At 46.3% G+C, this 69,723-nt stretch overlaps 5 protein-coding genes, 1 long non-coding RNA gene, 3 other non-coding genes and 1 pseudogene across 10 annotated transcripts; 4 read left to right on the top strand and 6 right to left on the bottom strand.

Moving 5' to 3' along the window:
* Positions 1–5,516: 5,516 nt before the first annotated feature.
* Trnai-aau (transfer RNA isoleucine (anticodon AAU)) lies at positions 5,517–5,590 on the top strand. Its single transcript has one exon. It is a non-coding gene; the product is annotated as a tRNA-Ile (tRNA).
* A 4,922-nt stretch (positions 5,591–10,512) lies between these two features.
* On the bottom strand, positions 10,513–10,586 carry Trnat-agu (transfer RNA threonine (anticodon AGU)). The gene has a single exon. It is a non-coding gene; the product is annotated as a tRNA-Thr (tRNA).
* Positions 10,587–18,392: 7,806 nt separating this feature from the next.
* Trnah-gug (transfer RNA histidin (anticodon GUG)) lies at positions 18,393–18,464 on the bottom strand. Its single transcript has one exon. It is a non-coding gene; the product is annotated as a tRNA-His (tRNA).
* A 4,689-nt stretch (positions 18,465–23,153) lies between these two features.
* Positions 23,154–23,728, bottom strand: LOC124988215 (histone H2A type 1-J). The gene has a single exon (XM_047557490.1). The coding sequence runs from the start codon at positions 23,719–23,721 to the stop codon at positions 23,335–23,337; it is 387 nt and encodes a 128-aa protein (XP_047413446.1). The 5' UTR covers positions 23,722–23,728; the 3' UTR covers positions 23,154–23,334.
* A 284-nt stretch (positions 23,729–24,012) lies between these two features.
* Positions 24,013–32,245, top strand: LOC124988220 (histone H2B type 1-K). Its single transcript, XM_047557494.1, has 2 exons — positions 24,013–24,413; positions 30,707–32,245. Exon 1 carries the CDS (start codon positions 24,024–24,026, stop codon positions 24,402–24,404), a length of 381 nt encoding a protein of 126 aa, XP_047413450.1. The 5' UTR covers positions 24,013–24,023; the 3' UTR covers positions 24,405–24,413; positions 30,707–32,245.
* LOC124988223 (histone H4) lies at positions 28,495–30,795 on the bottom strand. Its single transcript, XM_047557498.1, has one exon. It carries the CDS (start codon positions 30,390–30,392, stop codon positions 30,081–30,083), a length of 312 nt encoding a protein of 103 aa, XP_047413454.1. The 5' UTR covers positions 30,393–30,795; the 3' UTR covers positions 28,495–30,080.
* A 2,198-nt stretch (positions 32,246–34,443) lies between the features above and the next one.
* On the bottom strand, positions 34,444–35,360 carry LOC124988212 (histone H2A type 1-E). Its single transcript, XM_047557487.1, has one exon. It carries the CDS (start codon positions 35,294–35,296, stop codon positions 34,904–34,906), a length of 393 nt encoding a protein of 130 aa, XP_047413443.1. The 5' UTR covers positions 35,297–35,360; the 3' UTR covers positions 34,444–34,903.
* Positions 35,361–35,588: 228 nt separating this feature from the next.
* Positions 35,589–43,414, top strand: LOC124988219 (histone H2B type 1-K). Of its 2 annotated transcripts, XR_007109384.1 has the most exons (3): positions 37,707–37,949; positions 41,017–41,189; positions 42,486–43,414. XR_007109384.1 is itself a non-coding variant. In XM_047557493.1 (2 exons), the coding sequence occupies exon 1, from the start codon at positions 35,589–35,591 to the stop codon at positions 35,967–35,969; it is 381 nt and encodes a 126-aa protein (XP_047413449.1). In that variant the 3' UTR covers positions 35,970–35,972; positions 42,486–43,414. The 2 variants fall into 2 exon arrangements, 1 of the variants encoding a protein (XP_047413449.1); XM_047557493.1 differs by lacking the exons at positions 37,707–37,949; positions 41,017–41,189 and adding an exon at positions 35,589–35,972.
* Positions 43,415–52,008: 8,594 nt separating this feature from the next.
* Positions 52,009–53,045, bottom strand: LOC124988227 (uncharacterized). The gene is made up of 2 exons (XR_007109387.1): positions 52,898–53,045; positions 52,009–52,519 (listed from the first exon to the last, which is right to left on the bottom strand). It is a non-coding gene; the product is annotated as an uncharacterized LOC124988227 (long non-coding RNA).
* Positions 53,046–53,999: 954 nt separating this feature from the next.
* Positions 54,000–57,031, top strand: LOC124989431 (proteasome subunit alpha type-1-like; annotated as a pseudogene).
* Positions 57,032–69,723: the final 12,692 nt, after the last annotated feature.

Below are 69,723 nucleotides of genomic sequence, written 5' to 3'. Positions count from 1 at the left end.
ATGTGATGCCCTCAAACTATATATTTTTTTTCAATAAAAGACACGTATTTCTGAGTGTCCTGGCCTTGTTTAGAAACTATAGGATAAAAAATCCACAGATTCTGAGGGTTGATTTACATGTCAGTTTGGCTGAGTCATGGTGCCCAGTACTCTCCATGGGTGAACATAATTCTGGATGTTTCTGTGTGGGTGTCTTTGGATGAGGTTTTTATTTACATTGAATGAAGCAGACTGCCCTTCATAATGTGTGGGCTTCATGGAGTCGTCTGAGGGCCTAAGTAACATAAAAAGGCAGACCTCCTCCAGCAAGAGGGAATTCTGCCACCACACTGTCTTTGGACTTCCATGAGCCTCCAGTCTGCTGGCCTCCCTCATCTGATTCTGGATTTGCCAAAGCTTGCTTTAAACAATGTGATTGAGTGACACCTGCTAAACCGCGGTGGGGAGACTGTATTCAGGAGTATCGCAGCAGGTGAGGCAGTACTGCACTGGGTACTCCTGGGTGGGAGACACTGGCTCAGCTCTGGACACAGCACAGGCCAGTGGGAATCCACGCCAGGAAGCAGTGTGGCCACTAAGAACAGAAGATGACCCAGAGTGAACACGGGGCGTGAGACAGTCCAGGGGATGGGGCACCTCCGGAGGGTGGAGGGTGAGGAACGAGATGAGCTATGGAGGGCCCTCAGATATTGAGGGTGGAGGGGCTTTGCTAACTAGACTCGGCAGGTTCATTACTAAAACTGGAGTTCATGAGCAAGTGCACAGGAAGGCCTAGAAGTCCAGGAGCTTCACTAGCATTTGGCCAAGCAAACAGTCTTTATCGCCCTGCTCAACTGTGTGAGCCGGTTCCTTAAACGAAGCCCTGGTCTCTGCACACACGCTCTGGGTTGTGTGTCTCTGGGGAGCCCTGGCTAGTACAACCCTTCCCATTTCACAGTCTGATTCTGTAAGACATAGTAAACAGCACTTCCTGAGATTTCAACAGCACCGCTCCAGTGCAAGTGCTTTCAAGGAGATCTTCGTCCTTGGGTCTTTGAGAATGAGGAGCACTGTGCTGTCCCGGGATAGTTGACAACGAAGGGTGCTGGGCACAGGGCGGTGGTGTCTCTGGGGCTGGTGGGTGGCACCCTTCCTCCTTAGTGGAAAGCAGCTGGGAAAGGCCCGCCCGTGGGATCTGAGACCCGGACCTGTGGATCTAAGCCCAGCCCTGAAGACCGCTGTGAGTGGACGCAGTCACACCTGGAGTGGCTTCGTGGTTCTCCTTCCTTTCCGCTGGCTCGAAGTTACCAGAGTGGCTAAAAATGAAACCTCACAGGTACTGCTCTCCGCAGCGCACACACGTGACCCCACGGGGACTGGCCTCGCGGCCGTGGCTTCTTTCTTTTTCTTTTTGGAAGAAAGAGCACCGTGAATGAAGCACTAAAAGGAAAGCGCAGAGTCCATGGTGAGCGGGGACAGTGATCAGCAAGGATCTTGGCTTCTTCCTACCTCAGGAGAAGATCCAGATCAGCCTGACGGTGATGTGCAGTGTTTGGAAGGGTGACAGAGGCCTGGACATAATTAAGAAAGTAATGAGGACTCTGCTGATGAGGACTGTCCCAGGTTGTGCTATCAGAATAAATCGGAGTGATTTTAGATGACCCAGTTGGTGGCCCTCCTGATCTGTCAATTCCCGATGGATCGCCAGGGCCTGCACAGGAACAACCAGGTATTTGCTGAAGAGGAGCAGATGAAGAAATCTTTGAAGATTTCAAAGGAAGATTAACTGAAGAAAAAAAACTAAGACACAAAAGAGGTCAAACGCCAAACTATTTTATTGGAAATGGTGGGAGATCTACTTGAGGCAGATAAGAAATGTCTAGAAAATGTGCTGCTTTGTATAAACTGAATCTAGTGATCACAGATGAGGATCTGGAGGTGATATTCTCAGGATTTGGATCAATGAGAAGCTGTGAACTCATCTGGGATGAAGGATGAGAGAATTCCTCTGCTATGTCTGCACCAATCTGAAAAGGAAGGGGAGAAAACGTCTTCGACCTGGACAATGTGCTTACACAACAGAAGAATGCACGAGAGTTTCAGTTGACCTGTTGCCAAAGTTATGGGCAAAGGAACAGGCGGGAAGCACAGCAAGAGCGATTTCAGTGTGTGAGAAGAAATAGGGGGAATAGGTTCTGGAAGGCAAAGTCCAAACAAAGTTACAGTCTTGTGTTAGATGAGACAAGAGAAGATTCAAAATCCACTCACACAAATTAAAACACAAGAAGCAATCCACTGCTGCTCTGAAAACCAAACAAAACCAAGGATGAAGACTTGAAGATTACATGCACATCAAAAACACTAGCTGGGGTGTCCACCAGGAAGCAGGGTTTGAGCTCTGTGAAGAAAGCTGCTGGGAGGGAGAGAGAGAGTGAAAACATATTATTCTCAAAACCTGAGTGGAAGCCGGTTCCACGAGGGATGACCACTTCAGTAACAATGGTAAAAGCTGATCCCTCCTGTCAAAAGATAAACTGGGCATGGTGCTGCCCGCCTGTTACCCTGTGGCTCAGAAAGCTGAGGCAGGAGAATCACATGTTTAAGGCCAGCCTCAGCAACTCAGTGAGGTCCTAAGCAATTTAGTGAGATCTGGTCTCAAAATAAAAAATAAAAAGGGTTGGGGATGTGGCTGAGTGGTTAAGAGCCCCTGGGTTCAACCCCTGGTAAAATAACAAAACAACAACAAAAACAACAACTTAGACATTGTCAGATTGCTTTGAGCAGACTGCAGTGGAATCTGGAGGAAGACCCCACGAGGGGTGGGGTCAAGGCATTCAGGAAGCAAGACAAAGAAAAGGTACTTGATACTAGTTTTCATCCCGAGTTAGAGGTCAGTTTGCTGGTTTCTGATTGGTGAGACTTAATTTTAGTACACTTAATTTTCTGTTTACCATGAACTGCAGTTTAGTGTGGGAATGTCTCAGCCTAACGACCCCCCACTTAACAGCAGCAACAACCAACACTACCAACAAAGATACCAGCATATTTGCTCTTCTCTTCTCTTCTCTTTTTGCTAATCTTATCAATTAGCAAGAAGGCAGAGGTTTCTCAGTTTTTTAGAAATGGTTTAATGATAATGTTAAAAACACTGAAGTAAAGGCAACTGGATGTGATTATTGCTCTTAGTAATAATAACTCTGATTTCACTGGTTTTATACAAATAAATATAACTAAAATGTAGGATGGTATAAATAGACATGTGCTTATAAATAAATACTGATTAATTACTTTGTAATATAAATGATACATAAATTCTATAGGTATCCTATCAGTCTGATAAAAACATTCAGATAAAATAATAACTATAGGTATGAGAACATGTCAAGGTTTCTGGGAAGATGGAATAGATATACTTCTTATGATACCGCGTTGACCAGTGACGAGTTCTGCTCCCTCTACTGTTGAAGATTGAGCACTAGAGAAGCAGCCAAGGCAAGCATATTAAGCAGGTTTTATTTAAAGGTAATAATACAGGCTTCTCCCAGGAGGGAGAAGGGGACCATGGCTGATGTTCCAGAGTCCCAAGAAGTGAGCGCACCCTACATCTTTTATAGGTTAAGGTCTCTTTTGTTCTCCAGTTCTCCCCCCTTCTCTCTCCTTCCTGCCTATGTGACTAGACCTGGTTTTGCATAATGTGAAAAGCCATGGGCAGGGGGAGGGCCAAGGTGACTCAGGCAGGTAAGGGCCCAGGGGGCATCAATTAGCATCTCCTTGTCTGCAGTCCCGGACAAGGGCAGGTAAACTTGGTAATCAATAGGCTCTGCAGGTTCTTGACATTCCATCCTCCCAGGGTTGGAGACTGCTCCAACTTCCAGAGGCAGATGGCTTTCATGGCCTCCGTTTCCTCCATTTGACCCCATCCCCTATTTCTACACTAACTGCCTGTCCCCAACTCTGGCTTCACTTATCCTCCTAATTGGTGTAAACCTCCTGGATGTCATAGATAGCATGAAGGTAAGAAGATCCCGAAAGCTGAGAGAGAAAAGAAGGCGGGCTGGCTGGGGACTTGGAACCTGAGGAGTGACACAGTAAGTTCCTAGGGTTTCTTTTTTGCCCCAAAGAGTCTAGACTTGGGCATTAAAAACAAAACAAAACCCCCAAACTTACAACCTTTCTAGGGTCTTGGCTAGCTTCCGAATTGAGAAAACAGGTGAACAGAAGCAAACATCTCATCGCGTGCCCGAGCGGTAGGCTGCTCCCTACCCTTCGGCATCACTGTAAACAGGGAAAGGCGCGGGTTGGGCCCAGCCAGGCCTGCGTCCCTGACTGATGGGCTCTCGCTCCGGCCTGAACGAGGCAGCACGTCACAGCCCGAGTGCACCTGGGGCTAAGCCTGACCCCGGCCCGGGCAGCGGTCTAGCAGGCAGAAGAGGCTGGGCCTTCCACCGTCCCCTTCAAGGGCCCTCGCGAGGACCCGAAGACCCCCTCCCAGTGGCCGCACGGGGGGACCAGGGGACATTTGAGAGCGAACCGCTGCAGCGGGACAACTCAGGGAACCGCCCCCGCCGCTCTGCTCTGCATTTCCAGGCCGGTGGTGAGCCACGGGCACGCCCAGCAGGACTCCGCAGGACGAGGCATCTAGACAGTGACTCCAGGACAACGCCGAGGCTCGTGGAGATCTCTGGCAGGAGACCTCTGAGCGAGGGCGGAGGCTGCCGACACCCGCCCCGTGCACCCGGCTGTCCGCAGCGGGGCTGCAGCTGGAGAGGCGGAGGGGCCGAGCGCCGTGCGGCGAGAACGGGACAGGCGAAGATGACTCGGCCTCCACGGCCTCCACGGCCTCCCTTAACTTCCCCCTGCGGCCAGGACAGGTGCAGGGGCGGCCGGTTCTCAGGCCGGAGGGACACAGCTCAGGAGGCGCGCTGGAGTCCGAAGCGCGGCCTGGCACGCATTCAAGAACGAGGACCCACAAGCCCCGTGGTGGCAGGAGCGATGGGCAGTCGCCGGGCGTGGAGAGGCAGGACTCCTTCAAGGAGAAGGACCAGGGGAAGAAGGCGTCTTCCGGGGAAGAAGGACTACGGTCCTCGACTTAGTGGAACCAGAGCAGAAAACGGGGTGCACGGGCGCGCAGAGGCTCTTCCTGCGGAGGGTCGCGCCGGCGCGGGGTCCAGACGCCGCGGCCTCCAGCTGCACCGGCCTCGTCGCTGGCGCGGACTCTCGGCTCTCCAGCGCCAGGAGAAAGCAGGGGCTGCAGGGCGCGCCCACCGGGCCTCGGCCGCGCGTCCTAGTACCTCGGCGTCTCCGTGCGCCGCGACCCCGCCGCAGCGGCAGGCTCACCCTGCGCGGAGCCCCCGCGGAAAATGCAGCCTGAGCGGTGGCCGCGCGCGCGCGGGGACGAGCCTGCCGGCGGAATCTTTCCCTTTTGCTTTCTTAAAAACACGATAAGAAAGAGCAGAGCTCGTTCTTTGCAGGAAGAAAAGCTTCCCGGACGTTCGATATGCTTCAAATACACAGCGGAAGGCGCGGCCCCGCACGGCGGCCGGTTAGCTCAGTTGGTTAGAGCGTGGTGCTAATAACGCCAAGGTCGCGGGTTCGATCCCCGTACGGGCCAGCGCGGTTTTTTAGCCTCCGCGAACTCCCACCTCCCGAGCGCGCTCGCTACCTGTGGGTGCAGCGCGGCAGGCCCTTAGCACCTCTTTAAAGGAGGTGACGCGCAGGAGTTCGCCTCCAAGGGAAGTGCGTGCGGCGAAACGGTGCGGCTCAGAGAGCGGAGCGCAGCGTTTTGGGAAATTGGTGGAGGCGCCGCCGTCCGGAGGAAACGCCGGCCGCCGCGGGTGGTACGCGGTCCCCGGGCTGCGGGGTGCGGGCGCCCTCTGCCCCCGCGCGCGGCTGCACCTGGCCACGTTCAGGGGTCCACCTGCCTTCTGAGCTTATCCTTGGACTTGGAGCTTGGGGTCCGGACCAGGAGGCGCAGGCGGCCGAGCGCGAGGTTCGCACCGCGGAGACCAGCGCGGTCCCGGGTCCTCGCGCCCTCGCCGCTCCTCCTCGGCGCTCCCGCATTCCTGGAGTCCTCCCGCATTTCCCCGGATCCTCCAGCCTCCTCAGTTGTCCTTCCGCATCCCCAGTGGTCCTCCGCGTCCTCAGTGATCCTCCCGCATCCTCAGTGGTCCTCCGCGTCTTCAGGGGTCCTCTGCGTCCTCACGGGTCCTCCGCATCCTCCCTTGTCGTCGTCCTCCTCCTCTCGGAGGTAGTCGCCGGGTCTCTGCGCGCCCGGCCGGCAACTCCTCTCCCGTCTCTTGTGCCTCCCTGCCCTTCTCAGCCTCCTGGCCTCTTTTTACCCCTTGTGTGAAAGCGGAGGCTGTCGTGAAAACTTTAGGTACTGTTTCCATGGGTAGCGAGGTGAGTGAACGCTCCAGACAGGCCGGAGGCGTGGCCTTCCTCCGCCCTGGTCAAGAACAGTGACCAGCTCCAGTCCACGCCCACAAAACTGGAGAATAAGGGTGCCTGCTCCTCCTTCACTTTCCGCTAGGCGATGGACTCAGGTTTAGAGCCCGAGGACTGGCTGACCGCGCCAGGGCTCGTCTCTCCGTCCTCCCTGCCCGAGGGACGCGGGGAGCACTCGTCCTGCAGCCGCGTTGGCACGTGGCGGCGCCAGCCCGCACCTGCCCGCAGGCGGGCGCGATGAGGCCCAGCCGGGCGTCCAGCACCCGCGCTGCTCTGAGCGGCTCTGAGCTGGTGGTTGTCACCGCAGAGCAGGGAGACCACCCGCAGAGCTCGTGCCTCCTCCTGCGTCACCTTGTCTTCCTCAGCGCAGGAGGAAATGGGATCTTAACGAGGAGGGAGCAGACTTTCAGCGCCACCAAAGAACGGAGGGAGAGGGCAGGGAGAGTGAGCTGCTCTAAGCATAACATGAAGACCTTCAGGAATTAAGGACACACGCTTTGTCTTGGATAAGAGCATGCATTCAAACGATCAGAACGAAACAGGTGTACAGTGAAGGTCCCCTTCATCCCTGTCCCCCCTGCCCAGTGCGTACAGTGAAGGTCCCCTTCATCCCTGTCCCCCCTGCCCAGTGCGTACAGTGAAGGTCCCCTTCATCCCTGTCCCCCCTGCCCAGTGCGTACAGTGAAGGTCCCCTTCATCCCTGTCCCCCCTGCCCAGTGCGTACAGTGAAGGTCCCCTTCATCCCTGTCCCCCCTGCCCAGTGCGTACAGTGAAGGTCCCCTTCATCCCTGTCCCCCCTGCCCAGTGCGTACAGTGAAGGTCCCCTTCATCCCTGTCCCCCCTGCCCAGTGCGTACAGTGAAGGTCCCCTTCATCCCTGTCCCCCCTGCCCAGTGCGTACAGTGAAGGTCCCCTTCATCCCTGTCCCCCCTGCCCAGTGCGTACAGTGAAGGTCCCCTTCATCCCTGTCCCCCCTGCCCAGTGCGTACAGTGAAGGTCCCCTTCATCCCTGTCCCCCCTGCCCAGTGCGTACAGTGAAGGTCCCCTTCATCCCTGTCCCCCCTGCCCAGTGCGTACAGTGAAGGTCCCCTTCATCCCTGTCCCCCCTGCCCAGTGCGTACAGTGAAGGTCCCCTTCATCCCTGTCCCCCCTGCCCAGTGCGTACAGTGAAGGTCTCCTTCATCCCTGTCCCTGCTGCCCAGTTCTCAGCACTACTCCAGGACACCACTATCACCCACGTGTCTTCCTCGATTTTCTTCATGCGCATAGATGTATGTAAATATGAATATGCATTTTATTTTTCCTTTCTAGTTGCATATACTGTAACATCATACATGTAACATCTTGCTTTTCTCACTCCATATATCTTGAAGATCCCTAATTGAACAACACTTAAAAAGCCTTCCAACAGGACATTGAATAGTACATGCTGTACAGAAATAGAACCTAGTTTCAACTGAATTGACTCTGCCATCTAGGATTGAGTCTTGAACCTTTAAATTTCTCCCACCGCTGGGGCAGGAAGTACATAAGCAGGTTTGGAGGGAGGGAAAACAGCACCTTTAATTTTCAGGTTAAATTGAAAAAGGCCCTTTCTGTGTGAAAACATGTGGTCTTTCAGAGTCCTGAAGTAGGGGCTCCCAAAGACTCTGTTGATCAAAGGAAACTACGCAGTCAACTGGCAAAAGAAATTTAAAAAGATAAAACCATGACTCTCACAGATGTAAAATGAGCATATGATAAAAAAATAAGAATAAATCTAAGCAAAGAGATGTAAGAATTGTATACCAGAAGCTGCCAAACATTGGTGAGAGAAATTAATGAATACCTAAGTAAAAGGACTCTTCAGGGAAACAAACAATAGGGTGTGTGTGTGGGGTGGGGGGTGTGCATGTGCAGAGAAGGGTTGGGAAGTGGCTCATGTGCTTGTGGAGCCTGTGTTGGAGGTTTTGACAGGGCTGAACAGCAGACTGGGAACCCAGGGAAGAACTGACATTGCAGCCAGATTCTGAAAGATGGCTGCACAATATTGTACCTTAATGCCACCGAATTGGTTGATTTAAAATGGTTAAGTTTTTGTTGTTTGAATTTTGCCTCAATAAGAAAAATGAAGACAGATTTAAGATCTTTTTTTATATTTTTTTGATGAGGAAACAAGACAAATGCTATAACTAGTTGGAGGAAAAGTGAAGAAGTACCAGTTTGGGGGCTGAGGCTGTGGCTCAGTGGTAGACGCTTACCTGGCATGTGTGAGGCCCTGGGTTCTATCCTCAGCACTGCATAAAAATAAATAAAACAAAAGTATTTAAAAAAATATCAACTTGTGGTCTGGGAACTGAGCCTTCCACACATGGACCTTTGGGAATATATACCCAAACAATAGCTCCTATCATCTTACGAAAGATTATAAAATTGCTCCAGAGTAATAGGTTGAACTATGTGGAGTTAGAAGGATTTCCTACAGAATGTCTACTCTCAGGTAAAAGGACACTAGGCTGCTGTGGTCGGGGCCACCCCTGAGGCCTTAACCTTGATCACTCCACAAAGGTCCCTCCAACTTCCACAGTCAGATTAAGTTTCTACCCTTAAGGTCTCACAAAGGGAATTAAATATCAACCTGGGTTTGGGTGGAGATGTTCAGACAGTGGCCCTGAGAGTCTGTACTGCGAGACCATCCGTGTTTTCAACATCAGCACTCCTTTAAATATGGGTCTTCTGATTAGCAGATCCATGGGCCCTTTAGAAGCTAAAGCAAAGGCAGAAGGCTCTTGAGAGGAATGCTGTGCTTAAAGAATGATCTGCCTCTTTCAGAGTGTACAACAAAAAAAGTCATTGAAAATCATTTCTCAAGATCTGACTTCTAAGCCAACTGCTAGTAAAATTTGTTATTCTATTTTCAAATGTTTTCCTGTTCCTTGAAGTCTTCTTGTTTGTTTTGATTTGTCTGGCTTGATTTATTGAATCGTCTTAATTGTGATCTTTTAAACAACATTTCAAGTCACACCTCCATAAGAAATTTTCGCAGACTCTCTTGATGTTTTGCAAAACCTTAACAATGGTGGCACCAATATCCTGCCGCAACTCCTTCCCTTAAGTTACTTCTCTGGGCTTTCCCAAGTGCAGGAGAGGAGAAGGCCAGGATTCCACTTCCCGGCTTCAGCCGCCTGGGTGGCAGGCTGTTTGTATTTAATATTTCAGACAGAATGTTTGGAACCACTTAACAGGAAGACAGGAATAACCTTAGATGTACAAGCCTGGAGAACTTTTCGCCTCCAGCGAATTTGATTTTTACGTGAGAACATAGCATATTACGGTTACCTGGGGCCTGTGGCCCTCATTTTGCTCAGTGACCTGGGAATTAGACCTGGGAGAACTCAGTTAAGGTTCTCGGGCTGGGTCACCAGCATTTCTGGCAGGGTGTGGAGCTAATTCCCCTGAAGTGGGCTGGATGGTGTGGAACTTTGATCTCTCTGGATACAACCCAGAGCCTAAGGAGCGGGCCAGTGTCTCACAGAGCACACTTGTAGTTATGAAGGGCGATGCCATTTACTTGTCAGGAGAGTGATTCCATTTGTGACTTATTTTCTCAAAATACCATTGAGCTACATTTTTATCCCCATTCTCAGTATAATCCAGTGATGCATAAATATAGCAATTCGTAGGGTTGTTCAAAACCAGAATGGCCAGAATCTAAATTTCACCAGGGCTGTTTTCCTTGGTCTCAAAAAATGAATCTGATTCCAAATCAAATACTAATTCTTTGTCTCTTATTGATAATCAAAGCCCATCATTTAGTTGAAGATTTTGGCTTTTACAGATTGAGACTGGAGAATGAACTTCCAAGACAGTTTGCAATGTTAGTCTCTATCACCTACTGCAGGAAAATTTTTGCACAACCCATGTCCCAGTCTTACAAATCAAAATCAAACCCTTTGCTTTTTACTGGTTTTAGAAATCGTACTCATTTTCCCCTTTATTCCAAACCACACATCATGACGCAAAGTGGAACAATTCAATGCAGATCTTAACTATTTATAAATTTCTCAAGGCATCCTCGACATATTTAGTGACCACAAAAATGTAAGGAGGTAGGCCCCGCTGGGATTCGAACCCAGGATCTCCTGTTTACTAGACAGGCGCTTTGACCAGCTAAGCCACAGGGCCCCTTTCAGGCCTCTGCTCAGTTATATCATATATATAACTTTTATATGAAATACAGCAATTCGCCAGAAACTAATTTGCTTCGCGACAAATGAAATCATTAATATTTTCAAATTCGTGTCAAAACCAAAAACTCCGTTATTTAAGAAATATTTTCTTCAATATAAGGTTTAAAATTGATCAGAAAGTGAATTCTCCATTTCATGGTGACTATCGCCCCTTAGGGGAAGTATTGGATATTGCAGCGCATTTTACATTTATTTCTCCTTTTATTCATTTTGTACCCGAAGTAGAGTCACTGCTGTTTCAGGTAAGTGAATACAACATCAACACATTTTTATTATAGAATTTGTACCTAGAAGGACTTTTTAAAAAGCAAGATTAACATTTCTGCCAGCCCCGTCCCAATGAAGCCGACAGCCTGAGAAAAGACAGGGTACAGGAAGAGGCCCCCCTGCGCAGGATTCCGCAGCCTTGACACCGCGCCCGCCCGTTCCTCAGTCCCAGCGCACCCGCAAGCGTCCATCCACCCGAACCTGCCGTCCAGGAAGCAGGTCCAGGACCCGCCCTCCGATCTAGAAGGGCTCACAGAGCCGCTTCTTGCAAGGTGGCCAGGGTACCAGACCCTGTCACTCAAGGAGAGCCTGGCCTACAATGAGCATATGCTTCCAGGTAGCCGGCCCCTGTCTCCCAGGGACAGCCTGGCCTCCACTGAGCATCTGCTTCCAGGTAGTTGGACCCCTGTCTCCCAGGGACAGCCAGGCCTCTAGTGAGGATCTGCTTCGAGATAGCAAGCCCCTGTCTCCCAGGGACAGCCTGGCCTCCACTGAGCATCTGCTTCTTGGTAACTGGGTCCTGTCTCCCAGCCTGGACTCTTCTGAGCATCTGCTTCCAGGTAGTTGGGCCCCTGTCTCCCAGGGACAGCCTGGCCTCCACTGAGCATCTGCTCTCAGGTATCTGGGCCCCTGTCTCCCAGGGACAGCCTGGACTCTACTGAGCAACTGCTCCCAGGTATCTGGGCACCTGTATCCCAGGGACAGCCTGGCCTCCACTGAGCATCTGCTACCAGGTAGTTGGACCCCTGTCTCCCAGGGACAGCCTGGCCTCCACTGAGGATCTGCTACCAGGTAGTTGGACCCCTGTCTCCCAGGGACAGCCTGGCCTCCACTGAGCATCCGCTACCAAGTAGTTGGGCCCCTGTCTCCCAGGGACAGCCTGGCCTCCACTGAGCATCTGCTACCAGGTAGTTGGACCCCTGTCTCCCAGGGACAGCCTGGCCTCCACTGAGCATCTGCTTCCAGGTAGTTGGGCCCCTGTCTCCCAGGGACAGCCTGGCCTCCACTGAGCATCTGCTTCCAGGTAGTTGGACCCCTGTCTCCCAGGGACATCCTGGCCTCCACTGAGCATCTGCTCCCAGGTTGTGGGCACCTGTCTCCCAGGGATAGTCCGGCCTCCGCTGAGCATCTGCTTCCTGGTGGCCAGGCCCCTGTGCCTCAGGGATAGCTTGGCCTCCTTCAGGGACCTGCTTCCAGGTAGTTGGGCCCCTGTATCTCAGGGACGGCCTGGTCTCCCCGGGACCTGCTGGAGCTCGGCATGATGGAAGGCTCTGTCTCTGTCTCCGTCTGCTCTTTGGTGGCTCAGGGTCAGAACAGACGTGATCCCTGTGCCATTAGCCAGGAGGCTGAGTGGAGCCTGGAGCGTAAAGGGAAAGCGGGTCTGTGGCAGCCCGGCAGGTGCCGCAGCCTGGCTCTGGCTTGTTGGAGGGCGCTTCTCAGAGTCACCGGGTGGATCTCCTACTTGGGTTCTGGGGCAGGATGGGTGTGAAAGGGGTGGTGGGAGTTCAGCTGAACACAGAGTCCTGCTGACCAGTCCAGCAAGCTTGGTGTGTCGTGGGGAGGACGCGGGTCGCAGGGTCCTGGAGAGAAGAGCCACTGGGAGTCCTGCTGCTGGCCAGTCCCCTCGCGACCTGCGTCCCCCGCCTGGCCGGTACCTACTCTGCTCGCCCTTCCTCAGCACTCTTCAGCGTCATTCCCTTTCGCCTGCAGCCAATGTGGTGGTTTATGATCTCATCAAGTGTAAATGCAAGTTGACATGTTTGTCTCGTCCACATACGTTATCGGTCTCCATAAATATTATGTGACCAATTGCCTGTTATAAAACTTTATGACTTTAACCATCCAGGTTGCCCTGTACACCCCTAACTCATTGTTTCTTACATTACCTTACCGCCTGCATGGGCGTCCACCGCGTCTTCCTACCTTCTGCCCAGTGGATGTCCCCACCGCCCATCACTCTGAGCTCTGCCTCTACATCCAGGACCCCAGGTACCTGTGCCAGGAGCTCGTGGAGTTATAAGTAGAAGCAGAATGGCCAAGGATTCAGCGTGTTCTCTAAGGACAGACATTCTCGCCAGTGTCCGCAGCTCTATCCCTGTCAACTCTGAGGTCCTCAGCTTTCTACTCTGAAACCTAACATGCACAGCGTGAGGAGTCTCATTAAGGTTTTAAAATTCGCTTTATGTTTTCTAAAGATTTCGGGCAGCTGTTTGCTTTCCCCATGCAAAAGGGAAGGCCTCCCACGGAGCCAGGCAAGTGTTCCACCCGGGAGCTGCATCTTCAGTCCCCAGGGGCCTGTTCATACGCTCTTATCCTCTTGCATGCATCTATGTACACTGACTTTTCTTCTGTTGCCCATGTTCTTACTGAAGCTGATGCATTTTTCACGTGCCCTCTGGTTATTACTCCACTGAATTTCAGGCCTTGCAATATGTCTACCATCACGTCACTTGTCTGTAGACTCTGTCGATGGTGAACTTAAGAGCAGATCCTTGATTTTGTGATACTCAGATTCATCTTTTTCCCTCTCTTAGTTATATCTTTGAAGTTATATTTTTAAGGACCTTTCCCTGCTACAAGCTCAAAAAATGCCCTCTTTCTTTTTGTATTTTGAGATCTTGCTAGGTCGCTCAGACTGACCTCGACTCGGGCTCAAGTGAGCCTTTAGTGTCAGCTTCTGAGTACTGGGTTACAGGCCTGCACCACTGTGCCCAGCTGAAAATGTTCTCCTCTCCTAAACAAACAAACAAACAAACAAACAAATAAACCAAAACAACAAAGAATAAAGCAAGAAGAAGGAGGAGGAGAATGAAAGGAAGAGGAGGAGCAGAAAGAACATATAGATTTTATTTTCATGTTTGAGACGTTGAGCTCTCTGGCTGTGTGTATTAGATTTTTCATATCAGTAAAAGAAGAAACACCTATTTTCTTCAACTCTCATAGGTTCTTAGTTGAACATATTCCTGTAACAAAAGAGAGATTAACAAGATAAAAACAAGTTTATTAACACCTGTTTTTCATATTTGCGTTGAGAAGTTCTTACAGAGATGGCTTTGAATTCCAGTTTATATAGTAGATTCAACAAGGAATCGTAAAGTGTAGGGAAATGGCAAGGCAAAGGCAAAGGTCTCTGAGCAGTAGCTTGGAGGGAGGCCGTGAAGGGCAGACACTGGCTGGTCAGTAGCGCTCTGAAGGTGGTTCCAGGGGGCAGCCACAGGACTGTGGGAGACAGTGCCTCTAGTGGTTAGCCTTTGCTCCCTTGGAAGAAGGGGAACAGGATGCTTTCTGTAAATCTGGATCCTATTTCTAAGCACAGAGAGAGAGAGACAAGTTTTCGTGCATGGAATTCTTTATTGTCCTCAGCTCAACCCTTCACATTCTGGGGTGGCATGTTCTGGTCTCCCAGAGTAGCAAACCACTGAACTTGCCTCTTTTGTGACCACAACATTGGTCTTGTAGGGGTCTCGAGGGTTCGTGGGTGCTCATGTGGGATCCTGGGCCTGCTTTGTCATAACTTCTTATATTTTCATGTGCTTATATATTTGATGAAACATTCTTTTTCTTTTGGAACGTGGTCAGGCTGGTCAGGCAGAGTCCAATTCATTTCCTAACTCTCAGAACAAGTCATGACCTATAAATAGCATTTTTAAAATATGTAATTGTTTGAGTTAAATTTTCTGAATTTTGTATTGAGCAACAGTCCAATTATTTGTTTCTTGGGTGTGTGCTTGAAGTCTGGACTCACAGCATCATTTCCAGGCTTCCTGGACTGTGGACAACCCTGTGGTTCCTCCAAGAAGAGACCTGGCAAGTCCCTCTGCGAGTGCTGAGGTCTGCGCTGCAGGCCTGTGCAGGTGCCTCTTCTGGAGCAGGATCTTGCCTTCACATCATGAGCTGGGAGACCCCTCTTGAAGGCCCCTGAAAATGTGCCAGACTATTGGCCATTCTTCCTGTCTCCTGCGGTCCTGTAATCTACCTCCAGGGTTGGAGGGGAAGCCTAGTTGGCAGAGTTTACCAGGCATGTGTTGGATGTCTCTGCACAGGCCTGCTGGACTCTGATTTGTGGTATGACCACTGAGGCCGTTGGTTTCTCAGTCCATGTGATGTTGTTCTAAGAAGGAACGAGAAGCTCTTGGACAATATAGAAGAACGATTAGGATTATGTGGGTCACACACAGGCTCTGTGGGTTGGTGGCCCTTACTGCTGACTTAAAAAGGGCTGGAAATGCTTTGCTCTGGAGAGCAGGGCCAAGGAGTTTGAAGGTTTGTTGGTTTGAAGGAGATTTGTCAGAACAGTACTGTGTCATAAGTAGGGAGTGGGGTGGAGAGGTGAGAAGAGAGAGGAAGAAGAAGGAGGAAGAGGAGGAGAGGGAGGAGGAGGAAGGGGAGGAGGAGGGGGAAGAGGAGGGGAGGAGGAGGAGGAAGAGGAGGGGAGGAGGAGGAGGAAGAGGAGGGGAGGAGGAGGAAGAGGAGGGGAGGAGGCAAGAAGAGAATGAATGGGGAAAGAGAGGAAAAAATAATAAATGAGAATAACATTACTTGCCTCCAGTTTTATGGCAGCATGAATATCCTAAACTTAATTTAGTGAGCAGTCCCCAATTGACCAACTCTGATCAAGTCAAAAATAAGAACAGGACCTGTGGTCGTTGCTAATTTCCCATGAGACCAAGACATAGTTGTTCAGCTCCTGTTAGCACTAGGAACCACGCATACGGGGGTTTTAACTGTGGCACCTTGACCTACACCTGGCATGGGGTCAACTCAAAATAAACATTTTTTCATGAATAGATGAATATGGATGAGTCTAGAGGTACTTGAAGGAGACCAAGCTAGAATGCAGTTGAAATAATGAGACCAGTGGAAAACTGCACATCAAAACAAGATTCCTCACTTTACAGAGGGAGGGCAATCGTGGTTTGTTGGAATGGCTTGCCACTAGAGAATACGTATCAGGATCAAAAATAACTAAATATGGCATCATGATTTGAGGATAACATGTGGACAGGGAAAACTTTGCAGAATTGATCTTTTAAAAAAGATGATAGTGGAGTTGCTTAGATGTATTATAAATGTAATTAATATGCATAATGTTTTTGCAGAGATAGATAAATAAATCATTCAATAGAATTAATAGCACAATATAGGCCAAAGCAAGTATAACCATCCTTTGAAATACAAGGGGATTGGTTCCAGGACCCCAAGGACACTCAAACCTGGGACGCCGGAGGCCGTGATGCAGAAGGGCCCAGTCCTGCACCTGACATCTGTTCACACTCACACAGTCCTACACTGCCTCCCGATGACTGAAGGCACCTAGCACAGTGTGCATGCTGAGCAGATAGTTGTTGTACTATGTTCTTTAGGGATAATGACAAGCAACAAGGACGGTATGCGTCAGTACAAATGCTGTTCTTTCCCCTGAATGCTTTTGATATTGTTGGTTGAGTCCATGGATTTGTGTCTTACAGATATGGATGAGGTACATCTGACATGGTGGGAGGCTGAGTTAGAGGAGGAATATGGAATACTGATTAAGTACTGCTGACTCAGTCACATGTATTAAAAGCACGTACTTCATACATAAAAGTCAGTTAGAACCTGGTGTGGTGGTGCAGGCCTGTAGTCCCAGTGGCTCCAGAGGCTGAGAAGGAAGGATTGCAAAATCAAAGCCAGCCTCAGCAACTTAGCAAGACCCTGTTTTAAAATAAAAAATAAAAGGAACTGGAAATGTTGTTAACTGCCCTTGGGTTCAATCCCTGGTACCAAATATATAAATAAATAAAGTCAGTTTTAGTTGGATTATAGGCTCTCATGCGCAAAGCAAAGCATGTAGATATCTTAGCTGGAGGCAGTGGAAGACACTTGCTAAAAAGGGCCTTTCTCTTCTCACTGAGGTCACTTGCACCTGGTTAACTTCGATTAGAGTTTGCTATTGCACATGACTGTAGGAATCTCTCCTCCCTGATGGAGGAAAAGTACAGCAGAGATCATGCAGCAATGAGATACCTTTGGAGGCTAAGGTTGGGGCGTGTTTTCTTCTTCTTATTGTTGTTATTGTTGTTTGGTGCTGGGGAGGAAACCCAGGACTTGTGCACACTAGGCAGGTACTCTAACACTGAGCTACACCTCTGTACCGAGGTTGAGACTTTAGCCAAGAGTGGGGGTTGTGGCTCTGCCTCATTGTGGGTCCTGAGCTTCTACTCACTGCCTAGCTCATCCCATGACCAGGATCTATACATTTCTCAGCTTTCTTAGCTGAGTTTCTTTGTGAAGTTTTGTTAGTGCTTCATAGTCCTTGCTAAGGCCTAAGGCCCTGCGGAAAAGCCCTTTGCTTCTCCTTTTGGAAAGCTTTCCAAGACACAGTCAACATTTTACCCAAAGTGGGCGGTGGAGTGGCTGCACCCACCCACGTAAAACCCCAGTAGAGAAAAGATACACAAAAGAGAAAACTGAGGCAGAGTGGGATACAAATAAACAAGAGTAACTTCTACGAATGCTGTCAAATCACTGGGAAGCAGCCTTGAACCTGAGCTGCTGGGGTAAGCGATCCCAAAGCTCAGACATGTCAGTTACAGCGTCTCTGCAGCTCTTTATTGCTGAGTGTTCAGAATCCATGCCAGGTGGACAGCTGGAGAAGAAATGGGGCCGTGTTAGCCCCAAGGAGGGAAAGCCCGGGTTGGGAAGTAAAAGAAAATATTCTCATGCCAATACCACTAATGAGCTACTAGAAGTAGGACAACAGACAGTATTATTATTATTATTATTATTATTATTATTATTATTATTATTATTTAGCACTAACAACGCATGAGGCCCAGGGGAGGTGACATGACACCTCTGATCCTATGCTGTGCTGTGGGCTCAGGCAGGTGCCTCCGGGATCTGCTGGTCTCTGCCACCTGGCCACAGTGCCCGGGTCGCACCTCCAACCACCTTCCCAAGTGTGGCCACCGTTCCTCCACCCACCTCAGCCGTCCTCCTAGCTCTCTCCACTCACTCCGGAGACTCCAGGTGTCCCCAGAAACGTTTCTCCAGGTAACTAGGAGTTGCGGCCTCTGGCGTTGGCTCAGCGGGGGCTCCACCTGCGCGGAGAGCTCGCAGTGAGCCGGCTGCGGCGAGCGGAGGGGCCTGCTCGATGTCGGGATGCCCCCGGTCCACACTCAGCAGCGGAAGCTGGGTGTTCAGGCGGCCCAGTAAGCCGGGCCTGCTTGGAGGAAGCTCTTGCCCACGCGGTCTGAAGAGCGTTTGCAACCTCCAGTTTTTGTTACCGCGGTTTCTTCTGCAGCCCGCCCAGGCAGTGCGACAGCGGGGGCCTGGTGGGGCTGGGAAGGGCTTCAAGGGTGCAGGAAAAGAAGGGCCCCTGCCGAGCAGGTCCCTCTGTGTCGAGGTTGGGGTACGAGTCTGTTCGCAGGCCTCTTCCTGCAGTTTCCCTGCGCATCGGAGGAAAACAGTGGCCCGGGTGACTTCCGCCTGCTGCCGTGACTCGGATTCGAACCGAGGTTGCTGCGGCCACAACGCAGAGTACTAACCACTATACGATCACGGCGCGCCACGGGGCCGCCCGCCGCGCGGCTGGTGCTCCGCGCCCTTCACAGGGACAGGTGCGCTTTCCGCCGCCGGCGGGCGCTCCAGGTGCGGCCCTGCAGGTCCCGCCCGCGCTCCGCCCTGCGCTCCGCCCTCTGCTCGCCGCCGGGCCGCAGCGAACCTGAGCAAGCGCGGTGGGCTCCGCTACCGCGCCCGCCTCCCGGGCCCGCGTGGTTCCGCCCGCCCGCGGCTCTGCGCGCTCCCGGAGCGCAGGCCCGGCTGCTGCCGTGGTGCAGAGCCTCCGGCTCCAGCGTCGGCCCTCCAGGGAAGCGTTTCCTGCCCCTCGTCTAGGTTGCAGTTTAACAATTTCCTTCCCTTTTTTCTGGACCTTTCCCTGGGCGCTGGATTGTGGGTTCGCCGTGACGCATGCCACCAGCTGGCTGTTAGTGTCCCTCCTCTCTCCAGGGTGCTCTGGGGGGAGGTACTCTGCTCGGCTGTCTGTCACCAGGGCTTCTCCCGTCCTGGGTGCATCACTACTTTTCCTGCATAGCCAGTGAGTGGACGATCGAAGGACGGGTTCCCGTGCCCTGCTTCAGGCGGGCAGCTCCCCTTAGGGCACTGGCCAGGAAGTTCGGAATCCGTAGAAAATGCAGCAGAGCTGAAACTGCGCTTGATTTTCTGCAGTGTTCGCTGTCTCCTTTCTTGTGTGACAAGACCGTCCCGATTACTGGCAGGTTTGCTGGATGAATTGCCTGCTCCCCAATACTGCTATTATTTTTGTTAGGGAAAGATCTGGTGGCATTCTCAATCTCAAAAGCTTCAAACCTCAAAGTGTTGCAATGCTGCCAGCGACAGGGAGGATACAGGCTGCCTCAGGCCGAGTCGACTTGGACTTCTCTGTCCTTCCCTTTTCAGAAGGACTTTCTCCACCCCCTTTAGAGAGCCACAGCAGGCCTGGGCAGGGACCAAGGTGGAGGGCTTCTCTAGCGTGTGTCCGGCCCTGGGTCCTGTTCCCAGCCCCTTCACCGGTGTAGGACTGGGAGGTAAGCTGCTGTGGGTGGGCTGGTGGGGAAGGTAAGAAGCTTCTAGGGCGGGTTCCTTGGGTGGGGTCGGAGCTAGGGCTGGGTTTCCTGCTGGAATGTTTCTGGCAATCCCGTGGATCTGGGTGTGCTTCTCGTGGAGAGAGAGGACACAGCGTGTCACCGGCCTGGAAGAGGCCTTTTCTTGTGCTGATTTTTGAAAGCCTGAAGATTTTGTCTGACTCACTACAAGACTGTGGATGGGAGGTTGCAAGCCCTTCGGACCAGCTCTGAAGCCAGAATTAAGGACAGGTAGTTAGTGTGGAAATAGGGGATCGGGTCAAATGAAGGAAATGAAGCCATGAAGCCATCTGCCTCTGGAAGTTGGAGACCGCCCCTGGAAGAATGGAATGTCAAGGATCTCCATTACCAAATTTACCTGCCCTTATCAAGGACTGCGAGCAAGGAGCTGCTAATTAATGCCCCCTGGGCCCTTACCTGCCTGAATCACCTTGGCCCTCCCCCTGCCCATGGCTTTTCACATTATGCAAAACCAGGCCTAGTCACACAGGCAGGAAGGAGAGATAAGCAGGGAGAGACCTGGAGAACAAAAGAGACCTTAACCTATAAAAGATGTAGGGTGTGCTCACTTCTTGGGACTCTGGAATATCAGCCATGGCCCCCTTCTTCCTGCCGGAAGAAGTCTGTATTATTACCTTTAAATAAAACCTGCTTAATATGCTTGCCTTGGCTGCTTCTCTAGTGCTCAAACTTCACCATTAGAGGGAGCAGAACTCGCCACCGGTCAACGGCCGTATCAGCTCTAGTTGCAGTACCTGCACTCTTCCACGCTGAGAGTCTCTAGAGGAAGCAAACCTTTCAGCCGTATTCCCCCAGTGTCGTGGGACTCCCTCCTGTTCTGTCTCACTCCTTTATTTACTCTCCTTCTACTTGCCTTCCCCCTAGCACTCCACTGGAACTGGTCTTGTTCCACTCATTGAAATGGTGTATCCAGTGTTTGTTGGTGGGGCCCCGTCTTACTTGGCTTCTGGTCAGCTTTGGTACTGGGGATCAGCAGACCTATTATTATTGATATTTATTCTGACACAGGGTCTCACTACATTGCTGAGTGACTTACCACGTTGCCCAGGCTGGCCTGGACTTGTGATCTTCCTACCTCAGCCTTGGGAGCGGCTAGGATTACAGTCCTGGTCTATCACACCTGTGGCTGACTTCTCCGCAGCAGTGGATGCAGCAGCTTCATCTCTCCTCTTGGAAACTGACGTGGTCTGAATGTGTCCTTGGAATCCAGATGCTGAGAATTAATTGCCATTAGGATAGTATTCAGAGGTGGGCCTTCAGGCAGTGAGAGCCATCGTGGTATAATCAAGTTTACTTTTACTCTTTCTTGTTCGGTGTTTTAATGCAGGTGTGACCATGAGACTCTCCTCCTTAAATCTTCCAACAGTCTTTAATATGAAACTATATGAAACCAGGTAGTTAAGAGAAGGCAGTAATGAGGTAGTTAGAAGACAGTAATGTGTGGAGAGGTACAGAATACCCTAAATGCATAGCTCTTTCTGCTACAAATTGAGAATATGAGTAGTTAAGTAACATCATACTTACCATACTTTCTTTTCTGAATTAGAATTGGAACAATACCCATCTCAGAGGTTGTAAGAATTTAATAAACACACTCAGGTCACATATGTAAGCCCTTAAGTGGTTGATACTGAATATCTTTTCCATGTTTTTCTTTTTTCCCTCCCTTCGTTCCTTCATTCCTTCCTTCTTCCTTCCTTCCTTCCTTCCTTCCTTCCCTCCCTCCCTCCCTCCCTGCCTCCCTCCCTTCTTTCCTTCTTTCTTCTACTACTGTGAAAGAACCCAGGGGCACTTAACCACTGAGCCACATGCAAGCCCCCCTTGTATATATGTATTTTTTAAAATTTGAGACAGGTTTTCACTAAGTTGCTGAGGCTGTCTGTGTGCTTGTGATCCTCCTGTCTTAGCCTCCCCAGCTGCTGGGATTACAGGTGTATACCCCCATGCCTGCCTCCATATTTTCTTTAAAGGTTCACTCTCTTCTCCTTTGGGCCTCAAATATTCATTTTGCAGTTTCCATATTATGGTACAAAGCTGGAAACTTTCCCAGTACTGGAAAAGTGAAGAGATTCCAAGATATGGAGAAGGGCAAGGAAGTCAGTGGAAGATGCATCCCTTTTCCTTATTACTGTTCTATGCCACCTTCAGTTTGTAGTGTTTGAGGCATCCGAAACTAACAGGAGCCAATCAAATTAAAGAATTTTAGAAAGTATGTAGGTTTTCTCATTTCTGCAAAAAATATGCCCTTTGAATTCCCTGATGCAAGTACTAGCTATGTATAATAAAGTCAGTCTCACATACACCATGTAGACATTACTCAATGTTGATTTTATATTTACATCAAAATGGAAATGCACTGCTCAATTCTTCAAGGAAGGGCTTACTGCCAGTTGCAGAAAGCATGCTTGCAGACAGGCACCAGCTGTCAGCTCTACCTCTGTCAAGCCCATGCCTTGCCAAGGGCAGTCCTCCTTCAGTGATCCACAAAATGCAGACCAGCAAGAGGCAGGTCAGAGCCTTTGACCCCACATGGTGGGTCACACTGCTTCTCTCCACTGGTCGAGCATTCGTTTGGCATGTATCACTGACATTTTCTGTCCAGCTCCAATTCCTCTGCCTTCTCTCCCAGATGTTGATCCCTAATACACATCTTGTGCCCCAAACTCTCCCTCAGCATGTTTTTACAGAGAACCCGAGATGTGTTACTCCATCACCATATTTTCCTTGTATTTTATCATCATTTTTTCAACAGGCTTCTGCAAGTAAAGATGGGAATAGCAGATAAATCTGGTTGTACATTTAATTGTAAACTGTCCTAGTCAATCTTTTAGTTTGTGAACCACATGACAAATACTATTTTTAAGGCACACTCTTTAAAAAGCTTGGATTCCATACTTTTTGGCTATTTTGTGTTATTGAAACTTTAAGTCTCAGGGTTGCTACTGCTTGACTGCTTATCCACATTCACTTGCTTTACACAGCCCTGTTTGGGCTCCTCTCCCTCTGCTCCACCCCAACTTGCTTTCACTTCACAGCCTCATAAGCCTGTTAAGCTGTTCCCACCCACAAAATGTCAGACCCAAGGCCCTTGCATTCAGTTCCTCTTCCTGAAACACTCAAGCCCTGATAGGCCTGCCTTGTTTCAGTGTAAGAATCTCGAGTAACACCTCAAATTCATTTTGGTGCTTATTTGCAACGGTAGGTCCCTTTATGCTTTGTAGCACAATGGATATTTTTTGGGTACGCACCAGCTGGAATGCTGCACCTTGACAAGCTTATCTTCTCCACCTGGAAACAATCCCCATGGAGGCAAAATTTCCAGGTTGCATTATTCTGAGCTACTGAGAAACAAGAATGCATTTCAAGTAAGACCAAGGGGTGACTAACTGGGGATTTAGGTGTCTATTTTTTGACCAATGTATCAACTTCTAGTTTACAGGAGGATTGAAGCAATTAGCGGAATGTGAATTCCAACTTCTGTAAAGTTATCCTTTAACTAGTTCAGGTAAAGCAGGTGACTCTTATTTCAAGACCAAATTGCTCAGTTTACTTTTAGATAGTCTATACATTCCAGAAGCATTTGAAGATTTTATTATGCCGGTTACTCCTGCTGGGAGTACAACTTCCAGCCTCTGGGAGTTACCCTCCTAAGAGAATTGCCTCTTACAAGTGCTATGTGACAAAAGGGCAGGTTGTGTGCAACAGCTTTTTCCAGAACAGCTTAGGGTGGCTCTGAAAAGAGCCTTTGTTTGGCGGTATTCCCAACCTCACTTATTTGGTCTTGTGGTGGCTCTCGGTCTTCTTGGGCAGCAGCACGGCCTGGATGTTGGGCAGGACACCGCCCTGCGCGATGGTCACACGGCCCAGCAGCTTGTTGAGCTCCTCGTCGTTGCGGATGGCCAGCTGCAGGTGGCGCGGGATGATGCGCGTCTTCTTGTTGTCGCGGGCCGCATTGCCCGCCAGCTCCAGGATCTCGGCCGTCAGGTACTCCAGCACCGCCGCCAGGTAGACCGGCGCGCCGGCCCCGACCCGCTCGGCGTAGTTGCCCTTGCGCAGCAGGCGGTGCACCCGGCCCACCGGGAACTGCAGCCCAGCGCGGGAAGAGCGCGTCTTGGCCTTGGCGCGCGCCTTGCCGCCCTGCTTGCCACGTCCAGACATAACTAACCCTGCAACCAACAGTACAAGGTTCTAAGGCCGAGCACGCAAAACAGTACACTTTATAACCACTATTGGGCGCGAAAAAGAAGACTTGTCATTGGGTGAAATTGTAGTTTCGTTTCAACCAATAGAAAATCGATTCAGAGTTTCCGCATTCTGATTGGGCAAAACCAACCTCTGACGTCCATCTGAATAACCACCAATCAAAGACAGACTTTCACTTCACCTTATTTGCGTTTAGAACTCTATATAAAGCCACGCTGCGCCTAGCTTCTTCGTTTTGCAGTCTTTGCTCGCCAGCCATGCCTGAGCCAGCCAAGTCCGCTCCCGCCCCGAAGAAGGGCTCCAAGAAGGCGGTGACCAAGGCGCAGAAAAAGGACGGCAAGAAGCGCAAGCGCAGCCGCAAGGAGAGCTACTCGGTGTACGTGTACAAGGTGCTGAAGCAGGTGCACCCCGACACCGGCATCTCATCCAAGGCCATGGGCATCATGAACTCGTTCGTCAACGACATCTTCGAGCGCATCGCGGGCGAGGCGTCGCGCCTGGCGCACTACAACAAGCGCTCGACCATCACGTCGCGGGAGATCCAGACTGCCGTGCGCCTGCTGCTGCCCGGGGAGCTGGCCAAGCACGCCGTGTCCGAGGGCACCAAGGCCGTCACCAAGTACACCAGCGCCAAGTGAATGTGCCACGTAAGCGTCTTTGCACCAACCCCAAAGGCTCTTTTAAGAGCCACTTACATTGTAAATATCAGAACTGCAAACACGTGGTCAGGTCTTTGTTTCTCCAAACTTTAAGCGTTAGACGCTCTCCAATGCGGAGAGGCTGTGGCTAGGATGGTGTCTGACTACCTGCACACGTGGCACCTCATAACCTGGATTTGCAGGGAGCTTCACCGTAGTCTTGGGTCTTGATGTGGCTTTTTGCGTGGTCCTCCACACCGGTAGTCACTTAGTTTAGTAACAGGGTTTGGGGTTTTCTGAGTGCACTCTTGTTAAGCAGTTGTTTCGGGCAGTGTTATCCCAAGAATTAGAACGACGGGAGTTGAGTTGCCTGGACTAGGGACTTACTCTTTTTCAAATTTTAAGTTTTCCAGTTGGAGCTTGACCAGGCCACGTGGGTCAGTATTACATGGGAGCACCAGGCGGCTAATTTCTGCAAAGGCCTGGGGAGGAGTTCCCTCAGAGACGGAACCGCCAGGGTCACAGAGGCCTGGTGGCCAATTCCAGACAACTGAACGTTCACAGGTTCGATTGACCATTTCATTTGACGAACATCAGGAGGTTCATAGGACTCTTGACGGGGAAATCAGGATTTCAGAGAGGAGACAATGGAACAGCAAAAGCGGAAGTTAGGAGGGATGAAGTGCCTGGCCAGGGTCTGAGCAGCCTGCTTGTTTGGCTCGGATGGAGGCCACTGGGCCACGTGTGCAATAGTGGACAGCCTGGAGCCAAAGGAAAGAAGGCTGGTGAGTTTTAAACCGGGTTGTGACCCGGCCAGGTCTGTAACTCAAGTGGAGCAGGTTTCCTGAAACGGGTATGCAGGCATTTTCCCTACTCCTGTTCCAAGGGTTCTCTGAATTGCCTGCTTTCATGAGAGTGCGTTGGGGATTAACGGCCTGTATGTTCACTGTTCACCCAGGTCTTATCCTATCAGATTAATGGGCTGCATTAATATCTCAAGTATGTCAAGTGACTTTCAACAGTGCTTATCAACATTCCAAGCACGTGTGTGTGTGTGTGTGTCTGTGACATGTCATCATCTGAGGGAGGTGTTCACATTTTCACATGCGGAAAGTCACCTACAAAGAGGTGGAAGAAATGTCTTTTTCAAAGAGTAAAGGCATAAGCAGTGGAAAGGCAGAGCAGTACCTCAAGCCGGGAGAGGTGTGGGTGCAACTTGAACTTCTGCAGACTGGTTTCCCCACCAGGACGTCTTTGGACAGCAAAAGCTGTCTTAACTCCTAGGCTGATGGGAGACAACTACCAGAGTAATGCACTGCTTGTTCAGATTTCAAGGGAAAGAATGAGATGCGTAAGAGAATACTTGCATCACATTAGCTCATTTTCTCCAATGAATATTCAGGCCCTAGCTATGTAGGATTTCGGTAGCTTGACTAAAATACACCAATGGTGATGATGGACTCTACCTACAAGGGATATTTTACTATTAGTTTTTTGTTGTTGTTGTTTTTGTTTTTGGCCTGGACTGTTAATGGTATTCTGCTGTCATTAATACCAGGCTTACAACCATTTTTGCAAAAGATATATCTTGATTTTACAACTTTACAAAATTTTACAAGTTTACTTGCAGACTTTGTTGCTCCTGTTCCAAAATTCTGGAAGTGCATTGTATTTTCATAGAAAGCCTGGATGAAAGTGTAGCCATAACTTTCACCAGCATCTCTTTTCTCATTTTTTTTTTTTTAAAGGGGGGGAAAGAGTATTTTCTTTCACAATAAAGAAAAGTCAACAGGATGTTCTTCAAAGCTACAAATATACTTTTTAGAATAGTAAATATCTCTATTAGCAGCATGATGCCAGTTGGCTGTGGAGTGGTCTGGGCCTGGGTCACTGTCTCGGCAAGAGCAGGAAGGTGGGCAAAAGGCAGCAGCTTCTGCAGGCTACAAGGACTGCCCCACCGCCCCTTATGTGGCTCTGTCCTCGGGTTGCCGCCTGTTCTGGTCTGAGGCCCCATGAGGCTGCCACCTTAACAATCTGAGAAAGCAAGGAGGGCCAGGGCCAGGCAGGGCTTATGTAGTCACGTGGCTCCTGCAGAATAGCTGCCTGTTGGATCCATCCTCTCCAGCTGAAGAGCCAGCTGGCTGCAATGCCAACGGCCAGGGAAAGTTCAGTCATAGCGAGAGCATGAGAGACCCCCTCAGAGGGGCAGTGACCTGAGCTGAAACCATTCATCTCAGTGCCCATGACCAAAGCCTCTGGCCTAAATTAACTGGATCCAAAACCAGAGCACGTAGAACATGACCCTGACCTGCCATCAGTCCGAGGAGGGGTTCGTGTGTGTTTAAAAATAAAAGGCGTGGCTCTGTGACTTGGTCGACTTGTTACTTGGACAGAACAATCCTTGGGCTCAGCTGTGATCCTTTCTTTCCCATGGCTCCCCAGGATGCCCTCTGACAAGCAGAAAGAATGAATCACATAATGTTGGGTCATGTGAGAGTGGGGGGACTATCTAATTAAAGTGACCATTTATTGAGCATCTACTATTGCCAGATTCTGTGCTAGGTGCTTCTGATACATCAGTTCACTTGAAGTGGTCCCCTCCTGTACTTCACTGGATGAAGATGGACTCTTGGAGCCATAGTGCTGGGGTTCAAATCTTGGTTCTGCTGATCACTGGCTTGAGACTTCAGACCAGTTACCTCACCTTGTTAGATTAGTTTCCTTGTCTATGAAGTGGGATGAAAATCTGCTTAATCCTACAGGGTCCCAGCCCATGGTCCCGAACCTGGGCCGGCTGCCGGGGTCATATGCTGCAACTCAGTCCTCTCTCTTTTCTCATTCTTTTCATCTGGATCTCATTTTGTTTCTCTGGATAGCTTCGAAGTTAACAGCTAGAAGGAATCACAAAAGGAATCACAAAATGAAGATCAATATTCTTTCACAAGTAGCAAAGTTGATGCACAGGGCTTAAATAGTTTTCTCAAATTGCTAGAGGTAGAACAAGGTTCTGGCATGGCCTGGTTTCTCCCTACTGTACCTGGTATGTAGGTCATTTCTTCTTTAGACAAATATATATTAACTTAATTTAGAACAGAAATAAGACTACTTGTGTTTTTATAATGTCTTAAATTATCAAACAGTGAAGTGTGTTTAAATATCTTCTAAAATTATTTTGTCATGAGTAGGTCATGCTTTTGAACAATTGTGTGTGATTGAGCCATAGCAATTCAATCTGGAAATTGTTACAGCGTCTGAATAACACCAAGGGTTACTGCTCCAGGTTCTCAGAGACTGCGGGAAACCCAGAGAAGCTTGGTAGTGGAGACACAGAAGTTTATTTAAACCTGGTTAGCCACTTAGCAATCAGATATTTAGTCTATTTTGTGTATTTGAGTCTAGAAGTTAAAGAATCAAAAGACCAAGAAAATAGGATGACTTTAGTCCTTGCATAGCAGGGAAAAACTTAGGCATGATTTACTCAGAGTACTTAGACACAGGACAAATTCCACAGCTCTGTGCCCATGATAAGTGTAATGTGTCAGTGCTTTCTTGACATTGCCTTAGAGATCTGAGTAGAAGCGAAAGACTTAACCTCCATCTTCAGGAACATTAAGTGGAGGAAGAAACTTGATCTTCATTTTATTCTCCCAGTTCTCTGAACTAGGACTTTTTTTGGGTATGTGAATTATTTGTATATTTGGGCCTGAAAGCTTAAAGCTAGTTTGTTACTCTAATATGCACTGCCCAGTAGAAAAGCAATGTAAGATACATACACACACACACGCACTCACACACGTATATTTTTGTAGCACCCATATTTTTAAAAAGGTAAAAAATTAAATTAATCTTAATATCCATTTGACCCAGTGTGTTATTTCAGCATATACAGAATTTATTAAATGGATCTTTCTTGTATTCATCACATAGCTTTTTTTCAAGACTTCAAAATATAGAGTATATTTTTCACTTTCATAGTACATAAATTCTAGAATTTTCATGGAATTCTTGGTTTGTATTTAGTTCTTTTATTTATAGTTGAATTGTTCAGATTTCTGAACCTAAGTTGTCTGAAGTATGCTTGCATGTTATCTAAACACAATCCAGCCCCCATGTAAAGATGAAAACTAAATGAAATACATAAACATCAATTTTTTTTTTTTTTTTGGTAAGTCATATACCACTCTTCACTACTAGTGCTATGACATTTAAGAAGACCTGACCCTTGGGGCCCTACTGATTGGGTGACGGACCTTCACCAGTTCCTAGTGTTTCCTAGGACAGTGTTCAGTCCAGGGGGCCTGGAACATGACCGCTGCTGGGTCGGGGACACTGGCAGCCATGATTCAGCAGTGGCATGACCACCTCCAGACACAAAATAGAGACGCCCTTCTCAGGCAGGCCCACAACCCGAAGGCTAGAATCACCCTTTCAAATTGGGTAGTGCCTGGCAGGCCTCATACCTGTCCTGATTCCCGATCACCCACCATAGGACAGGCACCAAGACTGTTCCTGATGGCTTTTCTGTATACTGAGTGTGGTTCAGAATGCCACAGTTTAAGTCACAGATAAACAATACTTGTGACTTCATTTGATTATATTTTTATAAATGATAATAAATCGCAAGAATTACACGATAATCCATGTGAGGCATTTAACATTTTTGACACTTTCAATACTTCCTAAGCATTATTTCTCTCAATTTTACCATTTTCATTTGCCTCTCAACTCCTTGCAGATTTTAGGCATAGAAAGATCAATTTATTGTGAGATCTTCCTCAGTTCCTTCTTAATGCTATTCTTAGCTTATTTACAAAACCCTATTGTCAATCTAAGTCAAATGTCAAGCTAAGGCATCTGATGCCTGCAGCTTTGTAGTGGTTAAGGGGATGGGGCTGATTGGCTAGCCACAAATGAAAAGGCACTATTCAAATTCCATGAAGAATGCAACATTAATTTTTATATACCAACACATCACATCTGAAATCGAGGCACGGCATGAATGTGCTTGCCAAGTGCTGAGAAAGGTCAAAGTTCAGACTACATCAATATTCAAACCGAGTAAGAAACTAGAAAATCAAAACTTTAGTGGACATCTCTATTAAGAGCCCCCAAATAATAAAGCAAATAGTCCTATGAACAATGCAATTTAAATGTCACTCAACCAATCATTAGTGACTAAAAAATCTAGTCTTGATCTGAGCAAGTGAAGACAGGAGTCCTCTCGAAGGTCACTGGTGGCACGAGAACACTGCTTGGGTGTCCTCTCCACTCACGCTGCCTTGCCCCGCAGCTCCGCCTGGCGTCAGAGTGCACCGCCAGCGGGGTCTGCACGCTGGGAACGAGCGCGAACGCAGGGACAGGGGTGGCGGGCGCAGCACGTGTGCCCAGACCGTCGGCGCAGCCGGGGCGACTGATCCCCCCACCGCGGCTAGCCCCAGGCTGACCTCCACCCAGCGGGGACGTCAGGCTGCTTACAGGGTAGTGTCGGGGCACTGGACGGCTGAGGCTGGCCGCAGGGAGCCAGGCCTGCGGCCCCTGCGCCTCCGCCCGGAGCACCCGGCATTCCCCGTCAAGGGCGGGCCAAGAGCGGAGCAGGGATCGTCGCTGCAGCTCCTTCACAGAGGACGTGGGGCCCTGAAAAGGGCCTTTCACCGAAGGACCGGCCGCGAGGCCAGCTCAGCCGCCGAAGCCGTAGAGCGTGCGGCCCTGGCGCTTGAGCGCGTAGACCACGTCCATGGCCGTGACCGTCTTGCGCTTGGCGTGCTCCGTGTAGGTGACGGCGTCGCGGATCACGTTCTCCAGGAAGACCTTGAGCACCCCGCGCGTCTCCTCGTAGATGAGGCCGGAGATGCGCTTGACGCCGCCGCGGCGGGCCAGGCGGCGGATGGCGGGCTTGGTGATGCCCTGGATGTTGTCGCGCAGCACCTTACGGTGGCGCTTGGCGCCGCCCTTGCCCAGGCCTTTGCCTCCTTTGCCGCGGCCCGACATTTTGTCACCACAACCACGAGCGACGGAATGCCCTGCCGGGTGGGAGGCGCCTTTTATGGGTCAACCGTGCGGACCGGAGTGAGAACCGGAAGCGGGGTGGCGGGAAGGCCCTGGGGTCGGGGGAGGGACCGTGCACGGCGCGCCCGCGGCGCTGCAATTTGCTTCCGGTTTTGGTCTTCAGAAGCCAGTCTGTTTCGCTCCTTTTTTCTTTTGATGTAATTCCCGCCCCATCCCCAGACAACAGCACGTCCCCGTTGTCGAGGACGGATGGCAGGGGGACGAAACGCGGGACCATTCTCTTCTTTCCTCTGCAGGCTGCGCGCGTCGTCGGCAGTGCGTGCAGAGACTGCGGTGCTGCTGAGGTTTCGGCCTCCCTGTGCGCTGGGAGTGGGCGCCACGGGCCAGCCTCTTAGGAACCGAATGGGTGGACGCATAAAATGCAGAATTCTAAGCTGTTTTAGGTTGTGTTACCAAAGTGTCTTTCGGCAAGGGTAGACCTGTTTTCATGGATTCCAACAGCGATTCCTGTTGTGCCTACGACTTTACCAATGCTGCATAGAACCATTTAAAAAGCCTGACCCATTGGATTTTATTTCTTGTAAAGAGATTTTTTTTAAGTTAACCAGCTCGTCAATCAGTGCAATATATTAAATATTTCCCTTCTAGATTTGAGGAATTATTTTACAATATATTGAATATTTCGCTTATATTGCTTCTTAAATTTATGTCTCACTGATTAGTCTCTGTGTAGTGCTGGAGTATTATAATTATTTGTTTAACATTGAAGAATATTTTAGTATTTGACCCTAATTCCCATTTACATGATCATTCAAAATAATTTTATATTATTGTCGCCATTTATTCATTTTGAAATTATAAATCATTCAGTTGCAATGATGAAATATTTTAGGATTTTGTTTGAAACTGTTAAATCTATACTTATTAGGGTGAATTTGTTGCCTTTGAAATGCTGAAAACTCCCAACTTCAAAAATACTGAATCTCAAGGTTTTTAAATGTGTCACAGTAGGTTTTTTTTTGATATGTAATTAAAAAATTTAAAAAAAATCTTGCATAATTATAAGAGCTATTATATTCATTAATGAATAAGTAGTTCACTAATGAATTAATAAGTAATGCCTCTCTTGCCCTCCAGTTTTATTGGGGTTGGGCAGGTGGAGGGGTCCTAGGGAAGTTTCTGGAGGCCCTGCCCAGATCAACTTTTTGTTTTTTGACTGCAGGATGACATAAGAGTTTCAAGTCCCCACTGCCATGACAACTCTTGGTCACTTTGGCCCTTGCTGTTTGGTTCTAACTGGAATCTTACCGATTCTATGGTTAGGAGGAATTATCTTTCTGAGTTCTGGGATCTGGACTGTGAAAGAGTCACAAAAGTCTCCCCCTTCAGAGTAACTTGGGTTCCTCCTATCAACATTATTTTAGGCCTGCATCTTTCCTGCAGCTGACAGGCAGTTCCTTGAGGAATGTCACACTTCCTGTCCACTTAAGACAGGCAGGGCTGCAGGCGAATTGCTTCTTGAAAAAGAAAATGGGCGGAGGTCAGCACAGTAGGCCCAGTTTGAATGATTCCTTAACCCCAGGTTCCCACCACTCCTAGACAGGGTCTGTCTGTCACCTATCATGGAGACATTTTAACCACTTCTTCCAACAGAACCTTGCAATTTCTTGTTACTACAGGACTTTTCTACTACCCTTTAATGAGAGATCCTTTAGAGAAATTTGCATTACAATATTTTCTTTTTCTTTCTTTCTTTTGTTTTTTGTTTTGGTACCAGGGATTGAACACCATGGCACTCAATCACTGAGCCACATCTCCAGCCCTTTTTATTTCTTCTTGAGAGGGGAATTGCTTAGGGCTCACTAAATTGCTGAGGCGACTTTGTACTTAAGATCCTCCTGCCTCAGTCTCTTGAGCCACCGAGATTACAGGTGTGCAACATATAGTATATTCATAGTATTACACTTAATTTCATAACTAAAAAGTAAGTAAATGATAGTAAACTTAAAACAAAATAATTGAGATTTTCCTGTACTTATTGCAATAAAAACAAAAATTGCTGAACACTTTTAGAAAAACAAAACACAATTGACTCAACCAATAATAATAACCAAATTCCACATAAATGATACATAAGAGGTACATCACATAAGTAAATTGAGCAAGCTAGTTTAAGGGCAAATATATGTTAAAAATAAGAGGTTTAATTTTCTTTTACAAATAAGAAACTTTCCTCTACTCAATATTTCTAGCATTTTCAAATGTATGGAAATCCTTTTAATTTGTCCTCAAACCTAGGAATGTTTTTTCAAGAGTCATCTCTTCAAAACAAGTGATTAACAAGGAATATAACTCTATATTTTCCCAGTTTCCAGGTGAAGATGGTCCTAACCAGCTGTCGCCTGCCCCCTAATTGAGACCAACTTAATGCAGCTCCATAAAAGACTGGTTCCTCTGCCTTTGCAATCTGTTTATGAGATCATCTGTGATGAGTGTCTCACACTTGTTCAATGTTTATTCAAAAATAAAGTTTTTCCGTTTGTTGGGGGAGTTTTTGAATTTCATTATATTCGCCCAATATTAACTGGAACACATTCTAAAGCTGTTACTTCAAAAAGTAGTTTCCATCAACAGGAAGCCTCTGTCCTTACCTGTTTTCAAAAGTTTTCGTATAGCAAGTCTTAAGGGCAGCAAAGAGAATGAAGGTACTTTGGATGGTGTATAGGAAAATGGGGTGGGAGGGGTAGGAGAAGGAAAGATAGTAGATAGACAGTGTTACCCTATGTACATGTATGATTACATAAATGGTGTGAAATCTACATCATGTACAATCACAGAAATAAAAAGTTGAACCCCATTTGAGTACGATGAATCAAAATGCAGTTGGTAAAAATAAAAAAGATTTTAATAATAAAAAAAAGGCAGCAATGGATGGTAAAAGGGTGGCAGAATGTGCCACCACGAAGTATCCCACCTTAGCACCGGGATTATTTTGAAAGGAAGGCAATTAAAACAACAGGTGCAAGAAGTGCTTTCTGGTCTCCCCTTTCTTATCCTGAAAGGGGAGTCAGGCCAGCATGGACAGGCAGTTGAGGCCAGATCTTGTCCATGTTCCTGTCCTCCGTTAGCCTCCCCACACTTGGTTGCTTTTCCACTCTAAACCTTGCTTCTGAGTTTCAATTCCTCATGATTCTCCCTTGTCTCATAAACTTGCATGCTCTTCTGTTAATTTGTCTTGTTTCTCAGACCCCAGTCACTAAGCCCTACTGGGGTAGAAGTAAAATTTTACCTCCCTTGCAATGGATGTCTGAAAAGCCTGTCACATTCTTTATTTCTGAGCATTATAGCCAGAAGTTTTTGACCTTTCTACAAACATCCAGAATTACTTAAAAAATGTGATCCTTTTCAGGCTTTTTTTCTAACAGGACAAATATCCAGATGAACTTAGTTTTTAAGTCAAGGTTATTTCCCTTGAATTCTCACATTCTTTCATACTACAAAACAAATCTGCAGCAAACTTTGTTACATTTGTAAAATACATCCTGTACCTCACCACTGCATATTATTAATCTTTATTAAACTAGTAAGGTGGAAAACATTCAAGGACAGAACAATTGAATACTGAATAAAATTGTTACACAGCCTCTAAAAATTCTCCCAAAAGGCCAAGTATTTTAATTTTGAGGGGCCATGAGTGCCTATCATTGCTGGATTATCATTACCACTTCTAGTTCACAAAATCATATTTATACTAAATTGAAAAGTGGGTTAAATACATGAAATAGAACGAGAATACTTATGAAATGTTGATGTACAAGTGTCTAAGAAAACCAATAGGAAGGTTTCAAGGAAAAATTAAACAGTGGGGCAGGCCGACCGAACTTTTCAATCTGACTCAGATGCCACAATGCCCATTTTAAGGGCACACATCTGCAGCTGGGGTGGGTGGGGAAAGGGGAGTGCTCCGCAGCCCTTTTTTTTTTTTTTTTTTTTTTTTTTTTTTTTTTTTTTTTTTTTTTTTTGCGGTGCTGGGGATTGAACCCAGGGCCTTGTGCTTGCAAGGCAAGCACTCTACCAACTGACCTATATCCCTAGCCCTCCGCAGCGCTTGAGAGGAAAACACGCGCGCGGCTGACATGAGTTAGCACACGCACATCAAGCACTTTGCTGACCCCGAGAGGTGTTGGGAGCGACGGTGACTCGCACTTGGATGGCACAGGTAGCCTTGACTGCCTTCCCCAGCGCGACCACAAGCTCTCGGCCGAACACCCGCTTCTGGGTCAGCAGCTCAGGCCTCTGTAAGGGGTTGCCTGCTGGGTCTCTAGCCGTGGGGTCCAGTTGTGCAGTGAGGCCCCTGTGCCAAATTAGCCGGGGAAAGGAACCCTAACTTCTGACACCACTTGACCAGTGTTCAGTTCTTTCTGCGAAAAGATGGGCGGCCCTGAAAAGAGCCTTTAGTTTGGACTCGGTTCCTTGCGAGGTGATCCACGGCATTATTTGCCCTTGGCCTTGTGGTGGCTCTCGGTCTTCTTGGGCAGCAGCACCGCCTGGATGTTGGGCAGGACACCGCCCTGAGCGATGGTCACACGGCCCAACAGCTTGTTGAGCTCCTCGTCGTTGCGGATGGCCAGCTGCAGGTGGCGCGGGATGATGCGCGTCTTCTTGTTGTCGCGGGCCGCGTTGCCCGCCAGCTCCAGGATCTCAGCAGTCAGGTACTCCAGCACCGCCGCCAGGTAGACCGGCGCGCCGGCCCCGACCCGCTCGGCATAATTGCCCTTGCGCAGCAGGCGGTGCACCCGGCCCACCGGGAACTGTAGCCCGGCGCGAGACGAGCGCGTCTTGGCCTTAGCGCGCGCCTTACCGCCCTGCTTGCCGCGTCCAGACATAATAAAGAGATCTGTGTCTTCACGACAAACAGCCGACACGAGTGAGCAATGGTTTCATGTTTTATAGTCATTACTAGGCAAGAAAAAGGAGACTTCTCATTGGTTCAAATTGTAACTTCGTTACAACCAATAGAAAAGCGGCTTCAAAATTTCCGCATTCTGATTGGGCAAAACAACCATGAATAACCACCAATCAGAGACAGGCTTTCACTCCACCTTATTTGCGTTTAAAGCTCTATATAAAGCCACGCTGCACGTAGCTTCCTCGTTTTGCAGTCTTTGCTCGCCAGCCATGCCTGAGCCAGCCAAGTCCGCTCCCGCCCCGAAGAAGGGCTCCAAGAAGGCGGTGACCAAGGCGCAGAAGAAGGACGGCAAGAAGCGCAAGCGCAGCCGCAAGGAGAGCTACTCGGTGTATGTGTACAAGGTGCTGAAGCAGGTGCACCCCGACACCGGTATCTCGTCCAAGGCCATGGGCATCATGAACTCGTTTGTCAACGACATCTTCGAGCGCATCGCGGGCGAGGCGTCGCGCCTGGCGCACTACAACAAGCGCTCGACCATCACGTCGCGGGAGATCCAGACGGCCGTGCGCCTGCTGCTGCCCGGGGAGCTGGCCAAGCACGCCGTGTCCGAAGGTACCAAGGCCGTCACCAAGTACACCAGCGCCAAGTAACCAGTGAGTCGGTATCTACATCCCTAACGGCTCTTTTCAGAGCCACCCACTCACTCTTTTGAAAGAGCTGCTGCTGCTTGTTTGCCATCTCCGTCTCATGTTCTCTAATCACCCCTTTCGTCTCCCGCTGATGGGCTCTGGTCAACCACCAGCTAAGCGAGCGATGCAATTACAGGTTTTAGGTGGAAGCTGGTTCCCGCACTCTGGTGCCAGGGCCCCGCCTGGGTGGGTTGGACGCTGCCGGCTTGCGCGGGCTGCGCGCTCGCTTTGAATTTCCCGGGGCAGCCGGGTCTCTTTCTGCAGGTTCTGATTGGCTGCGGCCATCTGGGGCCTTCGGGCGGGAAGCGTCCCGACTCGGTGGGGAACCAGTAATTCGGGTTTTCCACGGAATCTTGAGGACGAAGCTGAGTTTGGGAACGTCCTCTCTGTTCTTGCGGTCAGGACGCTGCGGGACCAAAGGGCGGGGGGAGGCGGAGGCCTGGGAAGGTCAGACTCACTAGATGAGTCGGTTTCAGTTTCAAAGCTCTCTTTGGAATTTTAAGTTGTCCCTGAAGTCGGGGAAAACAAGTCACGCCATACAGGTCTTAGGCACAGTCACCTACGTTCCGATTTTTAGACAACTAGTCCATGTTACGTGTCTGGTACAGTGTTCGGGGTCTTCCCTTAGGACTAGTTTCTGGTTTACAAAAAGTAGCTTTACGTAAGTTAGTATCTGTTTTATCCATGTGAGTAAATCTAGTAGGTTAATAAGGAAGAAAGCATTTTTTTTGTCAGTTCTGAAATAAGCTCATCTCACGTTGAACCTTCTGCCGGTTCTTCAAAGCCCACCTGAACATCTTACCTGCTGGGCATCCAGCCTTTGGAAACCGCCACGTGCCGCATTCGCAGGTGTCTTTTTGGAATCTCTCTGTCTCTATCGTTTCCCCACAGAATGGACTCATGGTACCAAAAGGGAAGGGGGGAAAACTCTCTTTATGCATCACCTTTCCATCCGTCCCCCATCTGTCCCCCATCCATCCATCCATCCCCACCCATCCGTCCCCCATCCATCACCCATCCATCTGTCCCCCACCTGTCCCCCATCCATCACCCATCCATCTGTCCCCCACCTGTCCCCCATTCATCACCCATCCATCTGTCCCCCACCCACCACCCATCCATCCATCCATCTACACACAGTCTCATGACAGGTACACTTGTTGCTCGCAGTACCTGGAGCTATTGGCGGGTTCTTCCAGTTACCACAAACCAGACTGTTGTCCATCTGCACGCAGCACAAAGTGAAATAGAAGCAGCTGCTCTCAAGGTACTCTTTTTCAAGCTGTATCAAATGATTTTTCCTTTTTCTCCTATGCTTATATTCCTTTTAAACAATTATTGAAATCAAAGTACCCATTATCCTGGACAGATAGAAATATAAAGTCCTTTGGAAGTGTCTTTCTAGATTTTGATGTTATACAGATAGCTATTATTAAAGCATCACCTTTGATATGATCATTTCATAGTATACATTTTCCTTAAATTTGTTTTTGATGATCTATGAAAAACATCGATTTAATAATAACAATATTTTGAAAACTGTCCATTGATTTTGGATGACTTATTCTAAGCTTTAATTTTGGAGTGTCACTTTTCTGGATTCTATTCCCAAATTTCGAATAAGCAACCCTGTTTAGAGTCAGCATTGCATCAAGGCTGTATTTACATTCTGCACATGAGAGTGGAGTGGGATTTTGAATCTCAATTTTAAAGATAAGGATTCCTGTAGACCTTCTTTCGTGTTATTAATGGTTCCCTTGGTTGTCACAAATGCATCTGGCTTGCTTATTGTAGAAATGGTATTAAACATGTGCCACTAGGAATCCAGAGGGGCATGTCTGTGCTTCCCTTCCTTACTTGGACCTCATCAGATTCGTGACACTGATGTCCACGTACACCAGCACCCATCATAAGGTGGAAGCCACCCAAGACCCAGCCTGAGTAAGTACTGAAGGAGGAAAGCGCTCGGCCCAGTAGAGCAAGCTCATGGTCTAATTGTTTCTGCTTCTCCAGTGTGGTTATGCTTTTTAATTTCCATGTAACTTGAGTTTTCTATGAAGAATTAACAAAGTCTGAAACTTGGCCTTGCCACTTGCTAGAAGCAATGACAAATTGCTCTCTTTGGGACCCTCCTCCCCCCCCAATTTTAAAAACAGGATGTGGTAGAATGTCTTGTGAGCAAGTCCGGGTATAGTCAGCCATTCCAGAGAGCTGATGTGCTGACCCCAGCAGCAACCTCATAGCAGGGGCAAAGGTCACGGATGCCGCGGGGTGCGTCCTCCCGAGATGGGGAGGACGGAGCTGCTGCCTGATTACCTTCTCTGGAAGGAGTCTGACCTCACCCTGCTCTAAGTGGACTTCCGTGCAGGGGGGTGTCTGGATGGATAAGGATTTGAAGCCTGCCAAAATGCAGGTTTGTTGACTATAAGTTTCGGGGAAGAGGGAGGTGGATGACCTTCTAGAGGATAAGAATAGTGCCCCAGGCGGATGTTAACACAGGCTCACTCTTCAGTGATCAGACCCCACGTAGATGCTGGGGTCACTTTTCCTAAACTACACACTTCCAAACATGCTGTGAGCCAGGAGGCCAGGGTGGCAAAGGCAAAGATGATGTGACAGCTCTACCGAGTGCCCGAGCTCGCCGCCTGAGTGTCCCATGTGCAGAGCTTAGATTCTTGGACTCCGAGTATTTGTCGGAATAAGTCAGGAATTTGTCATCATGGGATCGCTACTTCCTCCCGCTTTGGATGTGCTTCACTTCTCTTACGCTGTTGCTGGCAAGACCATCTGTGAAGCCATTAAGTACTTCATAGCTTGCATCTCACGCCCAGCTCCATTTCTATACATTAATGGCGAAAAGCAAGACGATGGCTGGGTGACCGTGGGATTCAGCCGTCTTTTTTGCAGTGCTGAGGGTGGAGCCCAGGGCCTCACACAAGTACCAAGCTCTGGGCCAAGACTCCAGTCTCCTCGGTGGTCTTGACAAGTACCACATCCCTCCTAAGTGCAAGCCCCTCCATTTGTGGAAGTCTCCGTTGAAGGGGCGCCTCGGACTTCAGCGACCCATGGGAGTGCGGTTCAGCTGGATGTTGGGTATGCGGGGAATAGTGATCAGGAAGGTGCAGTTTCTGCAGCCGCCCAAGCGGGAGCTGAAAATCTGAGACAAATGGAGCCGTCCCTCATTTTGTACTTGTTCCTGACTCAGAAGCTTGTTTTTTATCTTGGCATCTCAGGGATCTCTCTGCTGTTTTTGGTTTTAGAAAAGGAGGAATATGTCTAACAGTGGTCACAGAACTGACTCAGATTTTACTGATTTACCAGAAATGGTTTATTTTTATATTAAGTCAAAGCAATTTTGATTATATTTCTTAGATGGCTTAAGAAAGCTGTAGAGGGAGCTGGGCCTTTTGACTCCTGCTCCCCAGCTTTCTGGTTTTGTCTGGGTCGGTCCCTCCTTAATGAGACAGGTGAAGAGCGGTGACAGAGACAAATGCTGTCAGCAACACTCCTGGAAAGCTGGCCAGCCCAGGTGCCTCAGACTCCTCAACTAAGATCTGAACCTGAACGGCACTGAGGACGTTACTGTGGACTCTGTGAATGTTCAACACCGTTTGGAGAAGTCTTAGAAATTGGTAACTTGGTGCAGTGACTTCTGAACAGCTGACTCGTGGAAAATCGTCCTGTCCCCCTGTGTGTCCTCCTTGGATACTTCATGTGACGTCTGTCCTTTAACTCATCTCTGCACACAGCCTTCATCACTGAGGAAAGTCCATAGACTGCATTCCTGCCCACACTCCTTCTTCTACCAGATTCCCTTTCCTTTCTCTTCTCTTTCCCTATGTTTCATAATCAGAATAGCAAAACTGTCAGATCCTTTAGTATTTTGCCTGTGTATACAGGAAATAAGTGACTTTTATTTTATATGGCATTAAGATGTTCAGATTAAAAGTTTCAATTATAAATTTATAGACATTAAGAATCCTTTTAACCTAAATCTGAATGGAAAATAAATTTATTGGGTTCTATTTTTTTTCTTTTTAAAAAGCAAAAACCTTTTTCCCAACATTTGTCAAAGAAATAGCCTAAAAGCAATGACAGTCTATGATCAGTGAGATTTCACCCATACTGTAGTCTTCTTTATGGTTTGATGTGAGGTGTCCCCCAAAACTCATGAATGCAGGAATGCTCAGAGGTGAAAGGGCTGGATGGTGAGAGCTGTGACCCAAGCAGACCGTCCTAGCTCGAGTGGCCTGGTGGTAACTGCGAGGTGGGTTGTGGCTGGAGGAGGCTGGTCCCTGGTGACCTGCCCTGCCTCTTCCCTGTGGTCAGGATGTGCTGCCTCCTCTTAACCCAGAGCAATGGAGTAGGCCATCCGTGGACAGAGACCTCTGAAACCGTAAGCCCAAGTACACTTTTCTGATTTTAAGAACAATTTCTAAGTTGGTCATTTTGGGCACAGTTATGAAAAGCTAATTAACATAGTCTCTCAATTCCTTTTCAAAAGAGCAAACATGGCTGCTTGGAGGTCTGGGTAAGTGTTATGGATTAAATATATTTAAGAGGAAGAGGATCCAAACACCATGTGTGGACCCAGGGTAATCCACACTCAGACAAAGTCATTGTGGAATGATATTTGATGCAATTGGAGAGTTCTTTTTTTTAAGGACTAGGTATTGGGTAATGTTACAAATCTTTTAAATTTTCTTAAGTGAGATCGTATTGTGTTTCTTTACAGCCATGACTATTAGGTTGCTTATGAAAATATTCATGATGGAAATGACATTTGGGATTTGTTCACACCCCCACCCGTCCAATGTGGGCTGGGTAATGAAACAACAGGGTCACTATGTTGGTAATCAAAGCATGTGCGTCCAGCACTTGGAAGTACAGTGGTCTCTGTGCTTTAGCATAACTTACACTTCAGTTTTCCCATAACCCCCGTTTGAACCGCCCCCAAAATAAAGAAATGCTGCCCAATCGATGAACATGTTTCTGTTTTGGTTTGCAGTAAAGCCATGTTGAAAGGAACCAAGCATTGGTGCAGAGAAATTCCCGCCCCTGAGCTAAGGGAGCCACAGGAAGAGACTTGGATCTGGCCGCAGCTCAGGGAGGAGCTGGCCGATCTGCCCCCTCAGTCCCGAGGACATTCAGGGACATGTCGCCATCTTGTGACCCTTTAGGGTAATGCAGCTGAGAGTTTGTTTTTATGGTTCCCATCAGTCATTTCATTAGCTGGGGTTTAATAATTGCACACATGAAGAACATAGTTAATTCCATTCCCATCTGCCTCATTCCCCACCTACCTGATGAGGATGCTTTCCTTGGTCACACTCTGGCTGGGCGCTTCTCCGCCCTTCTGACTAGGCCCCTGCTTTGGCCTCTAAAGACCGGAGCAGACACTACTGTAATCCCTAACAGCTCAAGACTGCCTCCTGGGAATGGCCAGTGCCCTCCAGCACCTGTCTGAGAAAACTCCACCGAGGCCGCCTTTACTCTGTTCCAAGCAGCTTCTGAAATCAGGGCTCCTGGTCCCTGGCTCTGTGCTGGGGCCTTGGCAGCAAGTGTGAGGGCCAATTTGCAAACGATGGGTCTCCCTGTGCTCACACCCACTTCCATTTCTGCTTCTTGACTCTGCTCCTGCCGGGGCCATTCCTTGGGACCCTTGTTCTCTTGTTAAAGCCCCTGGCGCCTCTGCACTCCTCTGCTGTGGTCTTAAAGTGACCTCCCTTTCACTGCGTTGACTCGCCTCTGCTGTGTTCATCTTCCACATACTACAAAGAGCCACATCTATTAGTTTCCTGCCTACCCATCTGAAATGTTTGTTGTACAGAGACAAATATGCCCATGTGGGTTCCTTCCGCCCTTTGATTCAGTGGGCTGGGCCTCGTGTTCCTCACAGCTCTGCCTGTTGCTTTCCTCACCCCTAGCTCCGAGCCCTTCCTGTTGGCAGGTGCAGCGACCACAGCTCTCGGGCCTTCCCCCGTGACCTGAGGAGGGACCCGCTTCCCAGCCCGTGGCTCATCTTTGAGGGGAAGGGCCTGTGGGTTCCTCCTTGGGCTGCCCAGAGCTGAGCGAGCCAGGACCGTGGTGGGGTGGTTGGGTTGCTCTTGGCTTCCTGGGTGGGACCTCTTCTCTGTAAGGAAGCCCAGGTCCTGACACCAGGAGCCCATGCTGTCAGCTAACCTTTGCCTGTTGCTCCTGCTCCGCCCCGTCTGCCTTTCCTGTCCCTGTTCTCTTCTTTCCTCACAATATTTACCAAGATCTGACATCTGTGTTCTTTACTTGTTTGTTGGCTTGTTAGCTTCACCTTCCCACCTCCACCCTGCATAGGTTCCTTGATCCCTGGCATTGCGAGAGCTCCATCACTGTGACATTTTGGTGCTCGGAGAGTCTTGGGCCAAGCTAGTGAGGTAATATTCCTCCCTTCTGCTGTTGACAGCTGGGATATACTTAAAGAGCTTCCTTCACTTCCTTCAGGGGATGATCCAGAAGATCAAACAAGAATCCTCATTCCTCGTGGCCCTTCTGTGAGTGTTTCTGGTGGAATTCCCAGTTTTCACTCTTGGAAAAAACAAAACAAACATTTTGTGGAAGCTCAGATGTCTTCTTTTCCTAAACGTTTTTCATTAATGATCATTGGTAGCAGTATTTACTTTCTTGTCATTTGCCAAATAAGGCAGGAGACACATGGTGTCTCTTGAAGTTGTGCCTGCCCTCCCATCTGAGGCTTGAACTCCGGACTCACAGGCTGGTCATTGTGACAGGCAGGAAATTGTTCCCAGTTTCCCTTCTCAGCTATCTGGACTTCCATTTCTTCTGCAAAAGAAACACTGGCTTCTAAGGACGTCTCCCCAAGAGTTGACAAGGCTTCTGCTGTTACTTATGCTTAGAAGGACACCGTTCTGGGGTCCACACCGGCCGCCATGCCTGCTTCCCCAGGGCGGGACAGTAATCTGGTCTTCTGGGCAAGGACAGCCGTGCTCATCTGTTGCCTAGTCGTTTTGTCTTCTCTTCCGGTTGTCTTTGTGCCTCCAGGAAACCCATTTGCTCTTCGCTGTCGGAAGTCTCCTCTCTGGCTGTGCTGCAGAGGGCCTAGTCCCCAGCACGGGAGGAACACTGGCCGCCTGACTCCTCGCCTTCACGCTGCACCTGCAGCCGGGTGGCCTGAGAGCGTCTCTTCAGCATGCCCACTGAGGACCTCGCGGGGCTGACTGTCACCACCCGGGCAGGGCTCTCCGGTGCTGACCCGAGTCCTTCTTGTTGTTCTGGTAGACCCAAAGCACTGTTTTTGCAGATATAAATCTTATCATCTTTACTGTAGAGATAAAGCTGAGAATCAAAGAATAATAACTTCTATTTCTTATGTTTCTTTTTTCAAATTAAGACTTTTTTTGATTAAAATAAAGTTTTATTGGTGCATTATAATTGTACATGTTAGTGGGATTCATTGTTACATATTCTTAAATGCACAAAACACAAATTGGTCAATGTCAATCCCCAGTACCTTCCCTTTCCCTCCCCATAATCTACTTCCTTTACATACAGTCTCCACGTATGAGAAGAAAACATAAACCCTTTAACTTTTGTTTGACTTACTTTGCTTAACAAAAATGGTCTCTAGTTCCATCCATCTTCCTGAAAATGACATAATTTTATTTTTCTTTAGTACTGAATAAAACTTCATGGGTTACCACATTTTCTTTATGCATTTATCTGTTGATGGACACCTAGGCTGCTTCCACAGCTTGGCTTTAGTGAGTTGTGTTCTATAAACATGGGCATGTATCACTGCAGTCTGATGACTTGAACTCCTCAGGATAAATGCCAGACGTGGTTCAGCTGCTTATGTGGTGGCTCCATGCCTAGATTTTGAGGAGCCTCCACTGATTTCCATAGTGGTTGCCCTAATGTGACATTGCACCAACGGTGTTAAAGTGTTGACTTTTCATGAGGCAAATCTTTTGCAAATGTTTTCACATACTCCGTAGGTTGTCTCTTTACCTTGTTCAACAATTCATGACCATGCTGATGTCCTAGGTCTTTCCTGCCTGTTTACATCTACTAGTTTTATGGTTGTGGGTCCTTTAAGCCTTAATCCATTTGGAGTAGGTTTTATCTGGTGAGAGGCAGGGATCTAACTTCATTATTCTTCAGTAGCTCTGCAGTTTTTCCAGCACTGCTATTGAAAAGGCTGTATTTCCCTGGGGCTTTTCTCAGCACCTCTGTTGAGGATCAGGTGGCTGCAGACGTGTGGGTGGCTCAGGCTCCGATGCTGCTCATCACTGTGTGAGTCCTTCTTGTACTAACACCACCATGTCTTGATTACCACTGTTCTGTGGTGAGTACACCTTGGTTCTATAACACAATAATGCTGCCCAATTGTTCTTTTTGCTCAAGATTCTCATTGACATTTTTAGTTCTTTGTAGAATTTCCATGTACTTTTTCATAAAGGTCATGATAAATGAAATTCCCACCAACCACATAAAAAATAACCACAATGCCATGTTTTCTTTTCTTTTTTTTTAATTTTTTATTTTTTTACATTTACATAGGGTAATGATGTTTATTTTATTTTTCCCCTCCCCCCCCACCCCTCTTTTCCCTCTACACAGTCCTTCTTTCCTTCATTCTTACCGCTCTCCTTAGCCTAACTCTAAACCTAACCCTAAACCTAATGCTAGCCCCTCCCACCCCCCATTATATGTCCTCATCCGCTTATCAGTGAGATCATTCGTCCTTTAGTTTTTTGAGATTGGCTTATCTCACTTAGCATGATATTCTCCAATTTCGACCATTTGCCTACAAATGCCATAATTTTATCATTCTTCATTGCGGAGTAATATTCCATTGTATAAATATGCCACAGTTTCTTTATCCATTCATCAACTGAAGGGCATCTAGGTTGGTTCCACAATCTGGCTATGGTGAATTGAGCAGCAATGAACATTGATGTGGCTGTATCTCTGTAGTATGCTGATTTTAAGTCCTTTGGGTATAGGCCAAGGAGTGGGATAGCTGGGTCAAATGGTGTTTCCATTCCAAGCTTTCTGAGGAATCTCCACACTGCTTTCCAGAGTGGCTGCACTAATTTGCAACCCCACCAGCAATGTATGAGTGTTCCTTTTTCACCACATCCTCGCCAACACCTATTGTTGCTTGTATTCTTGATAATCGCCATTCTAATTGGGGTGAGATGAAATCTTAGGGTAGTTTTGATTTGCATTTCCCTTATTACTAGGGATGTTGAACATTTTTTCATATACCTGTTGATTACTTGTACATCTTCTGTGAAGTGTCTGTTCATTTCCTTAGCCCATTTGTTGATTGGATTATTTGTATTCTTCGTGTAGAGTTTTTTGAGTTCTTTATAGATTCTGGAAATTAGCGCTCTATCTGAGGTATGGTTGGCAAAGATATTCTCCCACTCTGTAGGCTCTCTCTTCACATTTCTGATAGTTTCCTTTGCTGAGAGAAAGCTTTTAAGTTTGAATCTATCCCAGTTGTTGATTCTTGCTTTTATTTCTTGTGCTATGGGAGTCCTGTTAAGGAAATCTGATCCTGAGCCAACAAGTTGAAGATTTGGACCTACTTTTTCTTCTATAAGATGCAGGGTTTCTGGTCTGATTCCGAGGTCCTTGATCCATTTTGAGTTGAGTTTTGTGTAGGGTGAGAGATAGGGGTTTAATTTCATTCTATTGCATATGGTTTTCCAGTTTTCTCAGCACCATTTGTTGAAGAGGCTATCTTTTCTCCATTGCATATTGTTGGAACCTTTGTCTAGTATGAGAAAATTGTATTTATTTGGGTTTGTGTCCATGTCCTCTATTCTGTACCATTGATCTACCTGTCTATTTTGGTACCAATACCATGCCGTTTTTGTTACTATTGCTTTGTAGTAGAGTTGAAGATCTGGTATTGCAATACCCCCTGCTTCGCTCTTGCTACTGAGGATTGCTTTAGCTATTCTAGGTTTTTTATTCTTCCAGATGAATTTCATAATTGCTTGCTCTATTTCTGCAAGGTACATCATTGGAATTTTAATTGGAATTGCATTGAATCTGTATTGCACTTTAGGTAGTATAGCCATTTTGACAATATTAATTCTGCCTATCCAGGAACATGGGAGATCTTTCCATCTTCTAAGGTTTTCTTGAATTTCTTTCTTTAGTGTTCTGTAGTTCTCATTGTAGAGGTCTTTCACCTCTTTTGTGAGATTGATTCCCAAGTATTTTATTTTTTTGGATGCTATTGTGAATGGGGTAGTTTTCCTAATTTCTCTTTCTGAAGATTCATCACTTATGTATAAAAATGCATTGGATTTATGAGCATTGATCTTGTAACCTGCTACTTTACTGAATTCACTTATGAGTTCTAAGAGTTTTCTGGTGGAATTTCCAGGTTCCTCTAAATATATAATCATGTCATCAGCGAACAGGGATAGTTTGAGTTCTTCTTTTCCTATTCGTATCCCTTTAATTTCTTTGGTTTGTCTGATTGCTCTGGCTAGAGTCTCAAGGACGATGTTGAATAGAAGCGGTGAAAGAGGGCATCCCTGCCTTGTTCCAGTTTTTAGGGGGAACGCTTTCACTTTTTCACCATTTAGAATGATATTAGCCATGGGCTTAGCCTAGATTGCCTTTATAATGTTTAGGAATGTTCCCACTACCCCAATTTTTTCTAGTGTTTTGAGCATGAAGGGATGCTGTATTTTATCAAATGCTTTTTCTGCATCTATTGAAATAATCATGTGATTCTTAACTTTAAGTCTGTTGATATGGTGAATGACATTTATTGATTTCCGAATGTTGAAACAACCTTGCATCCCTGGGATAAAACCCACTTGATCGTGGTGCACTATCTTTTTAATATATATTTGTATGCGATTTGCTAAAATTTTGTTGAGAATTTTTGCATCGATATTCATTAAGTATATTGGTCTGAAATTTTCTTTCCTCGATGTGTCTCTGTCTGGTTTAGGTATCAGGGTGATATTGGCTTCATAGAACGAGTTTGGTAGGGTTCCCTCCTCTTCTATTTCATGGAATAGTTTGAGGAGTATTGGAATGAGCTCTTCTTTAAAGGTTTTGTAGAACTCGGCTGAGAACCCATCTGGTCCTGGACTTTTCTTTGTTGGTAGGCTTTTGATGACCTCTTCTATTTCATTGCTTGAAATTGGTTTATTTAAGTTGTGTATGTCCTCCTCGTTCAGTTTAGGTAGTTCATATGTCTCTAGAAATTTGTTGATGTCTTCGAGGTTTTCTGTTTTGTTGAAGTATAGATTTTCGAAATAGCTTCTAATTATGTTTTGTATTTCACTCGTGTCTGTTGTGATGTTTCCTTGTTCATTCCGAATTTTAGTAATTTGAGTTTTCTCCCTCTTTCTCTTTGTTAGTGTGGCTAAGGGTTTATCAATTTTATTTATTTTTTCAAAGAACCAACTATTTATTTTGTTAATTTTTCCAATTGTTTCTTTTGTTTCGATTTCGTTGATTTCGGCTCTGATTTTAACTATTTCCTGTCTTCTACTACTTTTGGTATTGGTCTGCTCTTCTTTTTCTAGTGCTTTGAGCTGTAGTGTTAAGTCATTTATTTGTTGATTTCTACTTCTTTTTTTGAATGCACCCCATGAAATAAATCTTCCTCTAAGTACTGCTTTCATAGTGTCCCAGAGATTTTGATATGATATGTCTTTGTTCTCGTTTACTTCTAAGAATTTTTTTATTTCCCTCCTGATGTCTTCTGTTATCCATTCATCATATAATAGTGTATTATTTAGTCTCCAGGTATTGGAGAAGTTTCTGTTTTTTATTCTGTCATTTATTTCTAATTTCAATCCATTATGATCTGATAGAGTACAAGGTAGTATCTCTATCTTCTTGTATTTGCTAACAGTAGCTTTGTGGCATAAAATATGGTCTATTTTAGAGAAGGATCCATGTGCTGCTGAGAAGAAAGTGTATTCGTTCTTTGTTGGATGGTATATTCTATATATGTCCGTTAAGTCTAAATTGCTGATTGTGTTGTTGAGATCTATAGTTTCTTTATTCAATTTTTGTTTGGACGATCTATCCAGTGGTGAGAGAGGTGTGTTAAAATCGCCTAGTATTATTGTGTTGTGGTCTACTTGAATTCTGTAATTGAGAAGGATTTGTTTGACGTACGTGGATGAGCCAATGTTCGGGGTATAGATATTTATGATTGTTATGTCTTGCTGATTTATGCTTCCCTTAAGCAGCATATAATGTCCTTCTTTATCCCTTCTGACTAGTTTTGGTTTAAAGTCCACATTATATGAAATGAGGATGGATACTCCAGCTTTTTTGCTGTGTCCGTGTGCATGGTATGTTTTTCCCCATCCTTTCACCTTTAGTCTATGGGTGTCTCTTTCTATGAGGTGAGTCTCTTGCAGGCAGCATATTGTTGGATTTTTTTTTTAATCCAATCTGCCAGTCTGTGTCTTTTGATTGATGAATTCAGGCCATTAACATTCAGGGTTATTATTGTGATATGATTTGTATTCCCAGTCAATTGACTCATATTTGTTTTTGACATGATTTGGTTTCTCCTTTATTTGGCTATTCCTTTAGGCTAGCGCCTCCTGTTGCTGATTTGCATCGTTGTTTTTCATCTCTTCCTCATGGAATATTTTGCTGAGAATGTTCTGTAATGCTGGCTTTCTTTTTGTAAATTCCTTTAGCTTTTGTTTATCATGGAAGGATCTTATTTCATCGTCAAATTTGAAGGTAAGTTTTGCTGGGTATAAGATTCTTGGTTGGCATCCGTTTTCTTTCAGGGCTTGGTATATGTTGTTCCAGGCCCTTCTAGCTTTTAGGGTCTGGATTGAAAAATCTGCTGATATTCTTATTGGTTTCCCTCTGAATGTAATTTGATTCTTTTCTCTTGCGGCCTTTAAAATTCTGTCTTTATTTTGTATGTTAGGTATTTTCATAATAATGTGCCTTGGTGTGGGTCTGTTGTAATTTTGTATGTTTGGAGTTCTATAAGCCTCTTGTACTTGGTTTTCCATTTCATTCTTCAGATTTGGGAAATTTTCTGATATTATTTCATTGAATAGATTGTTCATTCCTTTGGTTTGTTTCTCTAAGCCTTCCTCAATCCCAATAATTCTTAAATTTGGCCTTTTCATGATATCCCATAATTCTTGTAGATTCTGTTCATGATTTCTTACCATCTTTTCTGTTTGGCCAACTTTGCTTTCAAGATTAAATAATTTTTCTTCAATGTCTGAGGTTCTGTCTTCCAGGTGTTCTATCCTATTGGTTATGCTTTCTATGGAGTTTTTAACTTGGTTTATTGTTTCCTTCATTTCAAGGATTTCAGTTTGGTTTTTTTTCAGTATCTCTAACTCTTTATTGAAATGATCTCTTGCTTCCCGTATTTGGTCTTTTAACTGTTGATTGGTGCGATCATTTAATGCCTGCATTTGCTCTTTCATCTCCTCCTTCAATGCCTGCATTTGCTCTTTCATCTCCTCATTAGCTTCCCTGATCGTTTTAATTACGTACATTCTGAACTCCCTTTCTGACATTTCTTCTGCTGTGCTGTCATTGGGTTTTATTGATGTAGTATCTAGGTTTGTTTGGGACATTTTCTTCCCTTGTTTTCTCATAGTGGTCAGTTGTCAGTGAGACCCTGAGATATTGCAGTTTTCCGCTATTGGCTTATAGTGTCCCGGTAGATTTCCAGTGTATCACCTCCCAGCCTTCAGTAGCCTGATGTCTTGGAGGAATCTGATAAAGCAGCTCATCCGAAGGAAACTGCCCCTACCCCCCTACTGGTTCCATGGTTTGGAACTGGCTCTGTGTGGAAATGCTCTCACTGTGGGCCTGCACCGTGCAGCTGGCCGTGTGGGAGGAGCCCACTGCCAGAGTGTGGAAGGCTACCTTGGGAAGACTCTAGCTGCCCTGCCCGGCTCCGATAAGCCACCTCTATCTGGGCCTGCCACCTGGGCCGAGCTTTACCCAGTGGGCAGACTCACCCGTGGCTCTATTTCAGTCCGAGTCTCTCAATGCCTCCCCTTCTTACCTCCTGGGTTCTGGAGCGACTGGGGGATGCAGTCTCCCTCTAGGCCGCCATCTTGGATCGCCCTGTGAAGAGAGCCTGCAGCCGGAGTGGGCAGAGCCGCCTGAAGAGGTCTCTGGCTGCCCTGCCCTAATCCCAGAGGCTGCTTGCGGATCGTGGCTCTCCGCTGGTTCGTTGCCAGAGTACGCTGTGCTGCAGGGACTCCGGGACTCGGAGCTTGTTCTGGTCAGAAAGGCTCTCACTAGTGGGCCAGTTCCATTCCGAGAACCTGGAGAAGCTGGCTGTGTGGGCGGGGCCCACCGCCGGAGTGCGCAGGGCTGCCTGTGAATGACTCTAGCTGCCCTGCCCGGCTCCAATAAGCCACCTCTATCTGGGCCTGCCACCCGGGCCGAGCTTTACCCAGTGGGCAGACTCACCCGTGGCTCTATTTCAGTCCGAGTCTCTCAATGCCTCCCCTTCTTAACTCCTGGGTTCTGGAGCGACTTGGGGTGCAGTCTCCCTCTAGGCCGCCATCTTGGATCGCCCCCCAATGCCATGTTTTCATATAAAAAATCATTCATTTTCTCCAACCCACCCCCAGGAATACTTTTTACATACTGTCCATTAGACAGCAGCCAACTTCACAGGCATGAGGAGTGGCCGTGTGGTGGCTTTGGTTTGCATTTCCCAGATATCAGTGATGTCCAGCACCTACTCACATACCTGCTGGACATTTTCTGTCCTTCTTGGTAAACTGTCTTTAATGTCTCCTCACCCATTCTTCAACTGGCACTTGTGTTTTGAGTTTGTAGGGCTCAATACATTCATGATACATGTTGGATATTACACATTTATCAGACATAGCGTTGGGCTGCATTTTCCTTGTGTGGGTTGTCTCCTTCTGTGGAGAAGCCAATAATTTTCATGGAGTCCCACCTGGTAGTTGGTTCCAATCTTCCCCTGCTTTAGGGGTCATATCCAAAATCTCCCAGGGAAGACCACAGTGGAAGAGTGTGTCCCTCTATTGTGTTTGAGGAGTTCTAGGGTTTTTGTCTGTAATTTCTTACATTTTGATTTTAGCTTGTGTGTGGTGTATGGTTCCAATTTTGGGTTTTCATGTAGATATCCAGTTTTACCAGTACCATTTACGGAAAAGATTCATAAGGATAGCTCTGTATCCTACATTGAGCATCAAATCAGGACCTTTTAGTATTTAACTGGAAACATAAACACAACAGGGACCATCTGACCCTGGGGTCACTTGCCATGTGGTGGCACTTATTCACCAAGGACCAGGTGCCCTGGATACCATGATGGAAAAAATCAGAATTGTGGGACTGAGAGACCTTTGGCACTGACAAGTTGCAGAAATGAATCATGAGGTTTGCCCAAGTCTTACTTGATTTGTAGAGGGGATGAAGCTCTGGTTCTGAAGTGGAAATCTACTTGTATCTCTAGGACAGGTACCAGGGCTCCACAGTCACTCCCACCCTTGAGCCAATCTGTAGACCCAGACCCCTGAATGATGGGAGGGAGCTGCTCATGAGGACCTCATGCACTGCCACTGTGTATCTGCTCCTGCTCCTCCAGAGGGGCCTGCTGTCCCTTCCTAGGGTGAATGTTGGTGGGGAAGGGATCATCAGACACTCCAGACATTAACGGACAGTGGTTAGGACCGGATGATAATTTCCAAGTGCTCACTGTGAGCACCCACCTCAGGAATCTAGGACAGTGTGATGGTGAGTGGAGTTTTTGTCTCTGTACCAGGTTTTCTGTGAGAAATGCAGTAATATTCAGAAATCACTGTAGACTTGTTGGGAATGTATTCTTCTAGTTCATTTCAAGATTTTTTTCCCCTTTTTTTAATATTTAGCAACTGGATTATGAAGGGTTTGGGAAACAACTATTGCTTAGTTGATTTCATGTAGGGTCTTGTGTTTTGATTTTGTAATTTGGAGATTGATACCTGTCAACAAATCATGGGACTATTAGGTCATCTTTACTTTAAATACCATGGAAACTTTCAAAGCCAAACAGAGAAAGAGTTCTCCCAGCTAATTCTTCTTTTGTGGAAAAGCAAAACTGACTACGTAAGGTTAGAGCTGGCGTGGGCCATGTGATGTGTTCTCATGATCAGTTTCCAGTCCTGCTTCCCATCCACCTCCCCATTCCCTGAGCAATTCTTAATCAGGTGCTTCTCCCTTTAAGAACTGCTGGTGATTAAAAATGTATTGAAGCTCTCTCAGCTCAGTTCCCACTCTCTGGATGGACACAGGACAGCTCTCACTTAGGGAAGCAATGCTCCGTGCTCCTTGGCTGGCCTTGCACCAGGCACCCTTCCTCCCATCATGGACACACTGGGTCGAGACTCTGCTGTCCTCTGTGCTTCCTGGCTGGACTTCTAAGTGCCATTCCAACTGCACTTCTGGGCTTCACTCCTTCCCTGGGCCCGTTACCATGAGCTCTTCAGGAGGCTTTGGTCTTGCTCCTGTGGAGACATGAGGAGGTGTTCTAGTCAGCTCTTTCACTGCTGTGACCAAACGGGCTGACAAGAACAATTAGAGGAGGACAAGTTTATCTGGTGCTCCTCGTTTCAGAGGTCTCACTCCACAGCTGACGTACTCCATCCCTGGGGCCTGAGATGAGGCAGAACATCCCATGGAAGGGTAAGAGAGAGAAAAGCAGCTCAGGACATGGCCACCAGCAGGCAGAGAGCACTCCATGTACCAAGGACAAGATGTGAACCCTAAAGTCACACTGCCAGCGACCCCTCCTCCAGCGCAGCACACCTGCCTACAGCTGCCACCCAGTTAATTAGGGAACTGGTGCACGGATTAGGTTCAGGCTCTCATGACAATGGCTTCACCTCAGAACGCCATCGTGTTGTCTTCACAGGAGCATTTTGGGGACCCCTCAGCAGCAGGAGACAGCCAGAGGACAACAACAGAACTAAGATAATTAATCCAGCCCTCGATGTCAGGAAAACCATGTAACAGGAAGAAGAGGAGCTCATTAAAATATGGGAATGTGACAGTTTTATTAAGTCGCTTCGAATCTGTGTTGACGAGGTATAAACTGGCAAGAGCAGGCACTCAGCACCATCTGAAGAGTAAGACCCCCAGACCCCCAGGACCAGAGTGCAGCAGAGGGCCCGCCTCCACGGGGCCTCCACGGGCCACATCTGTGTCTCCTCGTTTAGCACCTCGTCAGTGGACATGCGAAGAAGGAAAATAGCATCACCAATGACTCCAAATGGCTTCATCAAACACCTTTTGCCAGAAGTATGCATTCTGTAAAATTATGCATTTTGGCTCCAGTTTAAGAAAAAGAAGAAGCGAGTTTTCCCCTTCATTAAGAATGAGAATATTTTGTGAATCTACAGAGTTTGGATGACTGAAAACATTGAAGAGTATAAAGGCAATGAAAAACAATGTTTGCCAACAAACCATAAACTATTTTCAACGTTAATTTTTCATTTACTTCTTTAAAAAGTATTTCAAAAGTAAAATTAAAATCAGAAAATACAAAAAGAAAAAATTAGCCCTCCTTAGTATACCTCCAGGAAGCTCATTTCTCTGGAAAGAGGCACGTGGACTTCATTCTCTTTTCTGTTATGCAAATATTCATGTGCAGACAACAGTCAATTAAATGTACTGTATTCCTTCCTAAAACACAATTAGCCCACATTGCTTTTTAAGTAAATTTTAAATACACCTTAGATCCCAGTACATATGATTCCACTTCGAACTCACCTGTTCCTTAACAACTTCAATTACAAGGGAAAGGATACAAATATGAAAATATCTCCACTGGCCCCTTTATTGGACATTATGTCTGATTTTTAAAAAATACTAGAATCTAAAATATTTTTCATTCTGTATCTGACATGAGCATGGACATCAGCAACATCAGGTCCTACAGGTAAAGGTACTGGGTCAAGAGCTGAACAGGTAAGTAATTTTGCTACAATGTGCCAAATTGCCTTTCTGCATCTTACCAGCAGAAGAGGGTATGAAAGAGCCTCTTATGTTCATGAGAACCTCAACCCCTTCCTGAAAGGTGGTAGGAAGGAGAATGGGAAGCTTGCTGTGTCCCTCCAGCTTCCGATGACCTCTGTCTGCTCAGGACTGTCACCAGCTTTGAGGTGTGAGATGCACCTCTGTGTGACTCCCCTGCCCTTATGGAGTCTTGCATCATAAAGAGCAATACAAAATTAACAGTGATTTCAAACTTCCTGAAAGGATCACAGAAATGTATAATTTCTCCATGTCTTTCCCTGTCACTGAGCATGACAGCATGCAGCTAGATGTCCATCTCTGTGAATCAGCACAAATGGACTGAGGATTGCATAGCCAAGGGTCAGAAACTCTTGTGCACTTTTGCTTTGGAATCTTTCTGTAAGGAGAAAACTGAACATAAAGAGATTAAACCACCTGTCCAATAGAAGAAGAGAAAACAGAGCATCAGAAGGAGAACACTTTGAGCAGCTTTCACCTCAGGAGGGCTTGGGCAGAGCAGCTTGGAGGTCTGAAGGTAGAGAAGGTGCTGGTGGTGGCTGTAGAGAAGAAATGCCGTGTGTCCACGGGCCTGGCGCATGACACTGGAGCAGTCTGTGAAGACCATGAGAAGGAGAAAACTAAGCTGGTTATCCAGCTCCTTGGTAGAAAATCACAGTAGTGGTTGCTTTTACTAAGTTCTGACGTGTTCAGGCTGCTGCTATTTTTGATGTAAAATGGTAAGTTCATGCTTATCAAGGCATTGAGAATCCAAAAGAGCAACAAGGGAAGGATGTGCCCTGCAGACCTGGGCTGCAGCCTCCCCCACCTGGAGACTCAGGGTCTTATGTTGATGGCCTGGACCACTGTGAGGAGACCTGTGGTGTGATGGACAGGCCCCTGGCCACCCTCTCCAGGTAAACTACAACATTACTGCCTACATCAACTAGGAGATTTTGAAAACCAATTATGACTTTTGTCCTTGGTGTTACTTTGGTAAAAATATTAGGATATTTGTAAAAGCCAAATGGATGAGAATAGTGTCTATAGATTTTTTCTCAGTACCTCAAAATAAGTAAATGTAGTTCACATGGACAAAGATGTTCCCAGCACCGCCAATTCCTGCAGAAACATGAAGGTTGTTCCCATGATCAGGTTAAGAACCATCCCTAGGCAGAGAAGCTTGGATGCAGTAAAGATCTTTGTAAGAAGGCAACAGTGGTGGTTGTTTGTTTCTGTAGAAAGCACCTCACATCAGCAACTTTGAGAATCAGGATACACAGTAGCGCTGACTGTGTCCAAAGAGATCTTCCTACTCCTCCTTCTTGAATGCGAGTCTCTAAGGTGACTTTCAGAGCACATGGGAGGAAAGTCACCTTAGAGACTCACATTCAAGGTTCTGAGCACCCCTTGATTCTGAAGCTTTGACTGAACTCACAGCCAGGTGTGGCAGGAACTATGGTGCATTGAACCTGATCTTTGGAAGATTTAGGGCAGCGGTCTTGTGATTGGGGGAAGTTTCCAACCAGTAGGAAGGATGACACTGGAGCCCTTGGGGCAGGATTCATCAAGTTGAACATGCAATGGAGTCTGTTAAAAGGACTCAGTCACAGGTGGTCTGAAACCACAACCCTGCAGTGTTGGTTGCACTGAAGGGGACACAGTCAGAGCTTGCAGCTCACCAGGAAAAAGTTCTCCATATTTTCAGCCATATCAGTGTCTCAACTACTGGGCTTACTGCTGGTGCTAGACTGTTATGTAAGTTTATGCACTAGGCGTGTTTAGATTCCAGATTTGTATTTGGCAGGCCACCTCCTGTGTCTCCTCTTATATCTCTTAAGTGGAAGCAAGATTCAGACAGCAGAACAGAGGTATGGTCAGACATCTTCTGGTGTAGAGCTGCTTTTTGCTGGTTATGATGTTATGGGCCCTCACACTTTCCAAACCTGTCCTATTTGGTCCTATTTGCTACCTATTTGTTCTGCAGAGCTAAGTCCACTGGAGCATGTTCTCAATCCTGCTCACAAGGAAAGACATATGTCTGGGTTTATGGAGTGCAACTTCAATGTATTGGTTAAACACAGTCATTCTGCCTTTAGAGAGACACTTTCTGCAGAGCAGGACCTCACTACAGAGAATGATTCCATTGGAGTTGTTGGTATAGACTTGGACTCTATAATCGATGATGATGATGATTGTATCCCATTCCTGGAAGGGCTTGAAGACAGGCCACAGAGGAAAGCACAGCCTGAACTACCTGCTGAGGAACCTGCAGAAAATCCTCAGGAACCAATGGAGCATGGAGGGATAAACTTACCTGTCTGTGTGTTATAGAATATTGATGATGCAGAAACACATACTGATGGCAGTAATCTATACTTTGAACCAAAAGATGCAGTGCTGGAAGAGTATGTTTTAGGAAGCAGTCCAAATGTGAGTTTTTTCCAAGTAACCATCCTGAATCATATAATGAAGTACATTCCTTGAGAGGGTCTATATAATCATTTGCTAGGAAGTATAGGTATTCCAATGTTTTCATATGAAGAAAATAGTGTTTTCGTGGTTTTAAAGACAACTATGAAAGAAAATTTTTTCACCTCAAACAACAAAAACAAAAACAAAGTTGAGGTCCTCATTTCATGGTACCAAGATGCCACCACAAGAGATCACTCTCTGTTGCCTGTCATCTGCCATTTGCCCGTTTGCCTGCCTCTTGCCTGCCCAGCATCTGCCTTTCACCAACCCATCACCACTGCCTGAGGTCCACCTGCTCATCATCTGCCAGTAGCCTGCAGATCACCTGCAGACCACCAGCAGATTGCCAGTTGCCTGCTGTTGCCTGGCAGTCCACTGTCACAGTACCCACAGGCTTGGTTTACATGTGGCTGCTCTCATTTTGGGACAAGATCCAGAACCTGCAGGACCCCCGGCCTGACTGTCCACAGCCCATGTCTAGGACCCCTGAACTGACTGACCGTGTTCTGCCACCAGGAACCCCAGCTTGACCAGAAACCACATGGACTTGGCACCTACGCCGTACACTGCAGCTCCCCATTTGACAACACATTTGTGAGCCAGTGTGGCCATCTTGGATTATCCTGGAAGTGGAAACAGCCATCTTTAGGTGGGGTCAATTCCATCCCAAAACACCTGCTGGAGACTGAGAGCTCATTGTCAGGTACCTCACATGTATCATGCTACTGAAGACTAGGAGGATTGAATAGTATAGGACTTATAGTACAGATTATTCTTCTCCCCTTTGAGAAATTTTAAGTTTTTATTTCTTTATCTTTCTCACTCTATTTTTCTTTTGTTTACTTGCTCCCTCAGAGTCTCTTTCTCCTTTTTATCATGCTAACAACCAACTTTTTAAAATCCACTTTCACTCCTACTACTATCTAGTACATCTATATACTCCTTTCTTTTCCCATTAACAGTTACATCCTATACCCCACCCCATCCTCTTCGTCCACCATTAGAATCTGTAGACCTCATTGCAAATCTATTTGTTATACTGTACATAAAAATTGAACTCATCCTCTCTGTTTATTATGACAATATTATTAATGTCTTCATAGGGCCTATTTGGTTTAGGGTTACATATTGTCTGTACTGGGTGCTGCTAATATTGATCTCCCCCTTAAAATAGAAGTATTAGAAACCTGCAGGGTCAGTATAAGCCTACAGCGGGGAAATGCAATACCCCAGATCTGCACTGCTAGAGGAGAATACATGTGAACTTATGAAAAAACAAGGGAAGAAAGTGTTCCAGACAAACCAAGATTCTATATTAATAGAATCCAATGACAGCATGGTAGAAGAAATGTCAGAAAAGGAGTTCAGAATATACTTAATTAAAATGATTCATGAAACAAAGGATGAGATAAGAGAGCAAATTCAGGCAATGAATGACCACTCCAATAAGCAGTTAAAAGAGCAACTGCAGGAAGCAAAAGATCATTTCAATGAGATAGAGATTCTGAAAAACAAACAAACAAACAAAAAAACCAAAAAAACAAACAAACAGAAATTATTGAATTGAAGAAAACAATAAGCCAAATAAAAAACTCAATGGAAAGCATCACCAACAGACTAGATCACTTGGAAGACAGAACCTGAGACAATGAAGACAAAATATTTAATCTTGAAAATGAAGTTGACCAAACTGAGAAGATGGTAAGAAATCATGAACAGAACTTCAAAGTACTATGGGACATCATGAAAAGATCAAATTTAAGAATTATTCAGATTGAGGAAAGCAGAGAGGTACAAACCAAAGGAATGAACAATGTATTCAATGAAATAATAGCAGAAAATTTCCCAAACCTGAAGAATGAAATGGAAAATCAACTACAAGAGGCTTACAGAACACCAAATGCACAAACTTACAACCAATCCACACCAAGGCACATTATAATGAAAATGCCTAACATCTGAAATAAACATAGAATTTAAAGGTTGCAAGAGAAAAGCATCAGATTACATATAGGGGGAAACCAATATGGATATCAGTAGATTTCTCAGTCCAGACCCTAACAACTAGAAGGACCTGGAACAACATATTTCAAGCTCTTAAAGAACATGGTTGCCAACCAAGAATCTTTTACCCAGCAAAACTAAACTTCAGATTTGAAAACAAAATAAAATCCATCCATAATAAACAAAAGTCAAAAGAATTCACAGATAGAAAGCCTGTGCTACAGAACATTCTCAGCAAAATATTTCATGGGGAGGAAATGAAAAACAACAATGTAGGTCAGCAAAGGGAGTAACTACCATAAAGGAATTGCAAATTAAAGGAAATACCAAGTCAAGTTAAAAATGAAAAATGAGCCAAAATGACTGGGAATACAATTCATATCTCAATAATAATGCTGAATGTTAATGATTGAAACTCATCAATCAAAAGACATAGACTGGCAAATTGGATTGAAAAGCAAGACCCAATATGCTGCCTTCAAGAGAACACTCTCATAGAAAAAGGCATCCACAGACTAAAGGTGAAAGGATGGGATAAAATATACCACACACATGGATTCAGTAAAAAAGTGCAGGTTTCCATCCTTATATCAGATAAAGTGGACTTTAAACCAAAGTTAGTCAAAAGGGATACAGATGGTCATTTCATATTGCTTAAGGGAACCATAAATCAGGAAGATATAATGATCATAAATATTTATACCCAAACAATGGTGCATCCATGTACATCAAACAAATTCTTCTCAATTCTAGGAACCAAATAGACCACAACACAATAATTCTGGGTGACTTTAACACACTGCTATCAGAAAGCATGATAAAATGCTTTCCCCTCCAGAGTCCTATCAATACAGTATGTTAGCTAAATATGGATTTTTGCCAATGGAGAGAGAGAAAACAGTTTTTATCTGCAATTTTAATTTACATGTCTCTTTTTTTTAATGAGTGAAGTTAATTATCTTGTTGTTTATTAATAGAAAATTTTATTTCCTTTTTCTATGTTTCAAAAGTGTTATTATTTTGTCAATTCACGTTAGGAAGGATAGCTCTTTGTGATATGAGCTGTAAATATCTCTCAGTTGTCTTTTTAAAAAAAGTTTCTTTATGATGGTTCTTTTCATTAAAAAATAGATTTTTATGTAACAAAAAGTATGAGTAAAATAATTTATGACTTGGGGATCTTGAGTTATGAAAGTTCAGATAGTTTTTGCTAACTCCAGATTTTTAAAAAAATTTAAAAAAGTATTCAAGTTTTCTTCTTATTTAATGTTTGTGTTATTTTAAAAAATATCTTTGGTACATATGGAATTTATCATTTTTATATCAGGCAAGGCAGGGATATTACTTTACTTATCCCTATAACATTTGTTGACTACTTCTTTTTCCCAGTGATTTGAGATGATGTCCTATTCAATTTCTATATGTACACATTCAATTTCTATATGTATCTGAGTGTACTTACATCTGGGCATTCTGTTTTACTAACAGACCAGTATGATACTCTTAAACATTTAGGATTTTAAAAATTCCTTAATGTGTTTTAGTGCTGGTCCTAATTCTTTGTTTATTTTTTGCCGGGGTCCAGCCCTGGCAGCGGTTGGAGGTCCGAGGTGGATGGGAGGTGTCGGCCCGGTGGAGAAACAGCAAGACACCAAGTGTTCTGAGGCCGAGTCTGAATCTTTATTGTTCACGGAGTCTTTCTGTATGTTTTTTCTTTGGTATTGATTACATCATTTCATGGTTAATAAAAGGAAACGTTAAGTAAAAAATCTTCAAGAGTATAATTAATGATCTTATTCAAGAAACATGTTTTTACTGTATGATAGCTTAAATAAAAAGAAAAACAGTTCCTAGCAAGGTAAAGGGCACCATGCTCCGTTTAGTTTTAATTTCGCTGAAAGAATACATCATTAAGTATCTATAGAGGTTACCCCTTCCAAGAACTCTAATGTTAGTTATTAACAGTGGAATGTTTTTGTTATTACTAACAGAGAATAGAGGAATCAGTTTATAGTTGATATTTATTCTATTCCATGTACTCAATGATGGACTAAAACTCTAACTAGACATAGGAAGAATACAAATTGTACTTATGATTAACCCATTTATTTTTATTAAGTGGGAAAAATGTCCTTAAACTTAATTATAAACACTAAGAAAGCAATGAAGACCAAACACCACATCAAAGCTCAGAGGAACTCTCATATGCAAGTTTTAGAGAATTCATATACTAAAAGAAATCACAGGTTCCTTACAAATTTGAGCAAATCATAATTGCTTATTATTATTTCATCTAAGTATTAATATTAAACTTTATGTTATTTTGTGTCCCCATAACCATGAAATCTTCCCAGTATTCTCTATAATCTGAATCTAAGGATATATTGCTTATTAGTATTAAAAGCATTGCACATGGAGACACGCCATGCCCATGACCCCCAAGAGGGAGGATGATCTTTCAACAGAACGGTGTCAAATGTTAAATCCTCTACTCCAACAGAACCATGTCAAGTGTTGGAGTGGTAGGAGATAGATGTGGCAATTTTTTATACTAAACTTAGCATTAGGTGATAGAGCTTAAAACTGTTTTTTTCATTGAGATTTTGTTAAATTTACAAATTAATTTACACAATAATATTGTCCTTCTATTTGTAGAAAGACTATTTTTTGGCATCGGGGTATTTTAATTTTTTAAATAGGTCTCACATTTTATTGACAAACATATTTTTATATATATATATAGGGAATCAAACCCAGGGCCTGTGCTTGTAAGGCAAGTACTTTACCAACTGAGCTATCTCCCCAGTCTTAATATATTTTTGTTATTATTGCATATGAAATATTTTCTTCTATTAAATCTTCTAAAAAATTGTTCGAATATTAAAAAATGTTCTAAGATTTCTAGCCAGGCTTTAACTGTCCACACAGGAAAAACCAATCTATCTGTTCAAATCCTTAATGGCACATCTCTGTTCAGCCTCAGTATGGCTGCATTAAACCCGCAATTCCCTAAACCAGAATTTCTCTGTTCTTTACCTCATTCTCTGTATTCTCCTCATCCAATTCTAAAAGCCTAGGGCTCATTTCTGACCTATCTGCCTTCCCTGTGCCCCACATATGGGCACTTAGAAAACAGAATTGCTTCAGTGCCTTTAACACCTCAGGTCCAACCACATCGCATATTTCTTGATGTCTCATGTTCATTATTGCTTTATATTGCACTTGTTGATAAATTTATTGTTGCCAGGTTTGCTTTTTGATACAAGTGTCATATCTTTGATGCCTAAACCTTAATATTTCTGAACTCTAAACCCCCAACTGACCCTGTGATTCACCTGCTGAAAAATCTTCCGTGGTCCTTTGTGGTCCTCAGTATCAACTCAAGCTGTAAAGCCTTTCCTAATGGGACCATTAGGTTACAGTGGAATCAGCTGAAGACATCCAGCATCAAGTATCTTGTCTGACAAAATCATAAGGTCAAAGAGGTGTGCAAAGGGCAGCCACAGCATGACACTCTACAGGGTTTTCAGTAGAGGTGGACTTCCCACTGAGTGACCCCAGGAGCCACTGAAGGACAGCGGGTCTGTTCTAGACTTGCAACTACCGAGCTGCACGAGGAGGAAAGGGTCATTGGGTGTTGTGGCTTTGGGGAGCTAAGGCCCTTCATGGACTAAGGATGCCCATAATGGCTGCAGCTGGCACAGCAGGTTGGCCACCAATGAGAGCAGAGCTGCTCACATGGCTCAGGATGCACTTTGCAGCTGAGGCAGAACCTTGGTGGGATCCGATTTCAGCCAACCCTGCAGCTGTGCTGCCTTACTCTCTCCTCCCCACACAGTCAACTCCAGGGTTGCTTTGCTCTTTCTCAGTCCAAGCTGGTGGTCAGACTTCAGGCCTGAATAGGATGTTACTCTTTACACCTGCTTTCTTGAATTCCACTTCTGACCTCGGAATGTCTTTTGAACTATGGGCAATTTCTTCAGAATAAAAGAAACCAGAATTGGATGCCGCCCAGGGGCTTTCCACATGGCGTGTGTAGGGACAGTGCCTTTCTGCAGACTGTCCCTCTTTCTCCTGCAGAATATGAAAGGGTTGCTTTAGATGTCTGCTCTGCAGGTCTCTGACAACACAAAGTGCATGAACACAGCCTCTGCCCAGGCTTGGATCAGGGGTGTCTGATCCTGCCTTTCAACCCCTGCCCTGAAGAGTGGGGCGATTGTTGCCTGTAGCAATGCACCTTAGAAAGCGTAGTGCACCCTAACAGAAATGTGCCAGGAGATTCAAGGACAAGCACAGCAGCATGAAATAACCAGTCTTGAATAACAATTGAGAATGTAGTCAATAGAACTAAATATCTTTAAAGTTAACTGTTAAAAATGATACTATCTGGGCACCTTGGTGCATATCTGTAATTCCAGTGGCTTGGGAGACTGAGGCAGGAGGATCACAAATTCAAAGCCAGTGTCAGCAAAAGTGAGGTGCTAAGTAACTCAGTAACATCCTATCTCTAAATAAATACAAAACAGGGCTGGAAATGTGACTCAGAGTTGAGTGTCCCTGAGTTCAATCCTTGGTTACCCCCTACCAAATATGACTGTACTCAGTACATCACCATATCAAAACTCCAACATCAGATCTTCCCATTTATCATTTTTTCCTGTTTATATAGACTTTCTCATACTTTCCACCTCTCTCTTCCTTCCTCCCAATTCCAAAGCTCTGAATCATGATTGTGAACAGATTCAGAGACATGTGATAAGTGATTTAGTCTTTCTGACCTTGGTGAATAATGTCAGAGGACGGATGAGTGCATCTATCAGACGTAGTTTTCTCACTTAAACAGTGAGATTTCTGTCCCTTGCTGCATATGCCAGGGTAAAACTAAAGGGGGTTAGTTCATTTTACAGTAATTCCCAGTCTGGGCAATGCACAGTAGGACTTCTTGAAAAGGCAACTTTAATTTTCAATCTTGATAGTTGTTCACAGTTCCCCAGCAGATAGATGTATAAGGGATGTGATTGACTTGCAATATGGCATCATAGTATGTATTAGGACAAGAGTAGTTCAAGGAAGATGCAGGAAGAACATCTTCAGATTAAACACAAATATAGTTAAGAACCAGCAACATAATGCTCACTGTGGTCCATTCTGGAAATACAGAAATGTACCAAAAATGAAATGTGCTAACATCATTGTATCAAGTTATGATGGAGTTATAATACAGGTGAAATTGGAGGCAGAAGAAAATATTTTCATAGAAACTTGAGAGGTCCTGTACCTTTCTGGTTCCTTAAAGAAATCAAGTAAGTAACTTTATGAAGACCTACCACAGAGCTCTCTGATAGCATCAGATCCTAAAGACAGGGACAGAGACACCTGATCCTTTCTGGAGGAACATCTGTGGGATATGGTTCCCTCCATCCTTCTGGTCTCAGGCACTTGCTAAAGGTCAGGGGAAGAGCAAATTCTAAGACTCAGGACCCTCTCAGCAAATCCCTTCCCTAGTTACAGGGAGAGTAAGATCTGTACTGCTGAGGAAATGTCACCTGGCATCCATGAGGAACCGAGAACCCTCAGGTCCACTTACCTTGGTGGTTGTGCTGCAGACAAGCTCTGTGCTGGTCCTTCCTACAAGGGGCAGCTTCCCAAGTCCCATTTGTACCCTCTGGGTTTGTGGAGCTCCTGCCTACCAGGAACCACCACCAGGACTCCAGTTGTCACAGTTGACACTTGTTAAGGAGAAGCAAAGTCATGCAGAACCTCAGTCCCTGACGGACGCTTTCCCTCCCCCTCCACAATTACTGCATTTGTTGGGCTCCAAAGTTATCCCAGGCTTAATTGGGGTTTAATTATTTTAATAGAAGTTTGTGCAGAGAGAAAGTGAACAACCAGTCAAGTTTCTGTATCTGAGTTTCCATGTCTTGGCCTTCCCTTCCCCTTCCCAAAGGTCCACAGCTGAATCAGTATGGGGCTGCTTCCCCTCATATTCAAGACCTTCTCCAGGCACAGGGATGTGGCATGTGATGACCAGCACTGGGGACTCTGCTTTAGAGCAAGCCCCAACCAGCACCTGGGCAGGAAGGAGTCACTTTGCTGCATCAATGTACATTAAGGTCACATTGGAGCCCTGGATGGTTGTTTATTCCTCATACGTGAAACAATAAGCAAGCCCAGAAACTCTGAAGGATCCTCCCAACCCTCCCTAAGAACATCAGTTCTGGCTGTGAAGCTCAAGGACACCTCTGTGATCATCTATAGACAAGTATCATCCTTCCATATGTTCATTCTCCTGCCATCCTGGTCCCTGATCAAAGGACATGAACATGTTGGGCTCAGGACTGAGCTGAGAAGAGCATTGGTTCTCCACCCATGAGAGCAGCACAGGGCTGGTTGGGAGTCAGGGCCCTGGTCACTGTCCCCTCATCCCCTGTGACCCTGTTCCCTTACCCAGGGGTGCACCTGGCAGAAAGCAGACCCTGAAATCACTTGCGCATCAATGAAAGATGAGCCCTTGGAGAAGAGCATTATTTTGGTTCATTTGGTTGAGAAGATGTCTCAGGAAAATCATCATTTTCTCAATGCACCTCACATCCAGGATTGAGTTCTAAATACAATTTTCTGATACAAAGGAAACAGGCTGTTTAACACAGAGTTTGTTTAAGGACTAATTCAGGCAAAGGTGAGATGAAACTGGAGTGTATTATATGTCACAAAGTAAGGATGAGGGATGGGCATGCCAACTAGGGGGCCAGCTTGCAGGGTCTGCCACCCTTTGTGATGGAACCTGAGAATCACACTGAGTCTGACAAGAAGTGACATCACCTTCCCTATCAACCAAGAACACACAAGTCCACAATGGAAATAAGGAATCAGAGAGAAGGGGAAGCTCTATTTTCCATGAAATATTCAACTAATAAACACAAAAGGAAAAAAGGAAAATGAAATCTGAAAATCATCTCTTGGCAACATCATGACAGTAATTTCTTCAGGAGGAGACCATCAGTGGATGCTAAGGGTGGTGGGTGAGGGTTTAGGTGTCCCAGGAATTCCACAAGGCCTCGAAATGTCCCCCCAATGCCTCACTCATGCCAAAGGATGCAACAGTCATGGTTGTGTTGAACACCAAGCAGATGACCTGCCACCAAAGGTGACAGTGCAGAGCAGAGAGGCCTCTCCAGCAGCAGGAGGCCCTGAAAGTGCCATCAGCCCTCAGCTCTTCCCTGCTGTGCCTGCAAGGCCTCTCCTGAGCCTAAGCACTGAGAAAAGCCAGCTGAAGGGAAATTCCAGAAAAGGTTTTATGCAATAAAAGGCAAAGGACTCAGGAGTTTTAGAGGATAAAGGATCCTGAGGAGACATGACATCTGAATGCTGTAGTGGAGGATTTGGGATTACCTTTTGACACAAAGGATATCAATGGTCAGAGGGTAAAATCTAAATATGTTCTAACAAGAAATTTGCTGATTTTAATTACTGCACTCGGGTCCTGTGAGACATTGTTTCCTTTTTAAGACATAAACACTGAAGTTGGGCGTGGTGGCACACACCTGTGGTCCAGTGACCTGGGGAGTGAGGCAGGAGCATCACGAGCTCCAGGCCAGCTCAGCAACTCAGTGAAGCCCTAAGACTGAGTGATACACTGAAAATAGAGTGTGGGGGGAGCTCAGAGGTGGAGAGCTCCTGAGATCAATCCCAGTGTAAGAGAGAGAGAGAGAGAGAGAAAGAGAGAGAGAGAGAAAGAGAGAGAGAGAGAGAGAGAGAGAGAGAGAGAGAGAGAGAGAGAGAGAGAGAGAGAAAGGAGGAGGAGGAGGAGGAGAGAGGGAGGGAGGGAACAAAGGAAGGAAGGAAGAATGAGATGAGTTCAAAGTCAGCCTCAGCAACAGTGAGGCACTAAGCACCTCAGTGAGTTTCTGTCTCTAAATAAAATACAAAATAGGGCTGCGGATGTGGCTCAGTGACTTTTGAGTGCCCCTGTGTTCAAACCCCAGAACCCAATAGAAAAAGTTTCCAACCTGCAAAACCTGTCTAAAAAGGAGGAAAAGAAAAAGATTTTCTTATTCAAAATTATTAAACCAGAATGTAATGCATAGCAAAAGATACCTAGTAAAGACAATGCAGAAGAAAAATATAAAAACAATTTTTAAAAAACTCACCTTTTATAGACAAATACAAGTCAGAAAATACATATTCCCAAGATAATGTGTAACAGCTTCAAGTAAGAGGACTGACTGCTCCATTTGTCAAACACAGTTCATGTGAAATTCTCCTGGCTTGTGGTGGACTCTAAGTTAGATTTGCCTTTATCAGAAGGTGAGTGCACTGCTCCTTAAGGACAGAGGATGGTTTTGCAATGTGCAGCTTGGTGGCCAGAAAAGTCAGACTCCTCTACTCCCACAGGATCTGGAAGACAGGCCCCTAGCTTCTTGGTCCTCTTTGAATGAGGACTCCAGGGCCTGGAGAAAAACATTCTGAGTTCCAGAACAGTCAAGAGCATCACTTGGCTTTGAAAGAGATGTCCACACACCTCAAAGGGGCAAGGAAAAGTGAGAATTACCTGACTCCTACATAAAATGCTCTAATACAACAAAGGGTGGGTGAATCCCCATTTCCTTCATTTATCCCACCTGACAGTTCTCCCTGGAAGTTCCTCAGCATAACTCTGCCTGGACATGGGCAGTGAAGATAGTTCTCATACCAAGGGCTGTTCTCCATGGGAGCAGGAATGGGCTAGGCCAGGTGTCAGGGGCCTCTCTAGGCAATGAGGGTAAGATCATTACAGGACAGGGCTGGCCTTTAAGAGGAGGGTCCACCCCACTGGGGACTCATTCTCTGTTTAACAGTCAGGGGATAAAGCAATCAGTTATTTCCCAGACCTTGGACTGCCTATAATCTTGGGTGAAGCTAGGGTCTGTTGTCCCTCCTGGGCGCAGGCTAGGAACACGCTCAGAAGGCAGAGGCCACAGTGCTGGTCATCATGTGTCACATCCCTATGTTTGAAGGACATGTTGAGAAAGAGGGGAAATGACTGTGTTTCCAAAGCTGGCCCCTTTGTGATTGACCTAGGAAACTTGGGAATATTGAAGGGAACACCAGAGAAATGGGAAATCTACAGAAACTTAGCTAGTTGTTCACTTTCTCACTAGACACTGTTCTATTAAGGTAATTAACTCTAATTAAGCCTCAGAAAACTTCTGAGCCCAATAAATGCAGTAATTGTGGAGGGAGAGGGAAAGTGGTCCTTCAGGGACTGAGGTTCTGCAGGGCTTTGCTTCTCCCTGACAGGTGTCAACTGTGACAAGTCCTGGTGGTGGTTCATGGAAGGAAGGGCTCCACAAAGCCAGAGGATGCAAATGGGACCTGGGAAGCTGCCCCTTGTCAGAAGGACCAGCGCAGAGGCTGTCTGCAGCCACCCAGGTGAGTGGGCCCGACCTCCTTTGCTGCAAGGTGCCCTGTGAGATTTCCTCAGGGTGTGAATTCTGCTTTGTCTCTTCGGCGACACGAGAGGGTGTGACAGTCAGGACACTGGCTCATCTGGTCTGTAAACATACGCACCCAGGTACAGAGATGAAGGCAGTGCCACAGGTGCTCTTCCAGGCTCATCTGGTTCCCCTGTTTGGGACCGAGGCCTCAGAGAGCTCTGGGGTCGAGGCCTAGGTCAGCTCCCTGCCTCTCTCGGCACCTGAGCATCACAGAAGCTCTCCGGCTCTTAAACTTTACTGAAGCTGTGCTTTTACTGCATCGTGCTGCCACCATGAGTCAGCTTGCATGAGCTTCTTCACCTCTTTCTGGGTTTCACACAGGGACACCTTTGTCCTCACCATCGAGTCTCCTCCTCAGTGTGCAGGTGAGCCTGCTCTGCAGGTGCTGCCTGGAGGGCTCTCCTGCACCCCCACAGGCTCTGCTGTTCTGACCCAGCACATCACAGGTGTGAGTGGAGCCCATGCTCCACCTGCCAGTTTGATGGGGCACCACTTGAAACAGGTACGTCTAAAACTAGAACCGCTCTTCAGGAAATTCCTCGCATTTTGTCAGGTTATGATTTAGTTCAATCCGACTGGTTCACTGTCAACCGACTTAGTCTTACAGAACATCAGCACTAATCTCATTTTTAGTTGAGAAAACTGGGGCTGAGATGGCACAGCTGAGTCATCCGGTTAGACCCAGGCGGGGCATCATGCATCATCTGAAGGCAAAACATGGCCTTGTGAACAGTTTACAAATGTCATTTGGAATTCCAGAGAGGCACCCCACCCACCCAGTGGTGTTCACGTTAGTCAGTCCAAAAGAAAATACAGTGACGTAGAAGGTGTCTGAAAGCTCCCTCACATCCATGGCAGAGCTTTGGAGAGTGGCAAGGTGAAGAGAGGACCAGGAAAAATGGGAAGGAGGCCTGGGAGACCAAATCATGTAAGTGCTTTATAAGGACACTGGGCATTGAGGAATCTTCGGGAATCCATGTTGACATTCCAACCCAGATTGTCCTCAATTCTCTTACTCCAAAGCCACTGGTTATCACTTCTGTTCCATCATGGCCTGGTTTCTTTCACTTTGCTGAATGCACTGATACAGACCTCTGCCTCCTGGCTCATCAGACTATGGCTGGTATCCCTAGGCTCCCTGGAACTGAACCTGTGCAGAAGCCCAGTTTGAAGCAGATGGAGCTGCTGGAGTCCTTCAAGATGGGCACACATGTAAGGCAGCCCAGGAAGATGGCAGCGGGTGTGGGGAGGAGCCCTGAGGAAAGGCATCCCAAGTACACAGAACATGGGTAGCTCTGGGGATCAATCACCTGGATTCTTCTGTTCTGGGGCATTTATGAGTGGTCTGAGCTGAGTCCTAGGTGAGAGATGAGGGTGGAGAAGTTCATTTCAAAGAGTGAAATCCTATCAATCTGAAAGTAGAACCGTGATCACCAGAGGCTTGGAAAGATGGTAAGGCAGAGAGGGAAGATGGACAGCAGGCCGCGGGAATAGCTGGAGGGAAGGACTGAGTTCCCTGCTGTACAGCATAGGGGGGAAGCCAGGGTCCCTGGTGACCTGTCACATATTCTTTAAACAACTAAAGAGAGGAGTGTGAAGTCTCTAAACAGAAAGAGATGAGGAGAGAGGAATGCAGCTATCCTATCTTGACCAGTACACAGGTACACACCTGCTGGGATTTCCCTGCAGTCCACAAGTGCAACCGCTACATGTTTATCAACAAGTTTTAAAAGAACTCTTAT

Source organism: Sciurus carolinensis, chromosome 7, assembly GCF_902686445.1.
Source record: "Sciurus carolinensis chromosome 7, mSciCar1.2, whole genome shotgun sequence".
Lineage (NCBI taxonomy): Eukaryota > Metazoa > Chordata > Mammalia > Rodentia > Sciuridae > Sciurus > Sciurus carolinensis.
Note: the sequence above shows the minus strand (reverse complement) of the source record. Positions and strands in the feature narration are given on the sequence as shown.

Bases quoted from the DNA above. Each gene is read 5' to 3' on its own strand.
- LOC124988215 (XM_047557490.1), bottom strand. From the start codon at position 23,721: ATGTCTGGACGTGGCAAGCAGGGCGGCAAGGCGCGCGCCAAGGCCAAG.
- LOC124988220 (XM_047557494.1), top strand. From the start codon at position 24,024: ATGCCTGAGCCAGCCAAGTCCGCTCCCGCCCCGAAGAAGGGCTCCAAG.
- LOC124988223 (XM_047557498.1), bottom strand. From the start codon at position 30,392: ATGTCGGGCCGCGGCAAAGGAGGCAAAGGCCTGGGCAAGGGCGGCGCC.
- LOC124988212 (XM_047557487.1), bottom strand. From the start codon at position 35,296: ATGTCTGGACGCGGCAAGCAGGGCGGTAAGGCGCGCGCTAAGGCCAAG.
- LOC124988219 (XM_047557493.1), top strand. From the start codon at position 35,589: ATGCCTGAGCCAGCCAAGTCCGCTCCCGCCCCGAAGAAGGGCTCCAAG.